At 42.2% G+C, this 71590-nt stretch overlaps 5 protein-coding genes across 14 annotated transcripts in view; 2 read left to right on the top strand and 3 right to left on the bottom strand.

Moving 5' to 3' along the window:
• LOC129852928 (anoctamin-5-like) overlaps positions 1-6752 on the bottom strand; it is a 23395-nt gene extending 16643 nt beyond the window's left edge. Inside the window, exon 1 of the mRNA XM_055918527.1 lies at positions 6433-6752. Coding sequence (XP_055774502.1) covers positions 6433-6508 — 76 coding nt within the window. The 5' untranslated portion in view covers positions 6509-6752. The remainder of the gene's footprint in view (positions 1-6432) is intronic.
• Positions 6753-11518: 4766 nt separating this feature from the next.
• On the top strand, positions 11519-14926 carry LOC129854365 (protein TSSC4-like). Of its 8 annotated transcripts, none has more exons than XM_055921327.1 (4): positions 11519-11626; positions 12883-13007; positions 13358-13431; positions 13586-14926. In XM_055921327.1, the coding sequence occupies exon 4, from the start codon at positions 13605-13607 to the stop codon at positions 14541-14543; it is 939 nt and encodes a 312-aa protein (XP_055777302.1). In that variant the 5' UTR covers positions 11519-11626; positions 12883-13007; positions 13358-13431; positions 13586-13604; the 3' UTR covers positions 14544-14926. The 8 variants fall into 8 exon arrangements, with proteins under 8 accessions (XP_055777302.1, XP_055777298.1, XP_055777301.1 ...); XM_055921323.1 differs by having other exon boundaries at positions 13536-14926; XM_055921326.1 differs by having other exon boundaries at positions 12883-13024.
• Positions 14927-15026: 100 nt separating this feature from the next.
• On the top strand, positions 15027-27682 carry LOC129854363 (anoctamin-9-like). 3 transcript variants are annotated; one of them, XM_055921319.1, is made up of 24 exons: positions 15027-15546; positions 18251-18322; positions 18456-18578; positions 18775-18917; positions 19012-19061; positions 19163-19221; positions 19401-19480; positions 20599-20733; positions 20883-20976; positions 21070-21130; positions 21234-21316; positions 21552-21656; positions 21775-21939; positions 22017-22053; positions 22203-22314; positions 22818-22875; positions 22993-23090; positions 23353-23549; positions 23761-23913; positions 24005-24149; positions 25236-25358; positions 25622-25715; positions 26085-26197; positions 26375-27682. In XM_055921319.1, the coding sequence occupies exons 1-24, from the start codon at positions 15523-15525 to the stop codon at positions 26391-26393; spliced, it is 2343 nt and encodes a 780-aa protein (XP_055777294.1). In that variant the 5' UTR covers positions 15027-15522; the 3' UTR covers positions 26394-27682. The 3 variants fall into 3 exon arrangements, with proteins under 3 accessions (XP_055777294.1, XP_055777293.1, XP_055777292.1); XM_055921318.1 differs by having other exon boundaries at positions 26370-27682; XM_055921317.1 differs by having other exon boundaries at positions 26339-27682.
• A 77-nt stretch (positions 27683-27759) lies between these two features.
• On the bottom strand, positions 27760-36999 carry LOC129854364 (plakophilin-3-like). Its single transcript, XM_055921320.1, is given in 10 exon segments — positions 27760-28576; positions 28693-28892; positions 29050-29203; positions 29350-29529; positions 29689-29725; positions 29727-29812; positions 30218-30335; positions 30437-30599; positions 36478-36682; positions 36840-36999. Coding segments are annotated over 10 exon segments (1314 nt in total). The 5' UTR covers positions 36936-36999; the 3' UTR covers positions 27760-28501.
• Positions 37000-49925: 12926 nt separating this feature from the next.
• On the bottom strand, positions 49926-70787 carry LOC129854367 (CD81 protein-like). Its single transcript, XM_055921329.1, has 8 exons — positions 70473-70787; positions 65073-65187; positions 53500-53597; positions 53308-53382; positions 52928-53053; positions 52674-52772; positions 52489-52572; positions 49926-52363 (listed from the first exon to the last, which is right to left on the bottom strand). Exons 1-8 carry the CDS (start codon positions 70536-70538, stop codon positions 52301-52303), a joined length of 726 nt encoding a protein of 241 aa, XP_055777304.1. The 5' UTR covers positions 70539-70787; the 3' UTR covers positions 49926-52300.
• Positions 70788-71590: the final 803 nt, after the last annotated feature.

Here is a 71590-nt window from a genome sequence, read left to right as displayed (position 1 = left end):
GCTACTTTCCTCTAATGAACCTTCTCCTCTTCTGTTTCAGCTACTGGGCTTATGTACAGGATACACATGGCATACCATGTCCAACAAAATGTTTACTTGAGGTTCCTTCTCGCCAATGCAACAACAATAAGGAAATATAAAAATATGAACATAAAGTAAATGGCTAAGTAGAATAAAATGTTTAGCATAAGTATAATACAGGAAGGCACAATTTATCAAGAGCAATTGTGATGTGTGTGTAGCATGCATTTATGTGTGTGTGTGTGTGTGTGTGTGTGTGTGTGTGTGTGTGTGTGTGTGTGTGTGTGTGTGTGTGTGTGCGTGTGCGTGTGTGCTAAGGTGAGGAGAGTCAGTGCAGGTGGTCAGTCCAGTTCAAGTGTTCAGAAGTCTGATGGCTTTTAGATAGAAACCGTCTCTGAACCTGTAGGTATCATACCTCATGGTCCAATTCTGTCTGCCTAATGGTAATGAAGTGAAGAGCTAATGGCTGGGTTGTGTTTGGTCCTTGATGATGCTGCAGGCCTTCCTCATGCACCGTTTTGAGTAGATGTCCTGGAAGGGTGACAGCACGGTTCCAGTGATGTGCTGGGCTGTCTTCACCTCCCTCTGAAGGGACTTGCGGTCTGGCCAGAGAAATTCCCGACCGTACCAGGCCGTAATGCAACCGGTCAGGACGCTCTCGATGGTGCAGCTGTAATATTTGGAGAGGACCCGGGGTGGCATGTCAAATTTCTTCAGCTGCCTTAGGAAGTAGAGACACTGTTGCGCACTCTTGACAAGAGTGGTGGTGTTGTTGGTCCATGTCAAGTACTCTATGATGTGGATGCAGAGGAACTTAAAACTAGTGACTCTCTCTACTGCAGTCCCGTTGATGTGGATCGGGGAATGTTCCCTCCCTTCCTGAAGTCAAGAATCAACTCCTTTGTTTTGCTGACGTTGACGGAGAGGTTGCTGTCCTTACACCACAATGCCAGTTCACTTACCTCGTCCCTATAGGCATACTCATCGTTGTTGGTTATCAGGCCTACAACCGTGGTGTCGTCAGCAAAATTGATGTTGGAGTTGGTGTCGTGCAAAGCCACACAGCCGTTGGTGAACAGAGAGTACAGCAGAGGGCTGAGGACACCCCTGGGGGGCCCCGTGTTAAGAGTCAGTGTGGAGGAGGTGTTGTTGCCTACCCCCACAGCCTGTGGTCTGCCCGTCAGGAAGTCCAGGATCCAGTTGCAGAGGGGGGTGTCCAGACCCAGGGCTCTGAGCATCATCATCATATCACAGTTGGCTCTACCAGAGAAAGCTTATTGATGATAGAGAAATTGTTCTCTGATGAACTACAAAAGTGTGTCAATCTCATGTCATGTTAGGCCAGGGATTCTCACAGTTTATAATAGATAAAAAGCAGTTTATAATATATAAAAAATACAGTTTATAATAGGCATTGTGATGCTGCACCGTGACGCTGTACCCTATTTAATTAGATGGATATCTAGACTAAAGGTTAAAGCATTCCAATATGTCTGTATATACTGTAGTTCAATAAGTACTAAATGGAAATGGTTGTCCCATTATGTGCCATTCATCCTCCACATAACTAGAGCTGATTAGTTTATCAGGGAAACACTGTAGGCCACAGACATTCACCACATTCTCATTCACTCATGACCAACATGGTAAGATAACCGGCCATATGTCTTGTGGCCCTACACACAGAAGATGGATCATCTAGAAGGCCAGCATGTAAGGCTTGTGCAACGTACATCCTATTGTTGAAAGATGTTAGTGGATGAGACACAATGAACCACAACAATGTCACTATGTTGCTACCATGGCCTGACGTGACCTATTATGTCTAAACTCTTATCATCCTTGTAGCTCCAGCTAGAAATAGCACCATGATATATCAGACTGGCTTCTTTTGACTGACTAAAACATACATGACTCCTGGCTCCAATAGCCTAACTATTGACATCATCCCCAAGTTCATTTTCTCTGGGGAAAGACAATACACAGGATACCTCACTGAAATTACATTGGTTTCCTTACCCTGTAGGAAGAGAGACCAATCCATGTTTTGTTTTTGTTTACCTTGCTGAAGTAACCACATGCTAACTTTAGGATTTAATTTAGGATGTAATTAGGTTGTAAATTCTGTGAAAAAAAGATTACATTCCCTTTTGTTGATTACTTTTTTCCAATCCAATCAGTTCTCCACGTTGATTCAGCGTCATCACATTACATTTTTTTGTTGAAATGACGTGGAAACAATGAGTCAACCAGTTTTTGCCCAGTTGGAAAGCTGTTTTGAATCCCTATTCTCACATCATCTGTTGATGACGTTCTGCACATGGAACAAACAAAATCTCTCTTCTTATCTCCAGGATACAACAGGCCTAGTCCCAGAAGGGAACTGTGCCTTGACAAAACCCTGAATGTTAGATCAGTAGAGTGGACCAATGCCCCGGTGCACCTCCCAGTGAGGGATCATGGGCAGAGCAGATAGCAGAATTCATACTTTATCTTCTCTAAAACAGACATGAAATGTCATCCTTCTAATAATATACTGTTTGAATGAGGCATTCTTGCATAAGGAGGAAAAGTAGAAATGTTAGAATATTACAGATTTTGTCCTTCAGAATTATTCCCCTAATTTTTTTCATCTGCAGCCTTTGGCCTTGTTGCGTACTGCATAATCGCCACTGAGGATATGGCAGAGTACATGAAAACAAACTTTTGTTCTTTGTTCTTCGTAGCTTGTTGCCTGTTCAGATGCGATGCCCAGGTTAACCCACAGATAGAACATGGAATGCTTTGGCACAGAGCTTCCTAAACCCACAAAGCAACACAATCACAAAGCCTGTGATCAAGTGCATCGACCAATGTTACTCAGATGTATATATTAATCTGCTCATGGCCATTGAAATGTAATTGTGGAAGACCAAAGAAGGGATAATAACCAATTGGAAGTGAAAGGAGAAAAGTCCAGGCGTGTAATGTTTTTATCAGAGAAGTATTTATATGAGAAGTGAGTTAACCCTCTCGCCTATATTCAGATATTCAGATACTGCCCACAGTCTGTCTAACTCAGCTATCAAAGAGAAAATATAATTACTCAGCCAGTTTCCATGGCAACACTGGGGCTCCCCCTAGCCTATGAGCCAAGATGAATTCACTGGCTTGCCCTCCCCACCAGATATAAAACACCTTAAATGGAAGCGGCGCACAACTGTCTAATACGTTTCTTATTAGATCATCAATGATTAAGGGAGAGTGCTATAATGCAAATATGATTATTTAGGCCTAGTTTTTGCCTGACTGCCCCCGATCAAGACCAATTAGGCATGCAGAATTGGTAACACGCTATGAAATGAATAGAGGTTTTACTGCGATTGTGAGAGATGTTGTTTACTTTGTAGAATAGCATGCCTAATATTTGATAATACTACAGTGCCTTATTGGAACCTTTCAACAAAACTATTTTGGAAATGCAAATGATTTAGAGCCATGAGAGCCATAACAAGGCAGCCAGTGTGAGCATGTGGGTAATATAACTATGAAAATAAATTATTCTGTAATAGAACTGTATTATATACTAGATGCCGATGAACCTGAAGTCTATTCACGTTCAGTCCCTATATAAACTGTCAACATGGTGATCCACAACACAGACGCACATATAAATAGATCTTTGTTATTGTTATTGTGCAGGAAGGTTTTCCCTGATAACAGCCAACACAAAGCCATTTGTGTGAAAGGGAAGTCTATCAACACAGAACTCCACACTATCTAGACCCAGTGTGGGTAGTCAGCCATACTGTGGATATTTACTAACAAGGAGCCTTAACACAAAAGGGAAAGTGACAGATTGTCCTTAAATTAACCTGCTCATTCAACTCACTACACATTAAGAACAGAAATACCTATTGTTCAGAGATAGTGGAACGCCATCACTTGGCCCTGTTTCTGTAATACCAAAATAAGTTAAATGGACAGCAGAGTCAACAGATTTTTCACCTAATCAACACGAGGATTCAAACCAGCAACATTTCAGTTACTGGCCCAACGCTCTTAACCACTAGGCGACATGCAGCCCTATAGGGGTGAAATGCTAAGAGGGATGTAAACAGTGTGAGAGAGGTTGGAGGGAAGCCTGACTGTTTCCATCAATCAGTGAACTTGCTCCAACTCACTTAATTTCCCAGCAGAGAGACGGATGTAACAATATCTCAAAACCATAATTACTGCGGCATTATTGAAACCACTTTACTGTCGACATTATGAATGCTCAAGTACTTTTTCTATGAAGCCATACATTGCAGCCTACAAAGTATTTTTAACAAAAGGAACATTTGTAATTGTTCAAATCTGTTTATTACCCACAGCAGCTCTACATTTTCTGAGCTATCTCTCAACCAGCAACATTTCATAGAGGGACCCTTGCTACCATGACAGCTTAACACATTATGCAGGGGATGACTGTATTTGGAGACAAAGTCGTCTCTGCGGGCAACTCTGTATAGGCACACTGCCACATTCTCACAAATTGTGACATTTTTGTTATAACAAATGTGATCTAGTAATATATTCTGCATATATTCTGATCTTTACGGCCTATTTGTCACGAAGCACAATTGGAAAAACAGTAGTACTGTTAATGTCCAACTCCTCCCTACAGATCTCTTCAGTGAGTGACTGCTCAGTAAGTCCATAGCATCATGGTCTATTCCCTGTCTAGATAGTCTCTCTACCTTGAGTGCCAATCAGCAGAAGATTGTGTTTAAGTGTTCATGCACTCAATGTTAACAACTATCTGGTCTCCAGCGTGTAATTATGTGAGTATTACCTTGGGACAGTGTGGCACCACACAAAGCAAAGGTTAAAGATATGGATTAGAGGCCTACTGACGCCCTTTGACACATCCTGAAACTAGGAAATAACTGAATAAAATCTGAATACAACAATTTGTGTTGGATTTTACAAATCAATGATTAGACAGTTCAGGACAACCACATGCGATGGACTGGACATGTCTGTGTTAGCACACCATTGCAGATGTCTACCTGTAACTTGTTTCCTTTTCGCCATGAAATTTCACAGAAAACATGAACATAGGACACAGCTTATTCACACAGGAGCACATTTAAGGGAGACGTAGGGGAGCAATACTGAAGTTATAAGGCAGTTAATGGTGTTTAAAAGGGCGGGCATGGACACAACAATGGCCAGTTTCAAGCAGCAATCCATGTGCAGTATGGAGTAACTAATAAGTTCTCAATAGAGGGATATAGATAAGCAGAGTGCCGCTTGCATCAGCTTTACTAGGCCTATACATTAGCACAACAGATCAACCTTGCATTGAATAAGACATCCATCTGCAATAATTATTTTATCCCAAACCTGCTTGGAAATTATTATAATTACATCATTATGAATAATATTTAACTTATATGGACTCAATACTAAATCACTTTGAATGCTGATGTGTAAATCAACAAAGAAATTGCCAAATACATGCCATTTTACAGGCTTCTTTCTGGAATGAGCTTCAAGTACCTGTCCAGTAAGAATCTCTTTCAAAAGATAATATTCTGATAACTCATACCCAAATAATGTTGCTGACTCATGCGGCCAAAGCATAAATTGGAGAGAAAACACTTTAAAAAACCCGCCTCAAACTTGTATCTCAAACAGATGTTTTAAAAAAATGCTTGCTATTTCCTTATAGAAGATGATGTCATCCTCTAGATGGCCAATCAGCAGTCTATTAGCGTAAATATTTTTTGGGACCATATATGCCCAACACCATTCCAACGCAGAAAACATAACATACTTAATTGCAATTTTTTGGAAGGAGAACGATTTCACTCATATTGTAATTAATTATTGGTCCTATTTCATATAAATCTGGAAACACTGGACAGTTACTTTAATTTGTCAGTTTCTCAAACTTCACGTTTGTCCTTCTCTCTCCCAGTAGACCTGTCAGCATGTGAATGGCGTCATCGCATGTATTTTCAGTCATTTCAGAACTATTTTTCAAACCTTTTCCATTTAGTGGTACAACTGTGAAACACATGAGACTGTTTCCGAAACATAATCTGTTATAAATAACATGTAAATTCCATAACAATTTTCGAATCTTCAGGCAAAACATTGTATGTGCCTGTCATCCAGGTAGCCCACTAACGTAAGTGACATATGGCACAGACAGAAGTAATAGCCATTAGCCAAACATTATTCCGAACCCAAATGATAGACAGTGGAATTTCTAGTCACAAAACTGATAGAAGTAGCTTTTGGTTGGACGCGTTTCCTTGAGCATTTTCTGAAAGCGCTATAGTAAACTTCTTAATAGCCAATGAAAACAAAGATTATGGTATAGCCTACGTTTACCGTGTATATTATCAAAGTAGGCTAATCTCCGAATGTGCTTTTTACCTCCAATCTGGGAGTCCATTGCGCTCTTCATTTCGATCAAAATTTCATCCCTTGCCTTTCCCGTTATTCTTCTCATCTCCACCGACTATAAGAAAGGAGTTGCTTTTTCAGGAAAGTGAGGACGGAGAGAGAGGATGCCACCCCACGACTCGATCCTCGATCCACTGTATTTGAGTTTGAGGCTTGGGTTTCACACCAAAATCAACGATTCTGGCATTCATTGGCTGAAAGAATAGCCCAAAATTGTCTTGACATATCCTATCATATTATGATTGCACTCATACTGCTTCTCTATCCACGATACATATTAAAGGGGAGTGGCAAAATTACGCACATTCTGTCGGCAAATCATTGTGCTTGGGAATTAGTGCATCATACATTTTACCATGTGAATGGCCTCAAACTTGATGTTTGGTAATTTTGTACGGTTTTGAAAACCCTTCAATTTTCACCAAATTAATAAATATTTTGTACAGCCTAACCATATGAGCCTAACTGACTATCCTACTAAATTAATTTCAATTTGGGCTATGTGAAGAAACACAGTCCACCAAGCAAACTGCATACATATCTATATCTATATATATATATATATATATCTATATATTTACTTTCTCTTAGAATTAGGCATAAATTATATATAATATATTTCAAATGTATTCAAGAGATGTTCTCTCTGACAGAGTACAGTACTAATTGAAGATGGGTGATGGTTCTTAAAATGTAACCTACTTTCTAGTTTTTTTTTTTTTTGTAGAGAAAAAAAAACTATTGGGTATTAGTAGGGGGAAACACTGAAAGTTTTGGTGGAAAAGGTTGTGTGTGTCAACTGTGGGGTGCCCATGTTTGCTAGGGATCGAAAGAGTCTGTGCAAGAGTGGCAGGTTGAGTTGGCCAGAGTCAGAGTAAGTAGTACAGAAGGTGTCTTATGCTGAGGCAGTGGGGGATCTTGAGAGAATCCCTGTGAGTAGGCCTAGTAGATCTGTGACAGCACAGAGGGATAGGTCAATGAGTGATGTATGCTTCAGAGAGGTTGGTTCAGCGTTCATAACGATAGTTAAATTTTTTCCATTTTGTGGATCAAAGTATAATGAATTCAAATCAAATCAATTGTATTAGTCACATGCGCCGAATACAACAGGTATTATATATACACTGCTCAAAAAAATAAAGGGAACACTTAAATAACACAATGTAACTCCAAGTCAATCAACTTCTGTGAAATCAAACTGTCCACTTAGGAAGCAACACTGATTGACAATACATTTCACATGCTGTTGTGCAAATGGAATAGACAAAAGGTGGAAATTATAGGCAATTAGCAAGACACCCCCCCAAAACAGGAGTGATTCTGCAGGTGGTGACCACAGACCACTTCTCAGTTCCTATGCTTCCTGGCTGATGTTTTGGTCACTTTTGAATGCTGGCGGTGCTCTCACTCTAGTGGTAGCATGAGACGGAGTCTACAACCCACACAAGTGGCTCAGGTAGTGCAGTTCATCCAGGATGGCACATCAATGCGAGCTGTGGCAAAAAGGTTTGCTGTGTCTGTCAGCGTAGTGTCCAGAGCATGGAGGCGCTACCAGGAGACAGGCCAGTACATCAGGAGACGTGGAGGAGGCCGTAGGAGGGCAACAACCCAGCAGCAGGACTGCTACCTCCGCCTTTGTGCAAGGAGGAGCACTGCCAGAGCCCTGCAAAATGACCTCCAGCAGGCCACAAATGTGCATGTGTCAGCATATGGTCTCACAAGTGCTCTGAGGATCTCATCTCGGTACCTAATGGCAGTCAGGCTACCTCTGGCGAGCACATGGAGGGCTGTGCGGCCCCACAAAGAAATGCCACCACACACCATGACTGACCCACCGCCAAACCGGTCATGCTGGAGGATGTTGCAGGCAGCAGAACGTTCTCCACGCCGTCTCCAGACTCTGTCACGTCTATCACATGTGCTCATGTGCTCAGTGTGAACCTGCTTTCATCTGTGAAGAGCACAGGGTGCCAGTGGCGAATTTGCCAATCTTGGTGTTCTCTGGCAAATGCCAAACGTCCTGCACGGTGTTGGGCTGTAAGCACAACCCCCAACTGTGGACGTCGGGCCCTCATACCACCCTCATGGAGTCTGTTTCTGACGGTTTGAGCAGACACATGCACATTTGTGGCCTGCTGAAGGTCATTTTGCAGGGCTCTGGCAGTGCACCTCCTTGCACAAAGGCGGAGGTAGCGGTCCTGCTGCTGGGTTGTTGCCCTCCTACGGCCTCCTCCACGTCTCCTGATGTACTGGCCTGTCTCCTGGTAGCGCCTGCATGCTCTGGACACTACGCTGACAGACACAGCAAACCTTTTTGCCACAGTTCGCATTGATGTGCCATCCTGGATGAACTGCACTACCTGAGCCACTTGTGTGGGTTGTAGACTCCGTCTCATGCTACCACTAGAGTGAGAGCACCGCCAGCATTCAAAAGTGACCAAAACATCAGCCAGGAAGCATAGGAACTGAGAAGTGGTCTGTGGTCACCACCTGCAGAATCACTCCTGTTATGGGGGTTGTCTTGCTAATTGCCTATAATTTCCACCTTTTGTCTATTCCATTTGCACAACAGCATGTGAAATGTATTGTCAATCAGTGTTGCTTCCTAAGTGGACAGTTTGATTTCACAGAAGTGTGATTGACTTGGAGTTACATTGTGTTGTTTAAGTGTTCCCTTTATTTTTTTGAGCAGTGTATATATATATATATATATATATATATATATATATATATACACATCTTAATAATGCTTACTTAACCAACAATGCAGTTAAAAAAAATATGAATAAGAATAAGAAATAAAAGTAACAAGTAAGTAAAGAGCAGCAGTAGAATAACAATAGCGAGACTATATACAGGGGGGTACCGGTACAAAGTCAATGTGCGGGGGCACTGGTTAGTTGAGGTAATTTGTACATGTAGGTAGAGTTATTAAAGTGACTATGCGTAGATGATAACAACAATGCAAATAGTCTGGGTGGCCATTTGATTAGACGTTCAGGAGTCTTATGGCTTGGGGGTAGAAGCTGTTTAGAAGCCTCTTGGACCTAGACTTGGCGTTCTGTTACTGCTTGCCGTGCGGTAGCAAAGAGAACAGTCTATGACTAGGGTGGCTGGAGTCTTTGACACTTTTTAGGGTCTTCCTCTGACATTGCCTGGTATAGAGGTCCTGGATGGCAGGAAGCTTGGCCCCAGTGATGTACTGGGCCGTACACACTATCCTCTGTAGTGCCTTGCGGTCGGAGGCCGAGCAGTTGCCATACCAGGCAGTGATGCAACCAGTCAGGATGTTCTCAATGGTGCAGCTGTAGAACCTTTTGAGGATCTGAGGACCCATGCCAAATCTTTTCAGTCTCCTTGCCGTGCCCTCTTCACGACTGTCTTGGTGTGCTTGGACCATGTTAATTTGTTGGTGATTTGGACACCAAGGAAATTGAAGCTCACAACCTGCTCCACTACAGCCCTGTCGATGAGAATGGGGGCGTGCTCTGTCCTCTTTTTCGTGTAGTCCATAATCATCTCCTTTGTCTTGATCACGTTGAGGGAGAGGTTGTTGTGCTGCTACTACACGGCCAAGACTCTGACCTCCTCCCTATAGGCTGTCTCGTCGTTGTCAGTGATCAGGCCTACCACTGTTGTGTCATCGGCAAACTTAATGATGGTGTTGGAGTCGTGCCTGGCCGTGCAGTCATGAGTGAACAGGGAGTACAGGAGGGGACTGAGCACGCACCCCTGAGGGGCCCCTGTGTTGAAGATCAGCGTTGCGGATGTATTGTTACCTACCCTTACCACCTGGGGGCGGCCCATCAGGAAGTCCAGGATCCAGTTGCAGAGGGAGGTGTTCAGACCCAGGGTCCTTAGCTTATTGATGAGCTTTGAGGGCAGTATGGTGTTGAACGCTGAGCTGTAGTCAATGAATAGCATTCTCACATAGGTGTTCCTTTTTTCCAGGTGGGAAAGGGCAGTGTGGAGTGCAATAGAGATTGCATCATCTGTGGATCTGTTAGGGCGGTATGCAAATTGGAGTGGGTCTAGAGTTTCTGGGATAATGGTGTTGATGTGAGCCATGACCAGCCTTTCAAAGCACTTCATGGCTACAGACGTGAGTGCTACGGGTCGGTAATCATTTAGGCAGGTTACCTTAGTGTTCTTGGGCACAGGGACTATGGTGGTGTGCTTAAAACATGTTGGTATTACAGACACGGACAGGGAGAGATTGAAAATGTCAGTGAAGACACTTGCCAGTTGGTCAGCACATGCTCGCAGTACACGTCCTGGTAATTTGTCTGGCCCTGCGTGCTTGTGAATGTTGACCTGTTTAAAAGTCTTACTCACATCGGCTGCAGAGAGCGTGATCACACAGTCTTCCAGAACAGCTGGTGCTCTTGTAACGGATGTGAAATGGCTAGCTACTTAGCGGGTACGCGCTAATAGCGTTTCAATCAGTTACGTCACTTGCTCTGGAACCTAGAAGTAGTGGTTCCCCTTGCTCTGCAAGGGCAGCGGCTTTTGTGGAGCGATGGGTAACGATGCTTCGTGGGTGACTGTTGTTGATGTGTGCAGAGGGTCCCTGGTTCGCGCCCTGGTCGAGGGGACGGATGTAAAGTTACACTCTCATGCATGTTTCAATGTTATTTGCATAGAAGTAGTTTAGCTCCTCTGGTAGGCTCATGTCACTGGGCAGTTCTCGGCTGTGATTCCCTTTGTTGTCTGTAATGGTTTGCAAGCCTTACCACATCTGACGAGTGTCAGAGACGATGTAGTAAGATTCGATCTTAGTCCTGTATTGACGCTTTGCCTGTTTGATGGTTCTTCGGAGGGCATAGCGGGATTTCTTATACGCTTTCGGGTTAGAGTCCCGCTCCTTGAAAACGGCAGCTCTAGCCTTTAGCTCAGTAAGAATTTATACCCCAGTATTGGTGGCGGTAATTCAACAGAAATTGGATGCCAACCACCGTTAAACCTCAGCGAATAAGATGTATGTTTAGAAGCTCTGATTTAGGCCTACACTTGCATTACATTTACAATCCATTAGACTACGGTAGGTGGCGGTAAGGGTGACGATTGGGTTATTTTGCCCACTAAAGGCAGGATCGGGGAAAACTACCCTACCCAGCATACATTACAGCATGCAAACCGAAGTTGCAGCGCCAGCGTGAAGAAGGTAAAGCGGTAGATGCAGCTAGCTAGCAACACAAAACAGCTTTGAACGCTTTATGTAGTAGCTAGATAGTTTACTGAACACATTCCAGCGTATCAATTAAGTATTGTAAGATATAGAATGCTTGTGTGTGGTTGTGGTATGTTCCACCCTCCCTTTATTCAAAGTCAGCTACAGCTAACGTTAGCTAGCCAACGAGGCTACTAGTTGACATTAGCTAGATATCCAACGTCGATTTCCATAACTGGTTTACTCCTTGGTGAATTACTCAACCCTGCATGTTGTTATGATGTCTTCCCGTCAAATACCATGACAAACAAAAGCTAGCTAGGAGACCTGAGATACGCACGAACTAGCTACTAATGTTAGGGGGCGTAGTCGCTGTGTTAGCTCTTGTCCATCGCACGACGAAGAGATGCCCCTGCTTTGTCGTTTTCCATATCCTTTCATCGTAACTCATCAAAATAAACAGGTTTGTAGTTTGCGGGATTACTTTTCACTGTATGTGCAGGGTGTACGTTCTCCCAATAGACGGTTTAGGAGTACTTTCTCCCAAAAGATGGCTTAGGAGTACTTTCATTATCGTCAAAAGACCCTGATCCACGCTTATGCGTGGGATCTGCACTACGAGCTGCTTGCACAAGCGTGGACCAGAGCTTCTCTTGCAGTATCATTGAGCTAGATGTAGGACTCAGGCCCGTTTTAGGATGGGCAGCGCCATTGAGGACTTTAAACATGTTTAAGTAGTCAACAGGGTGGGACATCCTATAGGTTAAGGAAGGATCAAATAATTCCATCCAGGTGGATGGAGGGATCAGCCAATGAATTATACTCATGAGCAAACATCCCATAACTGCAGTTGACAATAAATCGCCAACCTTTATACCTGTTCAAACAACACTTCAGGTGGCAGTATGCCTCTTTTCAGTTTGTTTACAAACTCTATAGAAGTAGTAGAAGGAGAAAATTGACTACTTCAAAATGGAGATGGCCTCAGTTGCTTTGCCCATGCTCTAGCAGATGTCATAATGGGACAGATACAATGTTGCGTCCTCTAACTACAATATCTCTATGGGTGGTATACAAGGCAACTCATTGTCATTGCGTGATGGACCAGAGCTACTGTGTTGTGTGCAGATCAATCTAAGTATATGAGTCTAGTTGTATGTATGCAATGTAATCACAATTTACATATATGCAGTGAGTGGGTAACAGACTGTGATCTGTGTGTATTTTTATTTTTTTATTTTTTTATACAGATTGTCGCTACACCATTTTAGTCTGGTATTGGTCACACCATGGCAAAAGTTGAAGCTGTCATCAATCCCCACACATTTGTTGAGTTATCTGAGCTGAGCAGTATCCCAACCAGCTCCCGCAACCTGTGAGTCTGCAACTCCAGTAAGATATGTTCTCACACTAACACAAACGGTAACATTACGTAGGATGTCAAACATTAAATTATCTGAAGGCCCTCGGTACAGATGCACCCACTTACAGTACTCAATGTACACACTACGCTGCAGAGGACTTATAGGCCTACTCATCTGCAGTTGACTCACCACACCTGATGTCACACTTGACATCTTGTGTTGATGTTGTGCAATTGCTCTGAAATGTTAGTTTAATTGTTTTTACCTGTCAATGTACTTATTATTTACAGTATAGGCCTAAGCTTTAAATGGCTAGATCCGTGTTGCTGTTTTTAATGTATATCTTTCTGTGTGTCTTAAGGGTGGAAGGACTGCCATCACCCTTGAACCTCACTGATACGGAAAGTGGTGGTGTTGCAGCTCTACCAGGCTAAGGTCAGTCATTTCTTGACAGTGAAAATATTATAATGCATGCTATATTACCATACATATTATATGTTTCAATTACCACTCAGAACAACCCTCTCATACTCTTCCAGGCTCTTGGCTCCTTGACTGTGTGAAAGTTGTTTTTTTCATGTGGTATCAGACCCAGGCCCTTGAGAGCAATGTGTGAGCAAGAGGACCACAGAGACGGTGGCCGTAACAAGCTGTCCAACAGTGACGCCATCAAGCTGACAGATGACCTCTCTCTGAGTGACTCTGACCCTGAAGAGCGTAATGAGTCCATAGACCCAAAGGTGGAAGACTTGTCCTCATCTGATGATGAAGAGCACCAGAACTCTTGCCCTGGTCCCGGTCCCAAGAAACCTGCATTCAGTCTGACAGGTGGCAGCTCAAGCTTCTCCAACCGCAGCCGAAGCATCTTTGATTGCCTGGAGAGTGCCGCTAAGCTGTCCTCGTCCCATCTGGGCCAGGACAATGTCATTGACGGGGTCTTTGCACGTCCCCCTCCACCCCCACTGCTGCCGAGTGGAAAGAAGTTTGGGGAGAAGGTGGGGGAATTGGTCAGCAAGCCTCCTCAGAAGAGAGGCGTGCCAGATTACCTGGTGAATCCTGAGCGCTGGACGCGTTATGACCTGGAGGATGTGCCAGAGACCAGTGACAGCAAGAAAAGCATGGAGGCTCAGCAGTACATACAAAGCCTGCAGCAGAAGGAGAAGGAGAACACGATGGAAGATGATCCTGAAGAGCCTTTTACACCTACTTTCAACCAGGGCCAGAGCAATAGCTCAGAGCATAAGATCGTGTTCTCCAGGCCTAGCCGGCCACAGAAAGATGAATCTGCAGAAGTTAACAAGCCTGATCGAACTAAGAAGGCAGGGATGGGTCTCTGTCACTTAGATGATGAAGAAGAGGAGGGTATAGGCCTAGCAATCGCCCCCCAACGCCCAAAGGATAGTGAGCGGAAGAGGAAGTGGACCCCGGTGGGTGACGCAGAGGGTGTGCTGAATGATCGGAAGGATCAGCCGCCTATTGGCTTCGTCATTAGTAGGAACGTCAAAAGGAAGAACTTTCGGAAGACTTCAGAGAAGGAGGAGGACTGAGAGTACACATGCATGACCTCAATCAATTGAAATAATTGAGGACCCTAAATATGAACAGTATTTTAGTGCTTCCCTGTAGAACCTCAACCAGTGGAGTTTTTTTCCTAATCAAGGGAATGGTTTCATCTTCTTGACTTTATCAGAATCAATGTAAAATGTGTATTTTGAACATTAACTTCAGACAATGAAAGCACTTGTCAGTAATGCTAATGTATATGGCTGTTTTGAAGTCCAAAGAATATTGAATTCAGCTGTCAAGTATACTGGTGGAAGTGTAATGTAAACAATTGTATTTGTAGTAGATCCTTGTAAGTGCCATTATTTTTCCTATTGCTATAACTATTATTGATTTATTGGCGCAGTAAAGTCTTCCCACAACTAAATCGTTTCTTTGTTACTTATGAATATGTGTTCCTGTATTTTCCATGGCTGATGTGAAGCCAATAGTGTTTAATTTGTGATTCATCTAGAAGTTATCTGACGTGTATTTGAAGAGAGTGCTTATGAGTTTTAATATACATTGCTACATTCATATCAACGTCAAATAATTAAATTATTTCGTTGGTTTCACAGATAAGCAAAGCACAATCATTTGCATGCACTTTCAAAGGTAGAGAGATGCAAAGAGACTCAGTTTTGGTCACTAACTGTAAACATTTTAAACGACTGCGACTGTCCTATTATGACCAGATGGCCGCATTGCTATTCCACGGGAAGCGCTCAATATCAGCGCCTCACCTTTTGAGAAGCAGTGACGCTACCTACCTGAAAGCAATTGACTCAGAAACGCGGAAGTGAAGTCAACTTATCTTTAGCTCAGTACAGTAGTTTTTTATATTTTACTTTTAGTATAATTAAAGCTCCATGTCTGAAGTAAGGGTAAACGTTTCGTGAGTAATGAAGAAAACGGCGCTCCGACGACAGAAGATGTGAATGGTGATCAATATTCGCTCAATTTGGATTACGAGCGTATTGCAACATGTACTTCAAGAATCCAGAGCAGGTGAGGAAAATTATTTATAAACAACTCGCCTGCAAACCATTTAGGAAACATGTTTTCATGTAGCCTACAATATTTTGAATGATTATAAAATCAGTTGGACGGAATGATGTATTTTTAAAATGTTATACTCACTCATGGATTATGGCAATGAAACTGCTTTTTAGAGTTTACGGTCATAGCAGGTTAAAATGTATTGCAGTCTTGCTATAGCCTGTGCAGAAATCAATACGTTTGTGTGTGAGTATACTGAGTTGTGTTATGTTACTGTAACAAAAGTGGTCTACAGTGCCTTATCTATGGACTAGATGAGGGTCAAACGTCACACACACCCTCATTTTACAGGTGTTTTATTTGGACTGAGAACACATTGACTGTGGCTCATTGTAGCTGAGGTTCCCTGAAACTATTTTCTGCCTCATAGTATGACCATGTACAGTGCCTTCAGAAAGTATTCAGACCCCTTGACTTTTTCCCACATTATGTTACGGCATCGAGTCTTTTGTGTATGACTCTACAAGCTTGGCACACCTGTATTTGGGGAGTTTCTCCCATTCTTCTCTGTAGATCCTCTCAAACTCCTACAGGTTAGATGGGGTGCGTTGCTGCACAGCTATTTTCAGGTCTCTCCAGAGATGTTAGATCGGGTTCAAGTCCTGGCTCTGGCAGGGCCACTTAAGGACACAGAGACTTGTCCCGAAACCACTCCTGTGTTGTCTTGGCTGTGTGCATAGGGTCGTTGTCCTGTTGGAAGATGAACCTTCTCCCCAGTCTGAGGTCCTGAGCACTCTGGAGACGGTTTTCATCAAGGATCTCGCAGTACTTTGCTCCGTTCATCTTTGCCTCAATCCTGACTAGTCTCCCAGTCCCTGCCGCTGAAAAACATCCCCACAGCATGATGCTGCCACCACCATGCTTCACCGTAGAGATGGTGCCTGATTTCCTCCAAATGTGACGCTTGGCATTCAGGCCAAAGAGACCAGAGAAACTGGTTTCTCATGGTGTGAGAGCCTTTAGGTGCCTTTTGGCAAATGGGCTGTAGTGCCTGTTACTGAGGAATGGTTTCCGTCTGGACACTCTACCATAAAGGCCTGATTGGTGGAGTGCTGCAGAGATGGTTGTCCTTCTGGAAGGTTCTCCCATCTCCACAGATGAACTCTAGAGCTCTGTCAGTGGGACCATCGGGTTCTTAGTCACCTCCCTGACCAAGGCTCTTCTCCCCCCGAGTCTTGGTGGTTCCAAACTTCTTGCATTTAAGAATGATGGAGGCTACTGTGTGCTTGGGAACATTCAATGCTGCAGAATTGTTTTGGTACGCTTCCCCAGATCTGTGCCTCGACATAATCCTGTCTTGGAGCTCTACGTACAATTCCTTTGACCTCATGGCTTGGTTTTTGCTCTGACATGCGCTGTCAACTGTGGGACGTTATAGATAAGTGTGTACCTTTCCAAATCATGTCCAATCAATTGAGGTGGACTATCAATGGAAACAGGATGTACCTGAGCTCAATTTTGAGTCTAATAGCAAATGGTCTGAATACTTATGTAAATAAAGTATTTCTGTTTTAATTTTTAATAAATTAGCAAAAAATTCTAAATCCCTGTTTTTGCTTTGTCATTATGTGTGGGTATTGTGTGTCGATTGCTGAATAATTGTTTTTATTTAATCCATTTTAGAATAAGGCTGTAACGTAACATGGAAAAAGTCAAGTGGTCTGAATACTTTCCGAAGGCACTGTATAGGCTGGAATCATTGCAGCAGCTAAAATAAATTAACAAAAATCCCAGACCAACTTCAAATATTTCAGATTTAAAGGTCACTTATCTGGCCTTTGGTTTTCAAGCATAACCTCACTCAAAGTCGGCTGAACAGTCTCCCACCATGATCCTCATCTAAAGCATGCAGATCTTTGAGAAATTGTCACGTCTCAGCTTTTTACCATGGACCATGTTTCTCTGAAGAGTGTCTATGATTTATGTGATGCTGAGGCCTGATGTATGACACCTCTCCTCTGGCAATCCATGCCATGTCCACTACACAGTACCCTACATCAGAGCCAGCCTCCTTTCAACGTTTGCCTGGTCTTGGCTGCGCTCCTGGTGAAACAGGCTATTTCATTAAAGTTTATGCAACTGCATTAAAGTGGGTAATAGTGGCACACCTCCAAAATATGATCAGTCAAGATTGGATCATGTCTCTCGAGACATAGCAGAGCATAGAACTCAGTGTGGCCTTTGAACAAAATATAAATGTTATATTCTGAGGTTTAAATAATCCCATCGTTTTGTACAGCAAAAGCCTACAAGCCCTCCCAGCCAATCAGTGTGAGGAGGAGTCTATGGAACATTTTCACTGATGGGCGTGTTGGGGCCTGTAATCTGGAAAATCCTGTGGGAGTCTGGAAGAATGAAAGTGAAAGACTGACAGGCTTTAGAGAGAAACCTGCATAACAACAGAGATGGCAAGAGGGATGGCCCAGTTGCCTTTATTTGTTTTATCCCACTGCTTAGAGATGTGTGTTATTAACGATTTGGCTGTAGTGAATGAAGGCACATCATTGACCATTATGTTAGCTGAGAGGTTCCTTGTGGTCCATGCTGACTGGCACATGCCTGGCAGACCACTGCAGTGAGGTGGGGAGGTGGGCCAGCCCTTGTATCACAAGAGAGATGTCACATTGTTCCTCTATGTTACCCTGTGTTTTAGGATGGTATTGAGCTGCAGGAGCGAAACACGGATGGCTTTGACAATACCATGGAGGCATTACTCCCAATTCTGGTAAGCGACAACGCAACACACACCATCTATTAATTTCACCGCATTCATAACTTAGAGCCATATATAGTCATACAGGTGATAATTATTCACACAGTGCCTAGAATACAGAAAAGCTTGTGTGTGTTTCCCACAGCACCAGCAGAGGACATATGATTATGTTCTAGTTGCTGACAAAGTTGAGGACCAAGAACACCCAAAGTTTCTGAAGCAGATAGCTTTTATTGACCACCTGAGGAAGAAAAACATGAAAGTGACAGTGAGTTTGTTACTTGATTGAATAAACGTTTAAATTCTATATGGAGCGTTGTTGAAGCAATGTTCCTTTATTGGGATGTGTACAACTGTAGAGAATGTGTGAAAGCTATACTGTAACATCATGGCCAAACCTCCCAAACTGATCCATTTTCACCTCGTTCAATGCTCATCATGTACTTTGCCTGTTTTTGTGTCAGAAAATCGTTCATGATGACAAGGTGTTTTATGGTGTCCGGGCCCCGAAGGAGATCTTTGACAAGTACAGGTACCTACTAAAGGTGTCTGATGCTTGCAACTGGGGCGGCGACCGGAAATGTGTCATCATCCCTCACTCAACCAGGTGAGATGCATTGAACTCTCACTCTTGCCATTCCATATGCAAAACACATTAAATTCCAACATGTTCTCTTACCTTTTCCTGTTTTTTTTTTCAGGATCAGAGTAGTGCATTACATCCTACACCACACCCATATCAACACAGGAGGTATGTGAAGTGCTCCCTCCATTGATCTCTTTAGCAACATATTTGTCCCTGACTTCAATTGTTCGTCACTCCTAACCCTCTTTTTCCTTTCAACACAACAGAGAACCTCAGAGAGCTCCAGAAGAAGGGTGTCTTTGAGGCCACATTCTGCCTGCATGAGGTTAAAAAAACATCTCCTTAATAATAATTAATATATCTGTATACCTGATTTGTATACCTGATTACTTGTTTAATCAGGGGCATTGTAGCTGTTTATGCCTTGTATGATCGTAAGTAGCCCATATGGAATTCATTGATGTGAAATACATCTACAGTATGAGCCTCTTTCTGTTTTTATAGAGGAACAAGCAAAAGGTGTTGAAAGAAAAGTGGGCACGATGGTCTGCTCTCTGTACCACCCAGCCTGTTGATGATGTCAGGTAAGACCTTCTATATATCCTGCTGTGTTTCTGTGTCTTTTGGTTTCACAGTGGCTTTTCCTCAATTGGATTTGCTCAACTCCTGCATCCTCTCACCTCCGTCCTCTCTGGCCTCCTTTTGAAAAAGGTCATAGGTAATCGAGGAGAGGCGTTGAGAAGGGGGAAAGTGGACAAAATTGTGCTTGTATGAAATAAGACTCCTTGTGCAATAGCACATGGACGTAAATTACGTTTACAGGGTGGAATCCCCAAGTAAATGTATACAGTGATTAAAACAAATGTAGCTAGCTAGTTGTGCAAGACACGTTGGAGATGAAATGATCAATAGAATATTGTTTTTAAATGTTTGCATGCTTTTCTCCTTCAAGAAAACAATAGCTGATTTCAAAGTGGGTGTGGAAGATTAAAACTCTTCCGCGAAGGAATCATGTAGGATTCACTTGTGCTTCCATGCCAAAAGGAGGCAATCAAGGAAGGGAGGACCATCTTCCGTTTCCTACAAAACATTGTCACTCTCCTTGACCCCTTATCGGTTTCAGGTTCAACGAGGAGAAGGGACTGGGGAAAGAGGGTGGAGAACAGACTTTTGCCCAAATAAGAAAAGGTCTATCTCACTTTCAAAGCAATTAACTCTGTTTCCAGGAAGTATGTCAGCTAGTGGTTATATCCACACAGAACTTTGGGTTTGCCGATGCAGCTAAATGTGATGTGCTTACCTTAAGCAGGATTTCCCAAACTCGGTCCTGGGGCCGCCCCTGGGTGCATGTTTTTGTTCTAGCACCACACAGCTGATTCAAATAACCAACTCATCATCAAGCTTAGTTTGAACCAGCTAAGAACAGCCTTTAGCTATGGTATATTGGCCATATACCACACCCCCTCGTGCCTTATTGCTTAAATATATGGGCATGCAAATAGCAATACAACATGTCATTTACCTCAGTGGTGTGAAAGGGAAATTATCAAAATTAAACTAAACTGTGAAACTGAACTACATGTTAATTAAAAATATTTTTTAATCCCCCTGGAAACCTAGTAAGGGGTGTTAACTGAATAGGAATGTCCGTTTCCTGGTTTGAATTTGAACATGCAAACTGAAATGTATCTTTATCTGTCAGGAGTTACTTTGGAGAGAAGGTGGCTCTGTATTACCTTTGGTTGGGCTTGTACACCATCCTGCTGGTCCCTGCAGCCATTCTGGGTGTGATTGTGTTCCTGTATGCACTGGCTTTCTTTAACACCAGCCCCCTCATGTGAGTTGACATACCCACTGAGCCAAACTCTTTATTAAGCTGATTGGTGCTGACATTTTAGTAGGAAGAAGAAATAGGTTACATGGAGTTGCTCCTCTTTAAAACTCTCATGTGTTTCTGAAGGTGCATTGTGTGTCTTCATATTACAGAAAGGAGGTCTGTGAGTCTGACACCGTAATGTGCCCGAGGTGTGACAAATGGTGTCAAGTATGGCAGCTACGTGACACCTGTACCTATGCCAAGGTAACTCATGTCATTCTACCATACTGCATTGGAAACTTTACTATTTAAAAAAATAGTTAAAGTTTGTATGTTCAAAATGTGTCTTGTGTGCAGGTGAGTCATCTGTTTGACAATGAGGGAACGGTGTTCTTTGCTATGTTCATGGCAGTCTGGGGTAAGTCTCTCACACAGGATAAACTGATTATTTCCATCCAATACATTTTTAATTCAGATAAATCTTGACATTGTCATGACTCATGTCCTTTTTATTTTTCCAGCTACCATTTTTCTGGAGCTGTGGAAGAGACACAAAGCAACGTTTGTGTCTAAATGGAAAGTCTTTGACTGGTGTGAGGAAGAGGTACGGCTTCACTTAGGCTTAAGAAACCATTATATGTCTGGATATACTGTATACTATAGCATGGTTTAGGTTGTCTGTTACTCATTGATATTACCCAATCATATACTCTTTCAAATAACTAAAATAATGTCCCGTTGATTACTGTCATCTTATGGTAGGGACCTATTGTGTGATTGATGTGACCTCAGACTCATGCTGTGGTATAATCCTGAATATTGTTCCATCTGGCCTGCAGGAGGAGCTCATCCTGGAAGTAGTCAATGATCCAGACTGCCATCCCAAAGAGTTTCGCCATTCTTATCTGCGCAGCACTCTAGTTCTGGTGCTGGTCACTCTCATGGTCAGTCACTCAGTGCCATATTGCATCACAGACATAGCAGTTTTCATCCTGGGCCATACCAGTGTTTAGCTCCGGTTCAGTCAATATTGTCCTCTCACTGTGTGTGTTCTTTTACCAGTTGGTTCTGATCATCGGGCTAACCCAGGCTTTGGTGGTGTTCCGTGTGGTTGCTGCTGTGCAGCTGTCAGAGGGAACATGGGTGTTTGTAAGGGACAATGCCAACACTGTAGCAGTAATGCTAGGTGCTGTACTACACTACTTTACCATGCAAGTTATGACCAGAGTAAGTTTAACCAGCAACCCCTCTAAGTCATGTAGACATGCACAGTCCCTAACTCCTCTCCTCTCTTACCCGGATAGGTCAACAAGGTGGTGGCCTTCAAGCTGTGTGAGATAGGTGAGTCTGAAGAGGCACATATGTTTGCATTGAACATTTTCATTTACAATCAAACATGTACATGTTCATCTCTGTAATTCCATCAGATGGAATTGTACTTGGCTAAGTGAGTCAGTGAATGAAGTTAATGTTGCTGCTCTTGCCTGCAGAGAAGACACAGTCATTTGCGGCCACCGAGAGGAGCTTCACTGTTAAGATGTTTACCTTCCAGTTCTTCACCCTCTTCTCCTCACTCATATATGTGGCATTTTTCCTGGGCAGGTACTGAGTGTAAAGTGTGTGTGTGTGGTGTTAATATTTGATCGGGCTGACAGTACATGGGGCTCCCGAGTGGTGCAGCGGTCTAAGGCACTGCATTTCAGTGCTAGAGGCGCCACTACAGAACCTGGTTCGATTCCAGGCTGTATCACAACTGTTCGTGATTGGGAGTCCCATAGGGTGGCGCCCAGCATCGTTAGGGTTTGGCCGGGGTAGGCCGTCATTGTAAATAAGAATTTGTTCTTAACTGACTTGCCTAGTTAAATAAAGGTTAAATAAAAATAAAAGATTGCAGACTAGCCTAAAACCAAGGGAAAAACTGTTGGTAAGGTACTGCTCTGTGTCAGCTGTCATGGGCAGCCTAGCTGTATGGAGAAGGTGCTTTCTGTATCCACAAGTGTCCATGTATCTGTGATCCTTGAAATGTTTGAATCCTGAACCATAAAGGTGTAAGAATTTGAAATGTTTACATTTAATGAATCGTAACACACTGTTCTTGTGCATAGGATAAATGGTCGCCCAGGCAGCTATGTTCGTATTTCTGGTAAATGGAGATTGGAGGAGGTGGGTAGCTCATCACCATTTAAAAAAAGTATTACTTAACATGGGATTATGACATGGTTGAACGGTTTGGATTGGCTTTATACTGTTACCATATCTGCCTTTTCCTGTCCTTGCCAGTGTCATCCCAGTGGCTGCCTCACTGACCTCTTCATTCAAATGGCCGTCATCATGTTGCTCAAACAGACACTGAATAACATCTTTGAGTTTACTGTGCCGTAAGTACAGTATATAGCTATGATTATCTACCTGTTTAACATAGATACATTCTGAGGAAATGAATAGGTTGAATAAGCCCTTTGATGTGTTGAATAAGCTTTTGGTAATGCAAATAAACGTTTGACTGTCAGTCAGACGATAAAACCCCATGTAAAAATGAATTCTAGTTAATGAATTGAATGAATTCTAATGAACCGAATTAGACATCCAAAGTGGAGCATCATACTTTCTCACTTTAGGTTGTCCTATGTTGTTGTGCAGCTGGTTCAAGAGTTACATCAGAAGGACTACAACTAAGAAGCTGGAGAGAAAGTGTGGCCACTGCTACAAAAATGCATGTCACGAAGAGGAGATGGGCCATGATCCATGTGATATCTGCAAGCTGCGTGATTGGCTGCGCAACTACGATCTGAATGACGTCGACTCTTTCAGTCTCTTCAATGAGTTTCTGGAAATGGGTACGTCGCTACCTTCCATGGATGTCTCATTGTCTCTCTAAGTCCAATGTCTTTATTTATTTCACCAAAATGATTCTCTATCTCTCTCTTACACTGTGATTCATGGTCTCTTTTATGTTCAATGATTCTGCCCAGTTGTTTTTATTGACTTCCCAATCCCGTCTTGAATGTTAAATCTCTGTTGTGTTATTACACTCTTCTCCTCATGCAGTTGTTCAGTTCAGTTTCACCACCATCTTTGTGGCGGCCTTCCCTCTGGCTCCTCTACTGTCCCTCATCAACAATATCTTTGAGATCCGTCTGGATGCCATCAAGATGGTCAGCTTGGAACGTAGATTAGTCTCCAAGAAAACCAATGATATTGGTGAGTTAAAACAGTATATGTAAAATCTGGTAAACTCCTTACCATGTTTTTGTTGGGGCTTGTATGCTCATCCCTTAATATGATTCCTCAGGTATATGGACCAAAGTTCTGGAAGCTATTGGTGTTCTGGCTGTCATTGCCAATGGGCTAGTCATTGGGGTGTCCTCAGACTTCATCCCTCGGCTGGTCTATCGCTACCACTACGGACCCTGTGCCAACGGAGAAGCTGATGTACAGTAAGTTCTACTGTAGCACCTTGTGCAGTGACTGGTGCATGGGTTGCACCTACAGTAGTGTAGACCTTTCACAGAGCATTGTCTGGACTCTTAAAGCAATGAATGCCATAGTAATAATGTAGATAATGTCATCTGATAGACTACATTCGAGCCTCCCGAGTGGCACAGCGGTCTAAGGCACTGCATTGCAGTGATTGAGGGGCCGCTACAGAACCTGGTTCAATCCTGGGCTGTGTTGCAGCCAGCCGCGACCGGGAGACCCATTATTCGGCTCACAATGGGACCAGCGTCATCCGGGTTAGGGAAGGGTTTGGCCGGCCAGGATGTCCTTGTCCCATTGTGCTTTAGCGACTCCTGTGGCGGGTCAGGCGCATGGACGATGACACGGTTGCCAGTTGTACGGCGTTTCCTCCGACACATTTGTGCGGCTGGCTTCCGGGTTACACGAGCAGTGTGTCATGAAGCAGAGCGGCTTGGCAGGGTCGTGTTTCAGAGGATGCATGGCTCTCGACCTTCGCCTCTCCCGAGTCCATACGAGAGTTGCAGGGATGGGACAAGACTGTAACTACCAATTTGGCTATCACGAAAATTGGGGAGATAAATAAAATAATACATTCTTTATTAAAACTGTTCCAAAGGCTTTGTAAGGCAGAGTTCAACAGTTCCCTAGTTTAGTCTTTATTGGCGTAAGTAATGGGTCTGCCATGCTGTGGACAAATGGGTATATTTGCATATGAAACAAAGCACTGTGGGTAAACACTGGTGGCAGATGTCAAGGACATCCTAAAGTTGTAATAATACTGACTCGTCATGTTACCATGTGACTATTTGTTTGCCCTTCAAGCTGGTTGTGAAAAAGGCTCGCAATTTAGTTCTGTTTCCAAATTCCCAGACAATTGGATATGGAATTATGATTTTGTATAAGCAAACTAAGTTGTATGCTTTTAAATGTATGTTTTTTGCTGATTCGTGGGGCATTATATTTGGGGTTCTCTTAACGGTTATCTGCATAAAACCTTGTGAGTTGGAGAATGGTACTGCAGGTTTGTTTTTATATGACCATAATCCCTTTTTCCCCCCTTATAGCTGTATGAAGGGCTATATCAACGACACCCTATCCACTGCTCATATAACAGACCTGAGCGTGCGGAATGACTTTTTCCCCAGTCAACTGATCACACAGAGCGGCTTCAATGTTACACAATGCAGGTGGGCATCTGTGAGGCACAACTAGGTCACTACGGAAGCTACTATTTACCGAAGCCTGGCTCAACCCTACTGCCCATCTCTTAATTTCACTGTTTATATTAACGAAGTGTTTGAATAATCAGAAACCAAAGCAACCAATTCTCCTCAGGCATGCATACATGTAGCTAGAGTCAATGCAGTCACAAACAGAAAGAAACCCAGTCCAGTGATACCAGTAGTTGTTGAGAGAGATTGTTGATGGTGAAACTGGTGTGTTTTCCCAGCTATAAAGACTACAGAAATGATGTTGACTACAGCCTCACCTCCCAGTACTGGCTCATCATGGCTGTACGCTTTGCCTTCGTTGTCCTATTTGAGGTATGTCTTTCTTTGCATCTGTGAATATGTGTATTTACATCAAACTACTTTGATTATTTTCAGTATAGTTTTGGCACATCAGGAATTACTGAATTCGATCTTATTGATTTTAATTAAGCTCTGCACCCATGATCAAATCTTCAAGTCAAACGGTATTTAAAATTGTGACACACTTTACAATAAAACTAAAGATGTAAAAGCAAACACAAAAGATGTCTAAAACATAAAATCTCTTGTTAAAGGCCAAGCTAAAAAGATGAGTTTAGGGTTTTGTCAAAACCTTATCCTTGCTCCAAATGGCCATTGAGCAATGCCAAATATCATGGATATGATTGAGCAAGACTGTCTGTCTTTCACCTCTATCTGTAGCATGTAGTGGTCATCTTTAAATTCATTGCTGCCTGGTTTGTGCCTGACTCCCCCATGTTGGTGAAGAACGACAGACTGAAGGATAAACTCAGTAGACTCAAAGAGGAACTGCGGTGAGTTAAAACATATGGTTATAGACTACCACAATATTCCTTGTATGAACATGTATTATAAAGTGTTACCATTAGTGTTGCCGTACTTCATCTGCATGGAACTTATTATCCCCATAGTGATTTCCATGATATGATTAAAAGGAATGTTGTCTGTGTTGACGGGGATATGAAGTACAGCCAGTCCACAGATGTGTGATGACCGCAACGGAGGGACATCCTGAGACATGACCAGCATGACACATGACTTTGAAGATTTGAAAAAAGACACATTAAAAATGATGCTCTCTGCACTGTCCTGAGATCAGCATCTTACAGCATAGTTAGCGCCTGGTCGTTATGAGAGGTAGGACAGCCTCATCTCCCAAACCTCTGAGTTTTCCCCCACATGGTCAACACACTGTTTATACCGGTGTGATTAATGGCCACCCGTGGCGCATGCGAGCGTATCTTGATAGCCTATCGGGGCGACAAGTTTCTACGAGGATTAGACGGCGCCAAACTCTATTTCACATATAAGCAAGGGTACCCCAATATAAATGAACCAATAGACTGACAGACTAACCCTAGATACCAGACGCTAAACCACAACTGGGGTTCATAAGAAGAGGTCCATATAACATTGTATTTTCTTGAATGACTGATGACCCAGCAGTAGCCTCAGCCGAATCCCCAACAACCAGATGTTCCGGTTTTCAGGGGATATGGAAAGAGAGCCTGTGACGCAACTTCCACTTTTGGACGTTAACAAGGCGACACTCCATCTTAACTCCTCCTCCACATTTACCGGATTGGTTGAACAGTGCAGAAGATAACGTTTTTTTCTTCTCGTCAAGACCAGTATGTAGGGGATCTAGTTTCAGGAATGTATTTTTCCTAATCAAAAGGGGACCATCGCAGTCTTTCAGAAGTTTGGTTGGTGTGTAAAACGTGTAAAATCAGATAACTTAAAAGGTGTGATGGGTCCGTACACAAAAATATGTTGCATAAAGATGACTTAATTTTTTTTTTTAAATGTATTTTCACTGCATCAGGGATAGCGTACAGACTTTTCAACCTTCTTCAGTGTGTAGATTTATTTTATGCCTGCTACATTAGGTTAACCCAGCAGGGATACCTATACAGTAACAGAGTTGTGGTTAATTTTGTTTCACAAACTGTACATGACATACAAATGGAAAATCTGAGTTGAAATGTATTGACTCCCTTACTCTGGCCAATATTCATGTTTTACAAAGAACTGCGGTAGTTTAATTTTGGGTAAGGGTGTGACATCCTGTTTTGCAAATACTGTACTGATGTTTACTGTTTACATGCTTTTAGTAACCTATGTTCTCTCAACATATAGAATCACAAAGTGTGAATAATGTAATTTCTTTGTGAAAGATTTATATCTTTGTTATATAATTATGCATCTCTTGACTTTCCTTTTAATCCACTGCATTATTTCTTTATTTGAAATAAAAAATATATATTTTTAAATTCAAACATAGCGTTGCTTTATGTTGTGTATGAGCAAGAGTTTTTGCAAAGTATAATTCAGAAATGATATGAGCCAATACCTGGATGGATATTGTACTGTTGTTGGAATGGCAATTTTTCACAATTCTGGTATCGTCCAAAACAGTGTTTACAAGTGTCAACTGAAGATTGTTTTTTCTCTGTACAAAATATCAGACAGCCATTATCTTGCAAGAGACAATCAATGACTGCTCCCAGCATTCCACTGTCAGATTCCAAACATACCATTTAACTGACCATCCAAGGAAACAAGGGACAAGACACTGCACTACAAACTCAAGTAGCACTATAGCACAAAGGAGAGGACTGTCCAGTTGCCAACCACCAAACCAAGGTGTTTTACCGGTCCTGTTCAATAAACCCCAAAACAACTCAAGCAAAGAAAACCATGATATAAAAGCTAGTCTAAATATATAACCGATAACAGATAACTAGATTGTATAAACTTGAACTGATAACTGTAGTACCTGCACAGAATGAGGATTCCTAAGGGCCACAAGAAAAATACACTTCCATGAAAATGTAATAATTAACAGCTTTAGTGAAAATATTTATATTTGCTGTGCCAAAGAACTATGGGGGATATCAGTGGATCCAGGGGAGGGGGAGGGGAGAATGCTGAGTAAAAAAAAAAGAGTTAGACTAACCATTAGAGGCCATAAAGAAAATAAAGAACCAGAGGGCCATGCACAATGGAAGAGGCCAAATGACCCCGTTTCCTGCTCTCCAATCCCATCTATCACAATGTCTATGTTAAATGGTGTTAGCCTCACCTGTTTATAATCTTTATGCAGCTTGTTTTACTTGAACATGTTGAAGAGTACTGTGGAAGCAGCCTTGGCAGCCTTCAGCATCCCTGAGCTATAGTAGGTGAAAAACACAGTCAAACACAACAGGAGCCAGACAGGAAATTGGAAATAAAAAGCAGACAAAATGAATAACAAACCAAGAACACTGAGAGACAAGATTCACTAAACTGTTGTTGTGGGAAGACTTGATTGCAACAAGGGGAATTTGGGGAATCCATCAAAGAAGGTGATGTCTCTCGCTGCTAGTGAACTGCCTGAAACCAGGTTGTTGAGGGTTGCACATATGTTGACCACCACTTCACCGGAGGGTTCCTTCTGGTGGCCATCACTGGGGAGCTTGGTTACCAGAACGTTCACTACCTTCGTAGCTGGAGGTCAGAAGGGTGAGATGTAGCCATTCTTTAAAGTCTCCTTATGAGGGGAATTACTGTGGTTAATATGAATGGAATGGATGGATACAAGGTTGTGGGCAGGAGATCCAGAGGTAGAAATGAACAGTGTGGGGTACTGGGGGTTGAGTCTCACCCATGTCGTCCTTGTTTCTGCTGTGTCGGGACAGGTTCCTCAGGAGGCCAGTGAGGGAACGCATCTCCTGGTCGCTTTGTGTCTGCAGGAGGTCCAGCACCACAGGCAGTATCCGCTCCTGCTCTAAAGCCACCCAACTCAGCACTGACACCCACTGATACACAAGGAGGAAGGGGAATTCAACACTAGTGTTGAGTACATTTTCAGTTGAACTGTAAATCTGAATGAAGCATAAGTAGCCTGTCATGGTGAAAGTCATAGCTAGGTCAGCCTGTGGGGGAGAGGAGGGGTGGGACCTACCCTGGTCTCTCCGGCTGTGATGTTCTGCAGGGCCCGTGCTGCAGCCTCTCGTGTTGCCGTGTTGGTCTCATAGTGCTGCAGCACGCGGTTATACAGCCCCACCACCTGGGGGTGCCACAGCCACTCCGCCCCCTTCGGCTGCTTAGCCACCTCTGAGGTGGACAGTTCCTGGTTCCGTCGCTATAGAGATCAGGGGGAGAGATTCATTACAGAAAAAACATATCATGGTCCCATATCCATCAGGATTGCATGACGATATACTGTACATGTTTCAGTGTCTTGATGTTTAGCCGTAATTTCATATTTCTTTTGGGTTTGCCTTGTGTAAATGACACCTACCTCTTTTGCCTTCTTGCTCTGTGGGGTGAAACAGCCCCTCCAGTTGCAGTAGGGTTGAGGGAGGGATCTCACTGTACAGCTGATAAGACAGGTTCCTCAGGACACACACTGCATTCTCTACACCCTGCAGGCACATACAAAGATGGAGGGAGGGGGGGAAGAGAGAGAAGGAGAGAGCAAGAGAGAGAGAGGGTGAGGGTGAGATGGAAACACTGGTGGCCATTGTGTCTCTCAGAGCAGCCTGCGTTACATAAGGCACAGCAGATAGGCCACAGCATGACCAGTCTGGCTGTCTGGTAGATAATACAAACAGTACCACTAATGATGAACTGTACAGATACTTTGATTGGCTCTCACTCTACCCCAGCTGAACCAATGAGTTGCTGAAGCCTATAGTATTTAAGATCAAATCAAATGAGATATTAAATCAGGGAAAAGGGTTTGACCTGAAAGAACATGCCCAGAAAAAGAATCAAGTTGTGAAAGAAACACACAATAGTGTGACATAGATAGAACAGTTGAGGTGTACTTTGTCCTCTGATTTCTCATCCTGAAGGGAGTTCTGGATGTAGGCCACCAGAGAGTCCACCAGCCCTCGCATGTCTCTCATCTGCTGCCTCGTCCTCTCATTCACTGAGCTCAGGTTCCTGAACAGAGGAAGAGAGTACAGAGAAGTTGTATACAGTACATGTATCAGTCCGTGTACAGTGTGTATGTATACAACATGTAGGCAGATAGGTATAGCTACCTCAGGCAGCCTGTGGTGTTGTAGAAGATGTCTGCCTCAGATGGACTCTGACGGATCAGCTCTGAATCTCCACCACTGCACAGGGGCACCAGCACCATCTCTGTGAGCTCACTCAATGTCTCTCTGGCCAACCTCTCCTTAGAGGACATGTTCCACAGAATACCTGCAGGACAGACAGAGGAGAGGTCTATTGAACCACTCCGTCGGATACACAAAAATGGCCTCTATGACCAGGATAGAGTGTGTGCTGATAGCCTGACATCCAAATTATTTAACTTCAATAGGTCTAAATAATCACTATTATCACAGTGGGATTCATGTCATATGATGCCAAAGTAAACCCTTGGGAGCCTATTTTCTATGTGGCCAATAAATAATATCAGATGTATTAATATCAAATCAAATGTTATTTTGTCACATGCGCCAAATACAACATGCTTACTTAGAAGCTCTTAACCAACAATGCAGTTTTAAGAAAATATTGGACAGTGTTAGGACAGTATTTTCTAAAATAAACGTTTTTTATTTTTATAATTTAAATAAAAAATAAGACAAATTGAAAAAATGACAAATAATTAAGGAGTAACAAAAAAGTAACAGTAGCAAGGCTATATACATGGGGTACCGGTCCAGAGTCAATCTGCGGGGGCACCGGTTAGTGGAGGTAATTGAGGTAATATGTACATGTAGGTAGAGGTAAAGTGACTATGCATAGATAATAAACAGAAAGTAGCAGCAGCGTAAAAATTAGGGTGGGGGGGGGGGATGCTAATATCCGGGTAGCCATTTGATTAGCTGTTCGGGAGTCTTATAGCTTGGGGGCAGAAGCTGTTAGAAGCCTTTTGGACCTTCTACGGATCTGTAATGGGAAATATTATTTCTAAACTCAGCAAAAAAAAGCCTGCGGCTATGGAACCCTGACCTGTTCACCGGACGTGCTACCTGTCCCAGACCTGCTGTTTTCAACTCTCTAGAGACCGCAGGAGCGGTAGAGATACTTTTAATGATCGGCTATGAAAAGCCAACTGACATTTACTCCTGAGGTGCTGCAACCTCGACAACTACTGTGATTATTATTATTTGACCATGCTGGTCATTTATGAACATTTGAACATCTTGGCCAAGTTCTGTTATAATCTCCACCCGGCACAGCCAGAAGAGGACTGGCCACCCCTCATAGCCTGGTTCCTCTCTAGGTTTCTTCCTAGGTTTTGGCCTTTCTTGGGAGTTTTTCCTAGCCATCGTGCTTCTACACCTGCATTGCTTGCTGTTTGGGGTTTTAGGCTGGGTTTCTGTACAGCACTTTGAGATATCAGCTGATGTACGAAGGGCTATATAAATAAATTTGATTTATTACATAGTTACTACCAGTCCACATGCTCAACCTGTGTATAGACAGATTCTCTCTCTGCAGACAAGAATTATGCGCCGTTATACTTGATAGGATCTTCAGCACCTGAGTGATACAAATATATAGCCTAAAAATGTGTGTTGGGCAACAATATTGATAATTAAATTTGATATCAATATCTGTTTTTGCTTGCTGTTACCTTACACAATTATGTAAAAACAAACATACATTACTATTTGTGCAAGCATAAAACTCTCTCAACTTAACCTCCTGCTGATGGGGCATCACCTGGCTTTTCATTGTATCAAAAGTGGTTAGGTAGGTTAAACCCGTAGAATATTCACACAGCAAGCAGTTTGTATTTGTATTTATTATGGATGCCCATTAATTGCTGCCAAAGCAGCAGCTACTCTTCCTGATGTCGAGCAAAATTAAGGCAGTTTATACAATTTTAAAGACATTACAATACATTCACAGATTTCACAACACACTGTGTGCCCTCAGGCCCCTACTCCACCACTACCACATATCTACAGTGCTAAATCCATGTGTATGTATCGTGTGTGTGTGTGTGTGTGTGTGTGTGTGTGTGTGTGTGTGTGTGTGTGTGTGTGTGTGTGTGTGTGTGTGTGTGTGTGTGTGTCAATATTTGTGTTGCTTCACAGTCCCCGCTGTTCCATAAGGTGTTTTTGATCTGTTTTTTAAATCTAATTTTACTGCTTGCGTCAGGTACTTGATGTGGAATAGAGTTCCATGTAGTCATGGCTCTATGTAGTACTGTGTGCCTCCCATAGTCTGTTCTGGACTTGGAGACTGTGAAGAGACCTCTTGTGGCATGTCTTGTGGGGTATGCATGGGTGTCCGAGCTGTGTGCCAGTAGTTTAGGCAGACAGCTCGGGTAAATAAAAGTAGTGATGAAGTCAATCTCTCCTTCACTTTCAGCCAGGAGAAATTGACATGCATATTATTAATATTAGCTCTCTGTGTACATCCAAGGCCCAGCCGTGCTGCCCTTTACTGAGCCAATTGCAATTTTCCTAAGTCCTTTTTTGTGGCACCTACCATACGACTGAACAGAGGTCAAGATGCGACAAAACTTGGGCCTGTAGGACCTGCCTTGTTAATAGTGTTGTTACTTCAAGCAGTTTTAGTCATCTCAACTTGCTCAATTTCCACAAGATTTGGTTGAGGTTTAGGGTTTAGTGAGTGTTTTGTTCCAAATACATTGCTTTTAGTTTTAGAAATATTTTGGGCTAACTTATTCCTTACCACCCACTCTGAAACTAACTGCAGCTCTTTGTTGAGTATTTCAGTCGCTGTCATAGCTAACGTGTATAATGTTGAGTCATCAGCATACGTAGACACTCTGGCTTTACTCAAAGTCAGTGGCATGTCGTTAGTAAAAATTGAAAAAAGCAAGGGGCCTAAACAGCTACCTTGGGTTGCTTTGGGTAAACAGCTATTTTTGATTCTAACTGTATTATATTTGAGTGGCTTCCATTAAAGAACACCCTCTGCATTCTGTTAGACAAGTAACTCTTTATCCACATTATAGCAGGGGGTGTAAAGCCATAACACATACGTTTTTCCAGCAGCAGACTATGATCAATAATGTAGAAAGTTGCACTGAAGTCTAACAAGACAGCCCACACAATAATTTGATCATCAATTTCTCTCAGCCAATCATCAGTCATTTGTGTAAGTGCCATGCTTGTGTCCTTCCCTATAAGCATGCTGAAATTCTGTTGTCAATTTATTTACTGTGAAATTGCATTGTATCTGGTCCAAAAATTTAGAAGTTTACTAAGGGTTGGTAATAGAGATCGACCGATTATGATTTTTCAAAGCCGATACCGATTATTGGAGGATCAAAAAAAGCCGATATCGATTAATCGGACGATTTATTATTATTATTTTTTCTAATAATGACAATTACAACAATACTGAATGAACACTTATTTTAACTTAATATAATACATCAATAAAATCTATTTAGCCTCAAATAAAATTAAACATGTTCAATTTGGTTTAAATAATGCAAAAACAAAGTGTTGGAGAAGAAAATAAAAGTGCAATATATGCCATGTAAAAAAGCTAACGTTTAAGTTCCTTGCTCAGAACATGAGAACATATGAAAGCTGGTGGTTCCTTTTAACAGGAGTCTTCAATATTCCCAGGTAAGAAGTTTTAGGTTGTAGTTATTATAGGAATTATAGGTCAATTTCTCTCTATACGATTTGTATTTCATATACCTTTGACAATTGGATGTTCTTATAGGCACTTTAGTATTGCCAGTGTAACAGTATAGCTTCCGTCCCTCTCCTCGCCTGTACCTGGGCTCGAACCAGGAACACATCGACAACAGCCACCCTCGAAGCAGCGTTACCCATCGCTCCACGAAAGCCGCGGCCCTTGCAGAGCAAGGGGAACAAGCACTCCAAGTCTCAGAGCGAGTGACGTTTGAAACGCTATTAGCGCACACCCCGCTAACTAGCTAGCCATTTCACATCGGTTACACCAGCCTAATCTCGGGAGTTGATAGGCTTGAAGTCATAAACAGCTCAATGCTTGAAGCACAGCGACGAGCTGCTAGCAAAACGCACGAAAGTGCTGTTTGAATGAAAGCTTACGAGCCTGCTGGTGCCTACCATTGCGCAGTCAGACTGCTCTATCAAATCATAGACTTAGTTATAACATAATAACACACAGAAATATGAGCCTTAGGTCATTAATATGGTCAAATCCGGAAACTATCATTTCGAAAACAAGACGTTTATTCTTTCAGTGAAATACGTAACCGTTCCGTATTTTATCTAACCGGTGGCATCCATAAGTCTAAATATTCCTGTTACATTGCACAACCTTCAATGTTATTTCATAATTACGTAAAATTATGGCAAATTAGGCGGCCCAAACTGTTGCATATACCCTGACATTGCGTGCAATGAACGCAAGAGAAGTGACACAATTTCACCTGGAAATTATTATAATATTATATTATTGCCTGCTAACCTGGATTTCTTTTAGCAAAATATGCAGGTCTAAAAATATATACTTATGTGTATTGATTTTAAGAAAGGCATTGATGTCTATGGTTAGCAACAGTCGTGCAACGATTGTGCTTTTTTCGCAAATGCGCTTTTGTTAAATCATCCCCCGTTTGGCGAAGTTGGCTGTCTTTGTTAGGAAGAAATCGTCTTCACAGAGTTCGCAACGAGCCAGGTTAGCAGACAATATTAACTAAATATGCAGGTTTAAAAATATATACTTGTGTATTGATTTTAAGAAAAGCCATTGATATTTATGTTTAGGTACACATTGGAGCAACACAGTCCTTTTTCGCGAATACGCACCGCATCGATTATATGCAACGCAGGACACGCTAGATAAACTAGTAATATCATCAACCATGTGTAGTTAGCTAGTGATTATGATTGATTGATTGTTTTTTATAAGATAAGTTTAATGCTAGCTAGCAACTTATCTTCGCTTCTTACTGCATTCGCGTAACAGGCAGGCTCCTCGTGGAGTGCAATGTAAAGCAGGTGGTTAGAGCGTTGGACTAGTTAACTGTAAGGTTGCAAGATTGAATCCCCGAGCTGACAAGGTAAAAATCTATGGTTTTGCCCCTGAACAAGCTAGTTAACCCACCGTTCCTAGGCCGTCATTGAAAATAAGAATGTGTTCTTAACTGACTTGCCTAGTTAAATAAAGGTGTAAAAAAAATATTTATATATATTTTTTTAATTGGCCAAATCGGTGTCCAAAAATACCGATTTCCGATTGTTATGAAAACTTGAAATCGGCCCTAATTAATCGGCCATTCCGATTAATCGGTCAACCTCTAGTTGGTAACAGGCTGGTAGGCTATTTGAGCCAGTAAAGGGGGCTTTACTATTCTTGGGTAGTGGAATGACTTTAGCTTCCCTCCAGGCCTGAGGGCACATGCTCTCTAGTAGGCTTAAATTGAAGATGTGGCAAATAGGAGTGGCAATATCGTCTGCTATTATCCTCAGTAATTTTCCATCTAGATTGTCAGACCGCAGTGGCTTGTCATTGTTGATAGACAACAACCATTTTTTCACCTCTTCCACACTGACTTAATGGAATGCAAAAGTACAATTCTTGTCTTTCATAATTTGGTCCGATATACTTGGATATATAGTGTCAGCATTTGTTGCTGGCATGTCATCCCTAAGTTTGCTATCTTGCCAATGAAAAAGTAATTAAAGTAGTTTGCAATATCAGTGGGCTATGTGATGAATGATCCATCTGATTCAATAAATGAAGGAGCTGGGTTGGCCCCCCCCCCCAAAAATGTCATTTGTCTGGACTTCTCAAAGCCGTAGAAGTAAACAGAAAATAAAACATTCACACAGTAGCAATTTTATTCATAAAACTGATAGGATATTGATATTGGTTAGAAAAAAAGCAAATGGCATTGAAATAGATTTTCCATATCGGTATCCATCACTACTAAAAATATATTCTATTTGGGGTTTAAACTTTAGTAACTTTATGTTGGACTCTAATTGAAAGAAAGTGTTTATTTGAATCTCTGATTGGGGACATGTCACTTTGACTGTTTTGCTTTTGTTGCTCTCATACTGACACAGTATTTCCTTGAACTTTAAAATTGTAACTTAGTTTGAGATCCAAGCTGATTGTTAAAGTATATAGACTATCTTACCAGTGATGTTCTTGTGAAGCTCCTCATCTGGTTCGTTCAGGACACTGATGAGCTTGGCTACTCCCCCAGCCTCAATGAGGGCCGCCTTGTTGTCCATGTTCTCATAGATGAGGTTGCATGTAGCACCTGTAGCATAGCGCTGGACCTCCTGGCTGTCACTGCTGAAGAGCTGCACCAGGGCTGGGACACCCTTCAGCAGACGCACCTGTCGACAGAGTGGGCCAGTCTATATGACTATCAGGCTGACTTACTAAGCCATAACAAGACAACAAATTCTATATTACAATGGATTTTTGATAAGAGCATGGAGAACTCAGTTTAGTTTAAACAGTAAATTCCATTTTGGGCAATGAAGTACACACCCTGGAGCACTGCCTCTTGGTCAGCCTGACAAACTGATCTGGACCTGGTGGTCCTCGTCCGGCTGGTCTGGTAGCCACCCAGCTGGATGTCGTCATGGTGGAGGTAGCCAGTGTTGACTGGAGGCTGGCTGATTCTGTATCTGTACCCACCTCCCAAGTACTGCTGGGATACTGTGGGCATCTAGAGGACATACAGAGAGGACACTGTTACACTTAACTATCTACACTATAATAATCCCCAAAAAGCAAACATTGGCCAAACTGTCTAGTCTAAAAATTAGGTAATGGGTAAGATGTTTTTAGACTCTTTGGGGAGTAGAATCCTGTCCAGAGATTTTTGTTCCTGTGTCTCATCTAAACATAGTTATGGTAGGACCCTGTGAAATACTGCATGTATGTGCTGTGAGGGTGCAGCTGTGAAGTGTGTCACTGTGGTAGGACTGTGGAGCTTCTTTTTTTAACGCATTTCACCCCTGGTTTAGATAAGGGACAAATGTGGCATGGCAATCAGCTAGAAAAGCAGGACTTTGGGGCTGTTAGATTAGGGTTTATCATGAAGGCAAAAATAAACACAACTAAACATTAGAAAATATGAAGTCCTACCGTACTCACCTTCATGGTCCTGCTCCCTGTGTTATACACCAATGACTTAGAGCTGAATCCGGGGTTGTACGTGTTAAATCCCATTGTGCCACAATGGTCTACATGTGGATAGAGAAATACTTTTTCTTAGACAGAATGCAACCACAACTTTCTCCTGAGATTACAACTTCGTAATTAGTCTAATTACATATTAATGAAGCTATAACCTGTCTTGCAAAGCACCTGTTCTTGTTACCAAAAGGTGTGACAAATGATGACTCTGATTAGCTTCTTGCCACTTTCTTTGCTATTTGGACTCATGGTTACTATGTTTGTGCATGAAAAACAACAACAATATCAGCCTCAGCTGTACACCAAGACAAGCAGCAAACATGTAGAAATGTAAACACACACCCAGGGGATTAGCCTAACACTGGAGTTGCACTGTACTGAGATATAGAAACATTGAGGGAAGAAACAAGATAATGATGGACTAAGCAAGCAGGGTAGTATACCTTTGGGAGACTCTTTGTTTTGTGAGAGAGTGCATAACAGGACATAAAAATCAAATTTTCTTACTGTGTATACAAGCACTGTATGTTTTGACTGTATCACCATGGCAACAGTGTGATAATATGATGTTGTTTGTCATTTGAGACAGTATTATCGCCCCCTGTTGAGTTTGAATAGTAGTTTCCATAACATAAGCTTTTGTCAAATAAACTATGGATTATATTCCCAATATCCCCTCCATTATGAGTTTTACTTACACACGAATATGATCAATTGTTGGGCATGTACTTCACTGCTGAGTGAAATAGGCCTAGTATCACTGTATGTTTTCAATCAAAAAAACATTCTTAATTAGTTTATAACAGCACTATAATTAACAGTATAGTTTTCCCAACCAAAGTTGTTTGCGTTCTCATTGCAAAACACAGGCAGCTGACTGATTTATGTGTTGGTTTCACATAGTTCTTTCTGAGACGCCATCTGACCACAATATCCAACCCAACCCAACCAACGCTGTCCAAAATAGAACATGAGCTGAGCAGTTTGGTGCTACTGATAACCCATTCCGAAGAGCTGAATGTATGGAACATTTGTGTCCAACCATCGGAGGGTCCCACTTTTTTTAATCAGAGCTTTATGTTATCAATATCCACCATGACTAGCAGTTCAAAACTACCATTATACTTTATCATATTATACTATATTGTGCATCATTTCCCTCCCTAATCCTGTAAAAAAAATAATGTCATAAAGTGTCAACTAACCGAAGACATGCTCAAAACATTGCCCACTAAACTAGCTACCTGAGGATATCATTCTAGTGTTAAAAAAATAAACATTCTCAAACTGTGTAACCATTTTGAGGAATCCAGCTAAATATTCCATCTAATAGTATTGGGCATGAAATAATCTTTAAAAGTGTTAAATCAGTCAGCACAAGGATCAAAAGCTCAGAGACTAATTACTACCCCTTTCTTCAATAATTAGCTGAGTTTATCTTCTGTCACTTATGAGTGTAACGGCTTTCATAATCTTCCTTCTCCTCGGTCGAGGAGAAGGTGTAGGGATCAGACCAAAATGCAGCGTGTTGTGAAGACATGATGAATATTTATTAAAGCAAAGACGAATACGAAAAACACTTGGAAAATTACAAAACAACAAAACGACGTAGACAGACCTGAACATGTGAACTTACATAAACACGAAGAACGTACGAACAGGAACAGACTAACCAAACGAACGAAAACGAAACAGTCCCGTGTGGTGCGACAGACACTGGAACAAACACCCACAAAACACACGTGAAACCCCGGCTGCCTTAGTATGATTCTCAATCAGGGACAACGATTGACAGCTGCCTCTGATTGAGAATCATACCAGGCCGAACACAAAATCCCAACATAGAAAATCATACATAGACAAACCCACCCAACTCACGCCCTGACCAACTAAATAAATACAAGACAAAGGAAAACAGGTCAGGAACGTGACAATGAGCCATGTGACTGTTACTTGTTCATAGTGTATAGGCATCAAACTTTTGCTAAAATCTAAAGCCTCGGGTGCCATAACCTTGTAAGATGTGAATGACAAACCCATGAAAAGGAATGTGTCACTCACATAAGATGGTTCCTTGCCACATGCAGTGATATTTCCTAGCTGTGACTAAATGTTATGCTTTTTCAGAATATCACATCTTCTGTGTAAAAGCATCTGTGTTTAAATAACTTTTTATATACAGAATTACTGTTTGGCATCTGGCAAGACAGATTGAATGCTTTACTGGTTTGGCATAGCATCTGTTGACACCATGACTGCAGAGCGTGAGGACCATTGGTCAGATCACTCAGATGTGTTACCTTGCCCCTGCATGTTATGAAATACCCACAGGGCCGCATTTTATGGCATGTAGGAGAGAGTAATGGATGGTCGTGGTCTTACGGGAAACGCTGTACCTTAATATGACTACTCACACCACACTATAAGCCCCTAACTCCATCCATCTGGTACCAGCAAGACCAGTCTGCCAAGACAAGGACTAGTTTCACTGATTCGAATACAATAATAATCAATCAATATTGACAAGTCTTTAGGCTACCAATGATAAAATGACCCTTTACATGTTTTGTACGTCAAAGGAAAACAGATCATAGTATATTTGGACTGGACTTGTGTTGAAAGAGTAGGGTTGAGCCATCTTCCATAAGGGTGTAATTTAAAGAATGAGTATTTGGTCTGGTCTACACACAGCTGGTAATTCGTGTGTGCTTTTAAATTGAAAAACAAATGCCTCACATTTCTAAAATGGGACACAAGCTAAAACGTAAAATAAGTTGCCCACCTGGGGAAATGCTGTTCAAGCCGTTCAGCTGTGTGAGGGTAGAATACCTCTTTTCGGCGAGGCGCAAATAGACTTGTTAATTGAACCCTCTTAGCCCTTTCCACCTCGTCCATTATGGAACCCCTCGGTCCCAACTGCACATCGGACGGGACTGCATAAGTAGTGACCGCGGTGTTGCGCTGTAGGGCGGACAGTAAGCAGCTCTCTGAAGCAACAGTCGCACTCATTGCGATAACCACAAATTGAAACAATCCTTTAAAATGGACAGAGGACAATCAAACAGAGTCCCTAGTTCGTTATTATGTGTAAATGACGCCCAGCTCCTATGTATAAAGTGGCAGACTCATGCACTCAATAATTCCCAAAGGCACGCAGATCACCCTGCTACACCTTTCTTCTATCCTCGTATATACTCGTATTTGTGGCCAAAGCATAAAACACTTCAAAAACCCCACCTCAAACTTGTAGGCTATCTCAATGCTTGCCAATCAGCGGTCTACTGGCATGATTCTTTTTGATGACCGGTATTTGCCCACAATATTCTGTTGTTGGGGTACGCTCTCACGATTTCAACACAGAAAATCTGCTTTTTGACTAACTAAACTATTTCAGTCATATTGTAATTGATTATAGGTAATATGCAAAATAAATCTGGAAACAAACACTGTATAGACTCAAAACGTGTTTAATAAAACTATACTTTTGAGGTCGTGTATGGTCAGTCGTTGAATCCATAGCTCTGTCTATGAATTTGAAAGTGGTTATATTTCTCCAAGCCCATCCCTCGACTTTCTACCACAACACAAGCCTGGTGACCGGTTTGTTATTGTTTCAATGAAGGATTCTAGCTTTAGGCCAAGGCAGGCAGCATACTGTATTATCTTGTTTTTCCCTCACTACTGAATTGATGTGAATTGAAGTTATTAATTAGCCTATTAATTAGCTATGAAAAGACAGGACATCATTTGAGACCATGTCATCTCCTTCTGAACCAACATTGCATACCCTACCATCTTTGACCCATGCCCAATTGTAGGTACCTAATGTGTACAGCGTGGTGCAAGATACAATAAGATGCTCACAAGGCTTACATGTATCATTATCCCATCAGATAATCCAAACACCCCAGCATAGTCAGATTAAGGGACTCACCATCATAATAGGTTTAATTATCCTTTGCCAGAGTGTTTAAAATATTTTCTGTCTTCTTTCAGTATTCCTTCTACCTTCAGTTAGATCTAGTTGGTCTGTTTTCTTTTCCTGAAATCTCAGGTCTTTTAGGGAGGTGGTGGTTTTAGACTAAGAAGTGCTGAGCTCTGAGGGCTCACCCCTGATTTAACCCTTCCCTAATACTCCACGCCCTGGCCCGACTTAGATGGAAGTATGGGATAGTGATGAAGACGGAGAGAAAGATGTGTCAAAGAGGAGAGGCTAGGTTAGAAGTGAAGATGTGAGAACATTTTTAAACCAAATGTGTCTAAATGAATCACAAACTGTCAGGGCCCAAAATTGTTATAGTGATATCAATGGGTTTGATGTCAGTGTACTGTTTTTGTTTGGTGAAGATTTTGTATGAGTGTGTGGTTGGACCAGAGGGTTAAAAGTGTTGACCTTAGCATAGCCTGCACTGTATGTTATTAACTTTCTCTCATGAACAGGCTGCTGTCATTGATTATGTAGTCAATCAATCAAATGTATTTATAAAGCCCTTCTTACATCAGCTGATGTCACAAAGTGGTGTACAGAAACCCAGCCTAAAACCCCAAACAGCAAGCAATGCAGGTGTAGAAGCACAGTGGCTAGGAAAAACTCCCTAGAAAGGCCGGAACCTAGGAAGAAACCTAGAGAGGAACCAGGCTATGAGGGGTGGCCAGTCCTGTTCTGGCTGTGTCGGGTCGAGATTATATCAGAACATGGCCAAGATGTTCAAATGTTCATAGATAACCAGCAGTGTCAAATAATAATAATCACAGTGGTTGTAGAGAGTGCAACAGCTCAGCACCTCAGGAGTAAATGTCAGTTGGCTTTTCATAGACGATCATTAAGAGTATCTCTACCGCTCCTGCTGTCTCTAGAGAGTTGAAAACAGCAGGTCTGGGACAGGTAGCACGTCCGGTGAACACATCAGGGTTCCATAGCCGCAGGCAGAACAGTTGAAATTGGAGCAGCAGAACGATCAGGCGGACTGGGGACAGCAAGGAGTCATCATGCCAGATAGTCCTGAGGCATGGTCCTAGGGCTCAGGTCCTCCGAGATAGAGAAATAAATAAATAAAGGAGAAAGAAAGAAAAAGAGAGAAAGAGAAAAAGAGAGAGAGAATTAGAGGGAGCATACTTAAATTCACACAGGACACCGGGTAAGACATGAGAAATACTCCAGATATAACAGACTGACCTTAGCCCCCCAACACATAAACCTTCACAGCATAAATACTGGAGGCTAAGACAGGAGGGGTCGGGAGACACTGTGGCCCTGTCCGACGATACCCCCGGACAGGGCCAAGCATGCAGGATATAACTCCACCCACTTTGCCAAAGCACAGCCCCCACACCACTAAATGGATATATCTTCAACCACCAACTTACCATCCTGAGACAAGGCAGAGTATAGCCCTCGAAGATCTCCGCCACGCCACAAACCCAAGGACAGGAAGATCACGTCAGTGACTCAATCCACTCAAGTGACGCACCCCTCCTAGGGACGGCATGGAAGAGCACCAGTAAACCCCTGTAATAGGGTTTGAGGCAGAGAATCCCAGTGGAGAGAGGGCAACCGGCCAGGCAGAGACAGTAAGGGCGGTTCGTTGCTCCAGTGCCTTTCCGTTCACCTTCACACTTCTGGGCCAGACTACACTCAATCATAGGACCTACTGAAGAGATGAGTCTTCAATAAAGACTTATAGGTCGAGACCGAGTCTGCGTCTCTCACGTGGATAGGCTCTGTTGGAGAAAGCCCAGCCTCCAGCCGTTTGCTTAGAAATTCTAGGAACAGTAAGGAGGCCTGCGTCTTGTGACCGTAGCGTACGTGTAGGTATGTACGGCAGGACCAAATTGGAAAGATACATGGGCTTGCTCCTACCTAATGCTTTGTAGGTTAGCAGTAACACCCCTTGCCTTAACAGGACACCAGTGTAGAGAGGCTAGCACTGGAGTAATATGATCACATTTTTGGGTTCTATTCAAGATTCTAGCAGTCGTGTTTAGCACTAACTGAAGTTTATTTAGTGCTTTATCCGGGTAGCTGGAAAGTAGTGTAGGGACCATGCCAAGGCCTGTCAAAGTGATGGAGGAAGGTGGCACCATAGAGATCCCATAATTCATCATGTGATTCTATGGGTGGCACTGTGTGTCATGAAGTCTTTCTCAGGAACAGATTGCTGTCAATGATTCCCATTGGACGACCGAACCTGTCAAGACCTGTCATGATCATTGGCAGCTAGCTGACTCAGGTTGGGTGGGACACAAGCTAAACTGATTTCAGTCGCTTATTGCCTAGTTTTGAGTGAGAACAAAAACAAGTATTAGTAAGGTCATCAGATGTGCCTTTCCTTCCTCTGAAACAGTGACATCACTTTGCGAGTCTGTTCAGAATCCATGGCTACTCATTACAGGCTGTGGTAACACTTTATTTGGATAGTCCATCTGTAGATGCTCTACAGACTATCAGTAACATTTTCAACTAACTAACTACTAACCCTAACCTTAACTCTTACCCTTATACTAAACCCTGACCGTAACCTTAGCAAGCAGTTGCTTATCAATAGATCATTTGTTGATAGTATGAATCCGAACTATCCCCAAAAAAGTGTGACCCAGTGTAACGTGTACGCTAGGATATATTAATGTATATATATATATATATATATATAAATAAATAAACGAAGATGGAACAATACAAGAAACACGAGTAGCGTACAGACATGAAACACAAACAGTCAATAACGCCTAGGGAAAGAACCAAAGGGAGTGACAGTTATAAGGAAGGTAATCAGGAAGGTGATGGAGTCCAGGTGAGTCTGATGAGGCGCTGTTGCGCGTAACAATGGTGACAGGTGTGCGTAATAATAGACTGGTGACCTCGTGCACCGGAGAGGGAGTATACGTGACAGTAACCCCACCCTGACATGCGACTCCAGCCGCAGGACGCCGACCAGAGGGACGGTCCTGGGGACCAAAAGCGGGCCGATCGCTTCTGCTGAGGCGCGGAACCTGTCGAAGCCAGCTGAGGCATGGGAGCCTGACGAGCCGGCTGAGGCATGGGAGCCTGACGAGCCGGCTGAGGAATGGGAGCCTGACGAGCCGGCAGAGGCATGGGAGCCTGATGAGCCGGCTGAGGTATGGGAGCCTGCCGATCCAACCGAGTCTTGTGAACCTGTCGAGCTAGCCGAGGCATCCTCGGTATGGGAAAACCAAGAATTGAGAACCTGTTGAGGCAGCTGAGGCATGGAAGCCTGACGAGCATGCTGCGGTATCCCCCGTTGCTTCAGCAGAGGCCCTTGGACCCGACGTCACCAGTAAAAAAGGAATACAAAAATGTAAAATCGTTGTTGCTTCCCTTTGGTGAGGCGTTATTCTGTAAGGTGTACGCTAGGAGTTGGGAAGCAAGTACAGGAAGTGAATATTTAATGAATAAACGAACATGGAACATTACAAGAAACACGAGTACCGTACATACATGAAACACAAACAGTCAATAACACATAGGGAAAGAACCAATGTGAGTGACAGTTATAGGGAAGGTAATCAGGAAGGTGATGGAGTCCAGGTGAGTCTGATGAGACGCTGGTGCGCGTAACAATGGTGACAGGTGTGAGTAATAATAAGCCGACTGGCGACCTCAAGCGCCGGAGAGGGAGTATACGTGACATCCAGGCTGTTGAGGAATGTCTACAGTGCCCTCAGAAAGTATTCACACACCTTGACTTTTTCCAGTTTGTTGTGTTACAAATGTTTTACATTTATATTTTGTGTCACTGGCCTACACACAATACCCCATAATGTGAAATTGGAATTATGTTTTTAGAGATTTTTACAAATTAATACAAAATTAAAAGCTGAAATGCCTTGAGTCAATAAGTATTCAACCACTTTGTTATGGCAAGCCTAAATAAGTTCAGTAGTAAAAAAGTGCGTAACAAGTCACAAAATAAGTTCCATGGTCTCACTCTGTGTGCAATATTAGTGTATTAACATAATTTTTTAATGACTACCTCATCTCTGTACCCCACACATACAATTATCTGTAAGGTCCCTCAGCCGAGCATTGACGGGATGACTCGTCAGGAGATGGGAGAATACTGACGAGTCAGATACAGTCTCCAGCTGCCGACATGGTACACACCTTGCTTCCGGCCAACCTGTGGTGGGACAATGGTCAGTTGGACATTCCTGCTTTCATAGACTCTTTGGCTACCGGCTGTTTTCTAGATCGCACATTAGCTCACCAACAGGGGCTGCCTCTCATTGAGCTGGACATTCCATTGTCGGTCATTGTGCTGGATGGTCAACCCCTAGGGTCTGGGAAAGTGAAGCAACTCACCATGCAAAATACCGCCCCCTATCCCAAAGAAGTTTTAAACTGTTCTGGTATGTGAAGAATCATCCTCTTCATCCTTACAGCGAGGCCTTAAATCCTGGCTGAGGACGGCCAAAGTGCCTCTCCCCCAAGAGGGTGAGTTGAGGTGTCCTAATGACACAGGTGTAAAGTAACTAATTAACTACTCTTGTTATTGTAATTGAGTAGTTTTTCTAAGTACTTGTACTTTTTTCAGGATTTTTTCAAATCAGTACTCTTTTCACCCCTGGTGAGTAAGTGAAATAGTTTTTTTTTAAGTCAGTGAGTGAGTTCGTGAAGAAAGAGGGACTGAGTGAGTGAGGGTGAATGGGTGAGTGAGTGAATGTCAGCTGGTCACATGGACAAGTAACAAACAAGTAACAGAGGGGTGAATGAGGAATTGAATGGGTGAAAGAATTAGAAACGTTTATTTCTGGAGTCTGAAATATATTGAAGACTGGCAACATTATTGTTTATTCACTGATTTTTTTGTAGATTTTTATTTATCAATACATTTGATGTTTAATTTATTTTAAAATGTTATAAGTATATTTTTAACAAATCCTTATTTTTTTTTACATACATATGTGCCTTGTTGCAACTCATAAAATAAATGAACGTAGTTCCTACTATAGAATAATTTCCTCTCTTCCTTTTAAAAATGTTACGCATGGAAAAGATCATGTGTTACAACATTCAGGTAACATTAGCGAAATTAGCTAATTATGAAGGTCAATATTTTAATTTTAAAATTAACTCAATTACTTGTACACTGAGTACTTTTTACTTTTACTTTTTTTACACCAGTAATTTTACTTCTACTTGAGTAAAATTTCATAAAAATAACAATACTTCTACTTGAGTAGACTATTTCAGTACTCTCTCTATGCCTGCCTAATGAGCAGATCTTTATTGGCTGAGCGTTTGCGTTATCCTGCTCTAGCCAATAGGATTGCTAGTTGGTCCTCGGTAAAGGTCTGCTTATCTTTACACTCAGGACTGTACATGTTAGTGTGGACATCTAGACTTACTCAACCCTGGTCCCAGCCCCACCGAGGCTACATCAGATCTTCCCAAGACTTTAGGATCTGAGGTCATAGTTCACATCAACACAGAAGCCTGTCCTAACTAATAGATCTAAGTATTGTAATTTACAAACACATTGAGTTTAATTGATGGATCTTGAGTGACTTGAATAAAAAAGTGGAAAACAAATCAAGGATAATAATTGTGTTGGAGAGTGCTATGCATTCGTTTATATAGATTCCTAGAAAGTAATCCATAGTGGCAGATTCCTTGCTAGCATGCTCTAAAAAGCCTCATTCATGTTTTGTAGCAATTTAATACCATCACAAGATACTGTATACAATGACTATACAAAACATTAGGAACACCTGCTCTTTCCATGACAGACTGACCAGGTGAATCCAGATGAAAGCAATGATCCCTTATTGATGTCACTTGTTAAATCCACTTCAATCAGTGTAGATGAAGGGGAGGAGACAGGTTAAAGAAGCATTTTTAAGCCTTGAGACAATTGTGACATGGATCGTCTCAAATAAAATAAAATGTTATTGGTCACATACACATATTTAGCAGATGTTATTGCGGGCGTAGCGAAATGCTTGTGTTCTTAGCTCCGACAGTGCAGTAGTATCTAACAATTCACAATAATACACACAAATCTAAAAGTAAAAGAATGGAATTAAGAAATATATAAATATTAGGACGAGCAATATCAGAGTGGCTTTGACTAAAATACAGTAGAATACAGTACATACATATGAAATGAGTAAACCAGCATGTAAACATCACTAAAGTGACTAGTGTTCCATTTAAAGTGGGCAGTGATTCCATGTCTATGTATATAGGGCAGCAGCCTCTAAGGTGTAGGTTTGAGTAACCGGGTGGTAGCCGGCAAGTGATGACTATTTAACAGTCTGATGGCCTTGAGTTAGAAGCTATTTTTCAGTCTCTCTGCCCCAGCTTTGATGCACCTGTACTGACCTCGCCTTCTGGATGACAGGGGGATGAACAGGCTGTGTTTCCGGTGGTTGATGTCCTTGATTATCTTTTTGCCCTTCCTGTGACATCGGGTGCTGTAGGTGTCCTGGGGGGCAGGCAGTGTGTGCCTCCGGTGATGCATTGGGCAGACCACACCACACTTTAGAGAGCCCTAGGGTTGCGGGCGGTGCAGTTTCCGTACCAGGTGGTGATACAGTCTGACAGGATGCTCTCAATTGTACATCTGTAAAAGTTTGTTTGGGTCTTAGGGGCCAAGCCAAAAATGTTCAGCCTCTTGAGGTTGAATAGGCGCTGTTACGCCTTCTTCACCATACTGTCTGTGTGGGTGGACCATTTCAGATTGTCAGTGATGTGTATGCAGAGGAACTTTAAGCTTTTCACCTTCTCAACTGCGGTCCCGTTGATGTGAATAAAGGCGTGCTCTCTCTGTTGATTCCTGAAGTCCCCGATCAGCTCCACTTTGTTGACGTTGAAGGAGATGTTATTTTCCTGGAACCACTTTGCCAGGGCCCTCACCTCCTCCCTGTAGGCTGTCTCGCCATTGTTGGTAATTAGGCCTACGACTGTTGTGTCATCTGCAAACTTGATTGAGTAGAGGTGAACAGTCATGGGTGAACAAGGAGTACAGGAGAGGGCTGAGCACGCACCCTTGTGGGGCCCCTGTGTTGAGGATCAGCGTAGTGGAGTTGTTTCCTACCTTTCCCACCTGGGGGTGGCCCATCAGGAAGTCCAGGATCCAGTTGCACAGGGCGGGGTTCAGACCCAGGGCCATGTGTGTGCCATTCAGAGGGTGATTGGGCAAGACAAAATATTTAAGTGCCTTTGAACGGGGTATGGTAGTAGGTGCCAGTCACACCGGTTTGTGTCAAGAACTGCAATGCTGCTGGGTTCAACAGTTTCCCGTGTGTATCAAGAATGGTCCACCACCCAAAGGACATCCAGTCAACTTGACACAACTGTGGGTAGCATTAGAGTCAGCATTGGCCAGCATCCGCTTTCGACACCTTGTGGAGTTCATGCCCCAACGAATATTAGGAAGGTGTTCCTAATGCTTGGTATACTAAGTGTACATGTAACTATTGATAATATATACTGAACAAAAATATAAACGCAACATGCAACAATTTCAACTATTTTACTGAGTTACAGTTCATATAAGGAAATCAATCAATTTAAATAAATCATTAGGCCCTGGTCTATGGATTTTACATGGGCAGGGGCGCAGCCATGGGTACCCCACAAAATGGCTTTATTACAGACAAAAACACTCCCCAGTTTCATCAGCTGTACTGGTCGCTGGTTTCAGACGATCCCGCAGGTGAAGAAGCCAGATGTGGAGATCCTGGGCTGGAGTGGTTACACGTGGTCTCTGGTCGTGAGGTCGGTTGGACGCACTGCCAAATTCTCTAAAACGACGTTGGAGGCAGCTTATGTTAGAGAAATGAACATTCAATTCTCTGGCAACAGCTCTGGTGGACATTGCTGCAGTCAGCATGTTGGCATTGTGTTGTGTGACAAAATTACCCATTTTAGAGTGGCCTTTATTGTCCCCAGCACAAGGTGCACCTGTGTAATGATCATGCTGTTCAATCAGCTTCTTGATATGCCACACCTGACAGGTGGATGTATTATCTTGGCAAAGGAGAAATGCTCACTGACAGGGATATAAACACATTTGTGAAAAAAATGAGAGAAAAGCTTTCTGTTTATGCTCAGTATATAATTATTTTCTCCTCAGTGTTTGATCATATCTTGATTTCCTGTCTTAACCCACAGACCAAATACAAATTATGACCAATCGTGGTGACTTTTTGAATCCATAGATGTTTCTCTCTATATAACTGGGTAAACAGGAAATCTATTTTTATGGAATTAGGGTGAAGAAATACAACTCTGGTTTAACACTTAGACATTTCCTCTCTAGCCTATAATAGAGAATACTGTCACATAGGGCCTACCTGTCAAGGATATGTTAAGGATTTTAACAACTCATGTACTGTATAAGATGTGAAAAAGGCAGGTTGTTCCTTATACTAACAATGAATAAAAAATAAAGTCATGGACATCATGCATTATTTGTAAAATACATTTAATCCCTTAATACTTGGGCAACATAACCAAATTAAAATCTAAAACAGGAGAGAAAGGGCACAGATTTGAGCAGCAGTGGGCTATTGAGTCTCAGTCACTACATTGTGTATAGTGTTTTTACAGTAGGGCAGTGACATAGATACTAAAGAGAGACACTCTTTTGCTGGCATTGTTCTTTCACCTTTGTGTTGTACAGCATATACAGCCATGTTGCTAATCTTCCCAACCTTTAGTAACTCAACTGATTTCTCAGTCCTGCACACTGCCACTGAAGCCGACACCCATTTTTCTTTTGACAACGTACCAGACAAAATATCACAATGAAAGGCATAGCTACATTGTCTTTACATGGTCATTAGTACAATAATATATAGCTGTACATGATACAAGACACTTAACCATATATCAGCATAGGCATTATGTGTTAACAAGACTAGGTTTTGGTTGGCTTAGAAAGCCATACAGTCTATTATGTAGGACTACACAAATGATGGAGTGAGTATGTGTGAGTGTTTAAGTGCTTATGTGTGTATATAGGTGAATGTTAAGGGCCTGGTTCCTTTTCAGTCCCTAGCCCCTACCCCTTCAGTGTTAACAGATCTGAAAGGACTGGAAGGGTGTAGATAATAGGATGATAGCTCCACCTAGCCATCTAATGGATCAGATTCAAATCTGTGAACTCTGAAGGGAAGCTGAAGATCGAAATGGAACCGGTAAGAAGTGCTTTGCAGTTGAGCAGGCAACCAAAGTCACAGTGGAGCAAGAATGTATGACAAGAGCTCCCCTGGATTTGGAACCATAGCAATGGAATACCATGAAGCATCACAACAGGTCTGCCCCCTAGTGGTGGGTTGGTCGTGGACTTGACTTGTTAACATGGCCAGTATTTGACTTCCTGACACAAACACAACCTCTCACAACTGCATGGTCAGTGGTATTATACAGTATCATCATACAGCACAGATACAACATTGTCCGGCAAGTCCCAGCATAATAAGATGTTTGACTGTTAGAGTATAACAAGCAGGCATAAAAAGGATTCTTCGAAAATAAACTAGATTTGTTTGAACGGCTGAAGGTGACAATTTTTTTTTCTTTAATTTTTTTTTTTGCGTTTATGGCAGCTGGTATTCCCATGCGGTCTCCCGACCAAGTACTAACCAGGCCCAGCGTATTTCTTACCCCGTATTAGGTCCCTTGGCTCATCTCTGCAACGGGCTCGCTCAGGAGAGGTGAAGGTTGAGTCATGCGTCCTCCGAAACATGACCAGCCTGGCTGCCTACTTCTTATTACACTGCTCTCTTAACCCAGATGTCAGCTGCACCAATGTGTCAGAGGAAATACTGTTCAACTGATGATTGGAGTCAGCTTGCAGGCATCCAGACCTGTCACAAGGAGTCGCTATAGCAAGATGAGCCAAGGAAAGCCCCACCAGCCAAACCTTCCCCTACCCCAGACGGCACTGGGCCAATTGTGCGCCATCCTATGGGGCTCCCGGTCACGGCCGGTTGTGTCTGGGTTCGAACCCCATGCTGTAGTGTCGCCTCAGCACTGCAGTGCGTTTGTCCGCTGCGCCAGCCTAGGAAGTGAAGCTTCTGTAGATATGCATAGTACACAGCAATAGGTTAAGGACAGGACATTCAATGTAGTTTTACAAGAACAAGGTGTTGTTGGGGAGGATGGGACATTCCACTCATAAGGCTTGGAGGCATGGGCTCTCTTTATGGCTTAGATTGGTAGGTGTTATAAAAGCACAGGGGAAACTATCACCTCTATTATCTTGGTTTTAGATGGGACAGACAAATCAATAGTATCCATTCACTGTTTCTTAGTGGTTGTTGTCTATGGAGAAAAGTCAGGCAGACAAGCAGTGAGTGCAGAAAAATGTGGGGAGAAGGGATTCAATACAATATCCATGCTTGCCAGTCATAAAGCACTGCAAATATATACAGTTTATACATATACAGTTGAAAAAAGATTGATAAACCAACAGAATACAATGTTTTGGACTCCAGCAAAGTAGCAATACTTTACAATTAAAACAAGATAATTCCAGGATCTGTATTCATGTGTGTGTGTGTTTAAATGCCATGCCAATGTAAACCTCAACATTTTGTACAGACTAACATTAGTCAAAATATTGAACAGCTATCTGTGACTGACAAGAATAGTTGGTACCGCATTATCAAAAACTGTGTGAGAAGATGCATTTTTGATCTTGTACAACTGACAAACTTGGCAAGCAACTATTTGAGGAAGTGACAGGCTATAAAAAAAAAAGGAAGATAAATATTTTCCTTCAGTCATTGGCTAGTATCTCCAGAGGTCACTAGCCCTTGCTTCTTCCCCCTGGACTTTAGTACACCGGGCTGTTGCGGATCCCACAGCACAGGACCATACTAAAGGTCATCTCAAAGATCTGACAGGAGAGAACAAAGAAATGAGAGGGGCATTATGGGTCTCTTCATAGAGATGCCAAGGATCCCTTATCTTGTATGAGCTACACTTCCACACAAGCTACATACTCTCTTTCATGATACTCACCATAATAATAGCAACTATCAGGGCAGCGATGCCAATCAGGTAAACCTTCTCGTTAAAGAGCTCCCTGATTTTTACATGGCAGTCCTGTCAAACAAAATAACACGAGTCAACATTGTATTTTGTGGCTTATGCACTATATAACCAACATTCTGTATTGTCCTCATAGTTGGCCCTAGAGTACTTACTGTAGTGGTAGCGGAGACTGACTTGGGGCACATGTCTGTAAAACCTTGGGCGAATAACGTAGTGAACGCGTTGCTGATGCCCCTACCACAGCATTCCAACTAAAAGAAAAAGGCACGTGTTAGTGGAGCTTTATTAGTGAGATGTGTGTCTGTTTGGATGTTGATATGAGATTCACTTTACCGTGTGTTTAAAATCAGCTTACATGTGAGTTTTGGACAGTTATGATTTTAGTTTAAGTATGAGCTTGACTTACCGTCTCATGGAAGACCTTCAGCACAGCAGCGGCAGCCTGTTTCTTGTCCTTGTCCTGGTCTGTTATAGTGTTTACTACAGAGTTCTCATAAACATTGTCATAGAAGGTAATCAGCTCTTTGGAAATCTACAACCAAAAGGACAGGATGTGTCTGGTCAGGTTATGACAGATATGGAACTCTGAAGGAATAACTGAATGTAGTTATTCCACCCTCAGTTACTTTGTCATGATCACATTAGAGCCACACTGACATTATCAATGGCTTTTAACTCGATCATGTAGTACTGTATGCTACGCTGTGTTTCAATATACATTTTGTTTGTGTGTGTGTGTGTATGTGTGTGTGTGTGTGTAAGATCAGAATTTGTATGTGTCCTCACCGAATCTTTGTGCATGAATCCAAAGATTCCAGCTGCCACCTCACAAGCGAACAGGATCACCAAGCAGGCAAAGAACTGGAGGAAAACAAAGCCATTCATTCAGTGGACAATTTAGGGGATAGCTGGGAATGGGCTGGCTAGACCACATACAAGTGACTCTTTGCTGCATGGTGTTCTGTCTGTATGACTCACTGTTCCAAGAAGACACTGAGACTCCTGAATGGCACCATAGCAGCCGAGGAACCCGACAACCATCATCACTGCGCCAACAGCGATCAGGATGTGAACACCTAAAATAGAAATGGAGAGAGAATAAACAAAAACAATTTTGTCATTAGTAATATTCTACAGAACATTGCTAGTGTGTTTACTCCTTTATGATAAGTGCAGTCATCTTAACTATCACCAGGTGGCATGAGTTGGTGTTATTTATTTGGTTTAGCATGTTTTAATTCTGCCTAAATATGGAAACTTTGCAGTTATTTACACAAGGTGCTTGGCTCTCAATCCAATGCAATAAGCATTCATGTCTCGTGTCAAGACACATCCAAACATTGTAGATAAATGTTTTTCTTATGAAGAACATATGGCATAAGAATTGAAGAGAATGCAGGAGTGGGGAAGGATATTTTGTTTTCAGTTGAAAGGTTTATAATATATCAAACTCGTCTCTCGCCAAGCTGAGCATGTTTTGTTTTTACAGCTCCTTGGTGTGGTCAGATTTCATTAGCCCCTTCCATCATGCCTTGTGTTCATCCATCAGATGCTCAGACAGGGCTAGCATGGTAAGCATGGAAACCCAGGGTAGCTCTACTGACCTTGGTGTGCTGGACTGATTTTACCCATAAATTCAATCATAAAACCTGCGCTTAGAAATAGTCCCACTATGCATTTAATGCCTAAGGCCTCACACTGAATGTCAATCGGGGGGTTTCGGTGATAATATACACTTCCTGTGACCTCATCATTAAACTTTAGCATGTGGTCCAACAGTTGCCTGAGCCACCGCTTCCCAAGGCACGTAACATTATTGTTCAGTTTTGTTTCAATGACGACAGCCCTGACGTTTTGCGGGGATAGTAGTTCCGAGAAGATAGGGCTGGTGTGAGGTGAGCTGTGTGGCACCAATTTATCAGCTGAACAGTGAATGCAGACCGGGGTAGAAATGACTGACTAACCACAGACAATATGTTCATTTTTAGCTCAAGAAAGTCATTTTGTTATGCTTTAGTTTACAAGCCTCTTCTCTTTCTTGTCCCCTTTCTCTCTCAGATAAATTCAGTTCATGGGGGCTTTATGCAAAGTATTACGGTACCAATTTTGATAAACCAACTTGGGGGAAAACACATCCTTGCTTGAGACCCTATACTGGGCTTTTAATAGGGGTACTGTATGCCACTGTCTCCTATGATCTCTCCCTCTCCCCATCCATCATCCTTAAGACCTCCACCCACACCCCACAGACTACACTGCCATTCCATCCCTTTACTCTGTCCTTGATAGATACAGGGAGAGGCCTGGTCACGATTTGGGTTCATGTTTTTTTAGGTCCTGTGTAATGTAATCGCAAAGCTTATTGGATTCTCGTCCTCTCCCATCCCCTCATATTCCAGTGAAGGGACACAGACAGCCAGAACAGTGCCTCTCTCCTGCCTGCTCGCCTGGCTCATTTAAAAATCGATGGCTTGGAGGCTGACCAAGTGCTCCTTCAATTTCCTTGATTGTGGCTGTGCGGCGGGGGAATTGAATCACGGATGGGGAGCTTTTTACGAGCGCTGCTCAGCCATCCCTTACCATGACATCATCAGAACAAAACAGGGGCGTGACCGGCATGTTTAGCAGTGGGTCGATGCAGTATCACACCCTTCTCTCTCTTTCCCTTTTCTTTACCACTTGTTTGAGATATATCCATCCGTTCATGCATTTGACCAATCTATGCATTATCAACAATGTATTTCCTTTCATCTTAGTTTTCATCTATATACAAGTTCTAAAAATGTTGCTCTGAGAGTCAACTGGTTGGCTAAAACCGCAGACTAGTCTGGAGGCCTCAGTTGGATAATCCAAACAGCCTCAGAGAAAACTCAACATTTTTGTATTTGTGACCTGTGGTGAGCAGCAAAAACATGTTTTTTTGCTTGTGGGAAGCGGTGCACTGATGACACATGGTAGCTCTCTAGATTTCATATGACCAACGTTTGAATCATCCTTCCTACCCACTTGTGTACTAGTGAGAACATGGTTGCTACCATAAGACATATTTGGATACCACTAAATTAGAGGGAAGAGTGAACAGAGCCTACACAGTCTTTCCATTGGGAAGAAAAGGGCATTTCCACCAAACTGGATCTTTTTATTATTACCAAAAATTGTAAATGTTAAAACACAAATAATGTGTGTAATTACAAATATGGTGAAATAGTGTAGGCTTTGGTCTGAGGTAAATAGTATTTCTTCTGGTTGATTAATCAAGAGGTTCCAAACATCAGAGCCCCTGATTACATTACATTTACATTTAAGTCATTTAGCAGACGCTCTTATCCAGAGCGACCTACAAATTGGATAGCATTGAGATTTTCACAGCTTTTCACTTTCTTACATATTTCAGTGTAGTTACATCATATTTCAATACTAGTTACATACAGTATATATATATTTTTATACCTTTATTTAACTAGGCAAGTCAGTTAAGAACAAATTCTTATTTTCAATGACAGCCTAGGAACAGTGGGTTAACTGCCTTGTTCAGGGGCAGAACGACAGATTAGTACCTTGTCAGCTCGGGGATTTGAACTTGCAACCTTCCGGTTACAAGTCCAACACTCTAACCACTAGGCTACCCTGCCGCCCCGGCGCCCCTGATGTGACCTACTCTGACCTCACTCATAGTGGATGAATGGTGACCTACACTCTTAGACAAAAAGGTGCTATCTAGAACCTAAAAGGGTTCTTCGGCTGACTCCATAGTGGAACCCTTTGAAGAACCCTATTTGATTCCATGTAGAACCCTCTTCCACAGAGGGTTCTACATGGAACTAGAGGTCGACCGATTAAGATTTTTCAACGCCGATACCGATTATTGGTGGACCAAAAAGTCCGATACCAATTAAAATCGGCCGATTTATATATATTTTTGTAATAATGACAATTACAACAATACTGAATGAACACTTATTTTAACTTAATAAAACCAATTTAGCCTCAAATAAATAATGAAACATGTTCAATTTGGTTTAAATAATGCAAAAACAAAGTGTTGGGGAAGAAAGTAAAAGTGCAATATGCGCCATGTAAGAAAGCTAACGTTTAAGTTCCTTGCTCAGAACATGGGAACATATGAAAGCTGGTGGTTCCTTTTAACATGGGTCTTCAATATTCTCAGGTAAGAAGTTTTAGGTTGTAGTTATTATAGGACTATTTCTCTCTCTATACGATTTGTATTTCATATACCTTTGACTATTGGATGTTCTAATAGGTACTTTAGTATTGCCAGTGTAACAGTATAGCTTCCGTCCCTCTCCTCGCTCCTACCTGGGCTCGAACCAGGAACACATCGAAAACAGCCACCCTCGAAGCAGCATTACCCATGCAGAGCAAGGGGAACAACTACTCCAAGTCTCAGAGCAAGTGACATTTGAAACGCTATTAGCGCGCACCCCGCTAACTAGCTAGCCATTTCACATCGGTTACACCAGCCTAATCTCGGGAGTTGATAGGCTTGAAGTCATAAACAGTGTAATGCTTGAAGCATTGCAAAGAGCTGCTGGCAAAACGCACGAAAGTGCTGTTTGAATGAATGCTTACGAGCCTGCTGGTGCCTACCATCGCTCAGTCAGACTGCTCTATCAAATCATAGACTTAATTATAGCATAATAACACAGAAATCCGAGCCTTAGGTCATTAATATGGTAGAATCCGGAAACTATCATCTCGAAAACAAAACGTTTATTCTTTCAGTGAAATACGGAACCGTTACGTATTTTATCTAACGGGTTGCATCCATAAGTCTAAATATTCCTGTTACATTGTAGAACCTTCAATGTTATGTCATAATTACGTAAAATTCTGGCAAATTAGTTCGCAACGAGCCAGGCGGCCCAAACTTTTGCATATACTCTGCGTGCAATGAACGCAAGAGAAGTGACACAATTTCACCTGGTTAATATTGCCTGCTATCCTGGATTTCTTTTAGCAAAATATGCAGGTTTAAAAATATATACTTCTGTGTATTGATTTTAAGAAAGGCATTGATGTTTCTGGTTAGGTACAGTCGTGCAACGATTGTGCTTTTTCACAAATGCGCTTTTGTTAAATCATCCCCCGTTTGGCGAAGTTGGCTGTCTTTGTTAGGAAGAAATAGTATTCACAGAGTTCGCAACGAGCCAGGTTAGCAGGCAATAGTAACTAAATATGCAGGCTTAAAAATATACTCTGTGTATTGATTTTAAGAAAGGCATTGATGTTTATGGTTAGGTATATGTTGGAGCAACGACAGTCCTGTTTCGCAAATGCGCACCGCATCAATTATATGCAACGCAGGACACGCTAGATAAACTAGTAATATCATCAACCATGTGTAGTTAACTAGTGATTATGATTGACTGATTGTGTTTTATAAGATAAGTTTAATGCTAGCTAGCAACTTACCTTAGCTTCTTACTGCATTCGCGTAACAGGCAGGCTCCTCGTGGAGTGCAATGTAAAGCAGGTGGTTAGAGCGTTGGACTAGTTAACTGTAAGGTTGCAAGATTGAATCCCCGAGCTGACAAGGTAAAAATCTGTTGTTTTGCCCCTGAACAAGCTAGTTAACCCACCGTTCCTAGGCCGTCATTGAAAATAAGAATGTGTTCTTAACTGACTTGCCTAGTTAAATAAAGGTGTAAAAAAAAAAAAAAAACTCTACCTCTACATGGAACCCAAAAGGGTTCTACCTGAAGCCAAAACAGGTTCTCCTGTAGGGATGGTCGAAGAAACCTTTTTTCTAAGAGTGTAGTGCCCCGAAGAGACCCGGGGCCCATTCTAAGGATACTATTCACTCTTTGCCTTTTGTACATATCATTTGACTAGTTCGATTATTATAGGCACGGAATAATATTCTGAAAACTGCACTTTGTCAAGTACTGTATGTGTTAAATCCTTCAGGTAAAGATAAATAATACAAGATTTGAAACACATTGTTCTTGGGTGCATGACCAAGGATATACAGTACAATGGATTTCCACTGAGTTATCACTGGTCATTGCTTGTATGGAAATTATATGAGAAACAGGGAGAAGTGCTGACCACCCCCAGGTCATCTAGAAAAAGTTTGACTCCTGACCTCATTGTGTTTCAGTTTTTGTTTTATTCAAACTATTATCGGTCTCTCTTGAGGATACACTTTCTTTGTGTGTAATAAACACTAAACTTGAAGTTAGATTCCAATGTACACCATATAGGCCAGTTACTGATAATTGTGTTAAGTTTAAATTCAATATGCCACAGACTTAATTCTAAACTTATACGGTATGGTTGTGACGTGAGCTCCGCTACCTCGTACAAACTGAAAAGCCACTGCTTATGTCACTATCTGAATGTGTCTTTGGCTGCGGAAAAACATGTCGAGGCTGTACCAGCCTGTGCACATGAAAACTGATACAGCACCGTGGTACTTGATAGTACAGTACTTTCCAGAAAAGTTGTGTGTGTGCTTGTGTGTCCATGTGCATGCATGTGTGCATGCCTGTGAAAGCTAACGCATCTGTTAATCTCATTAAATCTCTGGGCAAGCAGCTCGCTCAGAGGGGAAAGACCCTTGAGTGAGAGGAAACATGAGGTCCAACACCAGCTCTGGAACCAGTGCACTCTATGACATCAGGCTCTCCACACCAGTGCTAGAGTGCCCAGATGTGCTGCGTGGGGCCTATCACAGGAGGAGAAGGTATAGGCATGAGCGAAAAGAGAAAGAGAGAGATGGACAGAGCAAGATAAAAACAAGAGGATTGAGATGATAGAGAGAGTGGTAGGGAGGTGGAGAGAGGAGTGACAAAACAAAGGAAGGAGGAAGAGAAAAGGAGGACAGAGGGAGGTAGACAGAGCTGAAGAGGAGGAGAAAGGATGACCGAGGTAGACAGAGCTGAAGAGGAGGAAGGAGAGAGTGCAACACAGATGTTAAACACAAACAGATGGGGACAAAGCTGAACTTCAGTGGAAAGTAACAGGCTAGAGGGGAAACTTTCTCAAGAAGAGGGTGGGGGAGTATGAGGGAGGAGACTGGTGAGGAATTTTTTCATTTCATAAAAAAAAAAAAAAAAAAAAAAGCAGCAAGGACCATGCTCTGAAGAGAAAAATACTTTATGTAAATGGACAGGCTGTGATTTGTACTCTTTTTTTGTGCTGTGTACATTAATGTCCCTCTCCTGTTCCATTTGTTTTTGCATGTTTCAAACAAGCAAGTAAATTGTTGAAGGACATACAAACCCAGTTGCTGAAAAACAACCACAGTCTCTTGGTTTCTCTTAATCATCTCTGAAGTGGCTGGAGAGAATGTTAAAAATAATGCCCTGAAAACATCCACAACATCATTGGAAATCCTGAGGATGGATTGTGCTCAAGTTGGCTACTGTTTATTAAATCTGCATGGACATTGTGCATCTTCATCCGAATCAAGGCTAAATGGCTGTAGTTTCTTCTATTGCAAGTTCACTTCCCCCTCCATTTTACCTCCTTTATTGTGATATGTTTACCCTTTTGACATGAATTTACAAATGAAAGACCTAACATGGAAGATGATTCATGAAGCCAACTCTGAAGGCAGATTTTGAACTTTGCAGCTAGTGAAAATTGAGGTCAGAGAGAGGACGTTTATGAAGGAAGTTCACCTCACAAGGAAGGAATTTCATGTGGAGTATACAAAAGGGCGGACAAGTTTGACCCCCTGAGAAGCAGGACAAATCCCTTGCTGATGTTACTAACCTCAACGTAGTCATACAACCACAGCCAACTAACTACACAGTATCTGACAGTGAAGTGTGAGTGATGCCACACTAGAGCTGAACATGACAGAGTGCATCTGGGGGTCATATAGTGGAACACCAGCTTTTTAAGACATGCAGAGTCCAGACTCTGGAAGCAGTTCAGTGTTACATAAACCATACAGGCTCCATTACTGTTATATAATATCTCTACTTAAAGGACATTATCTAGAGGAAGTGGTAGCGAGAGGTATGAGCGGGAGTGCAAATTTAGACTCCTGGGGCAGGGGTGGCGCTAATAAGCATCTTCTGGCATCTTCTCCCCTCATGGATGGGCCTTTACTGGAATCTATCAACAGAAAAGTGGACATAGTACCGTGTGTTTACTCCCACTGAGTGTTTAATGGGCCTGTAGAATTACCCTCTTACCTCTCTCCAACCTCACAATGCTTGAGAGGAACCTGAGTACCACACAAGTCCTGACAAAATTACATTACATTTAACTGTGGTTTTATTGGTTGTAGTTAATGTAACATTTAAATCACACTTATTTTAATTTGAGATCCACTCTCGTTCTGTTTCTCAATATGGGTTGATTGCGTAATGTAAGGTAATGTGGGTTATGTAATGTGGGTTAAATGTGGTTATAGGTCTAAGGCAAATGTCTATGTTTGTCTTTTCCTGTGAGGCTGGGTGTGTAACTTCCTGTGCACGCCACAAAGGTTTTTGCTCTCTGCAATACAGTACTGTGTTGTGGTGAGGCGCCCAGTTCCATCTGAACATAACCAGACTTTGTCTCATAAAACATTTACACTTTGGACCAGAATTGTTCAAACTAGCAAACATCATACACTGGATCTGTTCTCACTGACAGACCACTGGAGCAATATGCAAGTACAAATCCCTTAACTTTCACAATCACCAGCTGGGAAAGTTGCTTTTAGAACACAGAGCTACTATTTCAAAAGTTCCAATGAACCAACATCGATAAAATATCACCAATTATCAAGCATGATGAATTTGAGTCCTTACTTGCTTATTTTCCAAAGTATAACATTTCTACAATATACGTCCAGTATCAAGATTTTATTTATTTAACCAGGTAGGCTAGTTGAGAACAAGTTCTCATTTGCAACTGCGACCTGGGCAAGATAAAGCAAAGCAAAGCAGTTCGACACATACAGAGTTACACATGGAATAAACAAACATACAATCAATAATACAGTAGAAAAATCTATATACAGCATGTTCAAATGAGGTAGGATAAGAGAGGTGAGGCAATAAATAGGCCATGGTGGCGAAGTAATTAGAATATAGCAATTAAACACTGGATTGGTAGAATGTGCAGAAGATGAATGTGCAAGTAGAGATACTGGGGTGCATAGGAGCAAGATAAATAAATACAGTATGGGGATGAGGTAGATTGGATGGGCTATTTACAGATGAGCTATGTACAGGTGCAGTGATGTGAGCTGCTCTGATAGCTGGTGCTTAAAGCTAGTGAGGGAGATATGAGTCTCCAGCTTCAGTGATTTTTGCAGTTCGTTCCAGTCATTGGCAGCAGAGAACTGGAAGGAGAGGCGGTCAAAGGAAGAATTGGCTTTGGGGGTGATGAGTGAGAGATACCTGCTGGAGCGCGTGCTACAGGTGGGTGCTGCTATGGTGACTAGTGAGCTGAGATGCAGTTGTACAGTAGCAAGGCTGCAGTACTTCCTACTGCTACTCTCACAAAGCAGATCAATAGCCTTATGATATCCCCTTGCACAAAGGTGGGCAAACTATAGCCCATTCAAATCAGGCCACTGTTGGATGTCTAAAACTAGATAGAAAGTATGTGTAGAAATTACAATGTGTAGAAATTATATATTTTAAAATAACTGTCGGCTTTCTGGCCCCCAAATTAATTTTGACAAACAACTAAGGAAAAAAAAAAAAATATATATATTTTTTTAAATTCTATTGAATTTCAAAGTCCCGATGTGGCCCTCGAGACTAAAAGTTTGCCCACCCTTTCCATAGCAGGTATTGCTATCCTGGCTGTGCAGCCCCTTCAGCTGTCCCCAGCCATCGATGGCAACCCACTGGGCTGGGACAAAGGGAGCTGTGTCCATGGAGCCTCATGAGGTCAAGGCCTGCCCAGGCCATTACAGTGGAACTTCCCATCACCATCCCTTCTATTCCAACTTCACAGTCTATGTCCCAAATGGCATCCTATTCCTTTCATATTGCATTACTTATGGGCCCTGACCAAAAGTAGTGCACTATGTAGGGAGTATGGTGCCATTTGGGACACATCCAGTCTGACGCAACGAAACACACAAAATGGAAGCTGATAATACATATGAGCGACCTACTAGTGTCACTTCCACTACCAATTGTGTACTACAAGAAGAACACCATAAACACTTTCAAATTCATGCACAAAGTGAGTGGGGTAATGCCTTCCTCTAATAGACTATTTCAGGATATTTTAATGAGTCTTCACTTTGCCGGAATCGCTTAATTGTTGAGACAGTTGCATTCAAAGATTTGAGTTGGTCTTACATTTGAAGCTATGCCTTGTAATGACTGGGAATTTACAATCTTGTAGATGATTATAATGTCATGCATTATGCAGTTAGATATCACTTGGGTAAGATGGATGTTAGTCGGCTAATATCTATGTTAATAACGTCTGGTTAATCATGACAGGCGAATGACCACAGTGATGAAATGAGAGCTTTTGTCTCTTATAAAACAACAATTAACCTAGTGTAAGAATGCACAAACTCTACACAAGGCTGTGTTTATCATTGTCTTACTCACAAAAATGACTTAGAAAAGCGTTTTGACTGATTTTAATGTCGTAACCTTAAGAAAGAGAGGATGTGACGACAACAATCAATTACTCCCTTTCCTGTTGCTATTTAACAAATGCCTCTTACAGAACTTGGTTTCTAAGAGCCACGGGATTTCCATTAGGTCAGAAATATAATCATGGTCAGCATTATGCCAAGATTCCTTTTAAGAACAGGGAGGGAATAGGACCCAGAGAGAGAGAGAGAGACAGAGAGAGAGAGAGACAGAGACAGAGAGAGACAGAGAGAGCGAGAGACAGAGAGAGACAGAGAGAGCGAGAGAGAGAGACAGAGAGAGCGAGAGACAGAGAGAGAGACAGAGAGAGAGACAGAGAGAGAGACAGAGAGAGAGACAGAGAGAGAGACAGAGAGAGAGACAGAGAGAGAGACAGAGAGAGAGACAGAGAGAGAGACAGAGAGAGAGACAGAGAGAGAGACAGAGAGAGAGACAGAGAGAGAGCGAGGCCTAGTGAGAGACAAGGAGTAGTGGGGGGTGAGACAGGAGAATATCAAAGTTGACATAATAGTGAAACTGAAAACCTGATCCACTTGGTGTGTGGAATCATTGTCATGGTCAGAAAAACAGACAGTTGATCCTCTCTGGAGAATTGTCCAAGCCTCCAAAACATGTCAAGGCCTTAATGTAGGCTAGGAAAATGACAACATAAAAATGATGTTTACAGTTTTCAGAATAAGAAATGTGTGTGTGCGCTCAGCAACAGTTTCTCAGAGATAGGGCGTTAACACCGCTATGGCTTCTTCTATTTGAATTCCACCCATACTGTTACATGGGTACGACTTAATGCAGGATGTGGTGGTGTTGGTCTGTTGTGACACTTTCGCAACACATTTGGGGTTAGAGTGCTGCGACCCTTGCTTAGGGTGCTTTTGGTCTTCTTTCAGACAGAAATAAAGACCTCAGCTATAGAACAATTAGTCATAGCCCAAAACACCCAGCTGCTAACTAAGAATAATACGATTACCAGACGGGATCTCCCTTTTTAGTGCAATGGGAAAATCCCTGGCAACCTCAGTCCAGAATACATACATAGTGGACTGCCACAAGAACGATATTATTCAGTGAATTGTGAGGTATAAACCCAATACTACTGTCGCAGTACTTGTACTAAACCAAAATACCTGTAAATGTTTGGTAGATACACAAGTCTTATTCTGAAACTGGAAGTATGTGTGGGTAGTAGTTGTCTAAACAAAGATATTGGATAAACATGTTTCTTGCTCAACATGTGAGTGTAACCGATGTGAAATGGCTAGCTAGTTGGCGGTGGTGAGCGCTAATAGCGTTTCAATCGGTGACGTCACTTGCTCTGAGACCTTGAAGTAGTGGTTCCCCTTGCTCTGCAAGGGGAACCACCAACCGCTCTGTGGAGCGATGGGTAACGATGTTGGGTGACTGTTGTTGATGTGTGCAGAGGGTCCCTGGTTCGCGCCCGGGTATGGGCGAGGGAACGGACTAAAGTTAATACTGTTACATGAGCAACATAGGCTACATTCTTCCTGATAACACAGGGGACTTTTCATTCCGTAAACCCCTTCATAAAAAGGTTAACTGAGGGAATTTACAATTCCTCACTGATGGCATTCATTTTTCCAAATGAACCCACACCCCTGATTGACAGAAATCAAATGAACCCCTATTTTGAATCATTTAATTAAACTACTTCAGTAACCCTAAAGGAACTCCCATTACGTTTGATCACTTTGGCCATAATAGTAGAAAAGTGGAATCTGCCATTTTAGAAAACACTGAGGGATCAGTGGAGCATGGGGATACTGTTTGTTCTGCTTGACCTTGTCCCTGAGCACTCCAGGGGAGTTCAACGACACAATGGACCAGGTGTCAAATAAGAGAGAACCCAGCTCACAACACCATGTTTATAACACACATATTCACCATGTTAAATGCATGGTACAGTATAGTCTGACGACACGGAGGGAGAGTTAAAGTACTTACTGTTTAAGAAGGTGGTTGGTGCTTGATGGCCGTCAAACTTCAACTCTAGCAGGCTGCTGGTGTGACCATCATGTCGAAGCCATAGAGCCACGCCCAGGACCACACCTCCTGTGAGCTGGACAGAAGAGAGGGAATAAGAAAATTGGAATAGACACATGCACTCACATAGAAGAACCAACATTAATTGACCTTGTATAATTCACTTTGAAGCCTTATTTTGTTAGGTGTAGCAAATAGAACTTCAGTGTTGTTCATGTTCTTAGCAGACTGAACATTGTCACTTCCACCACCCTCTTCTCTAAAGCAACAGTGTCTCTGCCTCATCTCCCTGCCAATGTAGGAGTCAATGGTGGAATCCCTGTGACTCCATGCTTTACCTAAACTGACTGAACTTTTATACAGCCCAGGTTTCTATTTCAGCAGTGTCTGGTTTCTCCCTAAATTTGGATGAACAGTATTTTCTACCATAGTCTCCATTTTGGCTCTGAGAATGGGGGACTTCTTGGCCCCCTGTCTAGTGCCTCTCCAGAAACTGCACAGAGCTGAACATAGGAGGACAGAAGAAGTGGGGAAAGTGAGGTGTTATTCAAAGATTCATTTCTAAATAAATGTTTTATTCTATTCAGCAGTATAGCAGCTGGGGACGCCAAGAGTGGATTGGTGTTGATAGATCTTTACGGTTGCTATTAGGATGGGGAGTGTTGGTGCTTAGGTAATTAATCTACACAGCACCGCTTCTGCTGCAGTCCCAACAAACACAGGCAGCACAACTCTGACTAAGGAATGTCCAGACAAGTGGAGGACAAAGGAGGCCCTGCTCACCCACCCACTCCCCCAGAGTCCTGTTAGCCCCCTGCCCTACCTTATGATATGAAAGCACAGCCACATCTGTTAATAGCTGCATAACAACACAGAACACTGGAAGAGACCACCACCCCACGCTCTCTGACAGTGGAGTGGTGGCTGTAATGCTTCAGATGAAGAGAGCTTTCACTAAGGCTTCCTGTACCTGGAGTCAGTGTCTCTACAAACTACTACTGTACCTCTGCCCTGCAGTTGGTAAAATCCATCTCACTGGACTTAACTCCAAAAGGTTTATTAGGTTAGTGAAATGTAATATATCTAACCCATATTTTCCCAGCAGGAATATGTTAAGACTTAACCTAAGTTAGCTGTATATTAATCATGGTCCCTCTGGTTGAGTTCATTCCTGAAAATAGCCTTCCCTACCCAGCCTCTCTGCTCTTCTCTCCTCCACATCTCCCTCAGAAAGCTTCATTCCACTGCTGAGGCTCGCTGCTGCCTGGCAACCAGATCAACACTGCAGCCAGCCAAAGGGTGAGGCCCCTGAACGGTTGCATTCTGGAGCAGCCAAGAGAGACGTCTGCACAGTCGTTTCTTTTGGGATTTTTGTAATTTGGACATGAATATACTGTATCTAGTACTTGAGACAGACACAGACCCCGAGACACAGTATAGTGTACATAAATATGATACTGTATCATACAATGTTTAATATAAACTTGTTATTAACTTTGTTTTCTCACAAATGGAAAGAGTCCATACTTGTTTCCAAATTCTATATTGAGGCCTAATGGTCCCATAGTATATAAAGTTAAAAACAAATTCCTTAGGTGTTGCTAGGGAAAAACTATGAATAAGAGCAGTGGATGAAGTCCAGTGTCTGGAAAGGTATGCCAGTTCTCTGCAGCTCTATTGTCACCTTCCTCTTTTGGGAGTCTTCCCTCACCCCTGTCAGCTGTTGCTGTTCCCAGTATGGGCAAAGGGCTGCTCCGATATCTACTGTAGACACACTACGAGCCCCCCGCAATAAGTCAGGTCTAATCTCTTTCGCCTTTCCAACAGACTGGCCTGCGAGCAACCTGCAGAGACAGGTGGCTGCATGGGGAAAATAACAGAGGTAGCATGTCAGTGCACAGTCAGTTTGCTTCCACGCCAGGGGGTCCCAATGAAGAAGGGAACTTTGGACTCCTTTTCCTATCAGGACACCAAAGCCTTATGAGGGCAACAGAGATATTCCACTGTGTTTGATTATCTGTGTGGTTTCTGCGGCAAGATTCCACTGTAGGATGTTAAACAGTTTGGAAAGTATTTCAAGGTTCTATCCCAAGTACAGTGCTTCTTTCCATTGCCTCCTCCCATCCATGTAGTGATCAAGCACCAATCTACTTAGAGTTGGTTTTATAGGCCACAAAAAATATGTCACCACAGACAACAGTCACTATTCCACTAACATAATTATTAGCTAACAAAATGTTTATACAATATTGTTACTTTAGAAATTACAATGATACGACACAGATGTGAGCATTCAAATCCAATCCATTATTATTATTATTATCATCATCAAAGTGGTACGAGGCTAACCAAGTGACTTGCAAGAGAGTCCACCCATATCATTATATTAACCCTATCAGATGAACTTAATCATGTCATTTCCATGTTAGCTAAAAAGTTAAATTCACAGAACCCAAAACAGCTACTATCTTCAAGTACACAGCATGAACTGCTTATCTGACTTCCCTCAACTCTTGCCCGAGAAAGAGCATTTTCAGCATGTTCAGAGTTCGAGAGATAAATGTGTCACTTATCTGTGCGAGGAAGTACAGTACATGTTCTTCCTGTACTATGACTGGCAAACACAACATAGTATACCTCAGTGCCAGTACCCCACTGTGTTTCCCCTTTGCTGTATTATAACTGTATCCTGATACTACAGAACTACATGCCTTGCTGAGGCTATCTGTCTGTCTGGGACCAGATAACATACCACCTTACTGCCCTAGCACCTCAGCTCTTTTTACTGCAGTCTAGTGAGAGGGCTATTTCTGCCACATGCCTTGTGTGCAGGGGGTTGTAAAATGCTTGGCATGCTGCTGCTGGTGGTGGGAATGGCTCAAATGCAGATCCTGTAAACCACGGGTCAGCCACCAGCCCCTTTCAACTCTACTCGGATTTATATTCTGAGAGACCCATCAGTCTTGTCCTTGGAACGCGGGTACAAGAGGACATCCCCTGGCATTGTTTAAATCAGAATTGTATTTTATATATCTCAATGACTTGTTGTCCCGGCTCAAAAGGCAATCCACAGGAATGAACAAAGGTTTTCATGTGAAAGGATGTGTTCAAACTAAAGGTAATTAGATTAAATAGAGATTTATTTTTTGCCAGCTTGTTCTTGAAGCCACCTGTTCAACATATGCAAAATGGCAAGGGTAGCAACCCCTAAACAATTATTGGGGGAAATCCCTTACATTTAATTTACAATGACAGCCTTTGGATGAATTACCCTTGAGAGAAAAGAGAATGGATGATATACATGTCCAGTCTAATGGATATGGTCATTGAGCAAGCAAAAGACCTGACATAAATCCATGCAACCACTTAAGCAATCATGAATCTTAAAATGAGTATCTCTTAGTCTCCACTGATGACTGCTATGCCACACCCCAGCTCCTACTATAATTCATCCTTTCCAACCTTCTTCATGACTGAGCCAAGACTCACAATGAATTTCACTCCCACATGCACAAGTGCGTGTCTTGGCACAGTCAATGATTTTTCACATGCAGGGCCCTCACCTAATCTGGGGTCACCCAAAGTAGCGTTAGGGATATGTTTACAACAATAGTCCGGAGGTCTACCAATACTTGTCCTTCTGATTGTTGTGGTTCTATACACGCTCTTAAGAATACTTCTGCCTAATCATCAATCAATGACATATCCCTATAATAAAAATATACACCTCAAGACAAAAGAATATGTAACGAGCTGCAACAAACACTCATTCTGGACAGTTTTAACTGTATCGCAAAGACTCAATCATGGACACTCTTACTGACACTTGTGGCTGCTTTGCATGTTGTATTGTTGTCTCTACCTTCTTGCCCTTTGTGCTGTTGTCTGTGCCCAATAATGTTTGAACCCTGTTTTGTGCTGCTGCCATGTTGTGTTGCTACCATGTTGCCATGTTGTGTTGCTACCATGCTGTGTTGTCATGTGTTGCTGCTATGCTGTGTTTTTGTCTTAGGTCTCTATTTATATCCTGTGTTTAATTGCTATATTGTAATTACTTCACCACCATGGCCTATTTATTGCCTTAACTCCCTTATCTTACCTCATTTGCACTCATTGTATATAGACTTTTTGTTTTCTTTGTTCTACTGTGTTATTGACTGTATGTTTTGTTTATTCTATGTGTAACTCTGTGTTGTTGTATGTGTCGAATTGCTATGCTTTATCTTGGCCAGGTCGCAATTGCAAATGAGAACGTGTTCTCAACTAGCTTACCTGGTTAAATAAAGGTGAAATAAATAATATAGTGTTGTCTCTCTTGTTGTGATGTGCGTTTTGTCATATAATTTTTATTTCATGTATTTTTAATCCCAGCCCCATCCCCGCAGGAGGCCTTTTTCCAGGCCGTCATTGTATCCGGCTTGCCTAGTTAAATAAAAAAGATATGTCTTCTGACTAAATGTTATACCAGACCAATTTACACAAGTGATTGGTTCACACAGCGACATAAAAGACTAAGGAACATTTCACTTCCACTAATGAAAGGATGGAGTGAAAATTTGTTGGGTTTTGAAAAATTTGCATAAACGTTTGTGTTTTTTTGGTCAAAGTTTCCCTCCATCCAAATGAGTCATCCACAATTAAAGTTCCCCAATGAATCACAGATAGAAAGGCTTTTCGGGAGATTTACACAATGATTAACGGGCCTCTTTTAGTAAAATAAAAAATGGCAGAATTTAATGAAGTTCTTTGTAGGCAAATACACTACTGAAAATTAGGGGTGTAAGTATGAGATTACGGAGAGACAACATCGAGGTATTCCAATCTAAACAACGCCTGAAATGTGATCTGTAGCCGAAAACGGACCACAACCTATGTTCTTAGTTCCCGCACAGTCATATTCCGGGCAATCATATCCTGCACTCGGTTATTATTTCTATCATTATTTTAGTTAGCAACATAATTTCGAATCTTCACATATCGTGACGGTCTGTTCCTGTTGCGGTTCCTAAAATATGGCTGCTCTTCTATCCATATTCGCGATAAATAAGAACGCACCTCATATCGCCATATGGCAGCATAGGCTACGAGTCTAGGTCTATTCAAAAACAAAACCGCTATTTTTATTTTATTTGAATAAAAATATAAAAATAAAACAAATAAGACTACTACATCGGCATCTGCAGGCCTATTTGAATGAGGTTTTCTCCAGATCGTATACCTATTTGGCAACAACATCAACAAAAAATAAAAAATAAATCACGAACTATTTTTAGCAGGAAGAGGGGGAGGTTACTGCCCCTATAGACAAACAACCAAATGCTTGGCCAGTTAAAAGTCTATATAACAAGAAAAAAGTCTCACCCAGAAGATGAAGTTGAAGAAGAAAAGCATGTATTTGATACATTTAGTGCAGCCTTCGACTCCCATAGTTGAAGTATTCAGATCCCTTTCGGTGATGATGCGACGGGCAAGAGACACAAGGCCAGGCGGTTGTTGAATGAAAATAATCCGATTTTTTCCCCCCACTGGACTCTTTGTCGAGGTCGACGGCAACACCCAAGTACTCCCCGCCCCTTAAAAACTAGGTGGAAGAGACTCAGGCTGCTTGCCAACAAGATATGTAGGATACGCAATCCTTTCACGTGACCCGCCTCAGTTTTTTAAATTAGCCTCTCTCCTTGCACAAATCGAACAATATTGTTGTACAACGGTGCCGCCTACAGAGAAAAGGGGGCATGGCAGCCTATGTCTATTGGGCCAGTGGGTGGGTTTAGGGCCGCTATTATACAATTATTGTTAGGCCTACTACAAGACCCTGAGTGTGCATAGAGTCGATCTTTTTCTTCCATAGGTTTATCTGTGACTGGGGCTCCAGGTAGCATGGCATCAAACTGTCGGGGTCTGTGTTGTACTCAGTTTTGCATGTTAGTAGGCTAACTAGTTTAAGGTGTAGCCATTCACTTTGGCCTATAGAGGGGCTACGTACAGGCTGCTGTATCATATGGAGTGATATTGTTATTGACATCCTGACAGGACAGGTTAGCTCTGAGATGGAGGTGGAAGCTCAATTACTGAGAATTTCTAGTGCATGCATTTTTCATTCATGCATTCTAGTGCATGCATTCTTTTCAAGACCCAAATCGAGTCTTTACATTTGAAAAGCCATTTGAAGTTGGAATACTTCCAGAATATGGTAATTCATCAAGTGTGATTCTTTGGGAAGCTATACCTCAGTCACACCACATCTCTAGAAATCACCACCAAATATATATATAGGATATAGAGTGCAGATCTAGTATAGCATTATTCCAGCATACAATAGGCCTAGGCTACTTTAATATACAGTATGTTACAAAGACACAATGACAACAAAGATCATAAGTAATGTAGTAATACAAGCTTAGATTTGGGGATAGAGTAAGGCAGTCACACTAGCTCATAGTCATTTATAAATTACAATTTGGTTATAATGAAATAAC

Source organism: Salvelinus fontinalis, chromosome 4, assembly GCF_029448725.1.
Source record: "Salvelinus fontinalis isolate EN_2023a chromosome 4, ASM2944872v1, whole genome shotgun sequence".
Lineage (NCBI taxonomy): Eukaryota > Metazoa > Chordata > Actinopteri > Salmoniformes > Salmonidae > Salvelinus > Salvelinus fontinalis.
Note: the sequence above shows the minus strand (reverse complement) of the source record. Positions and strands in the feature narration are given on the sequence as shown.

Bases quoted from the DNA above. Each gene is read 5' to 3' on its own strand.
- LOC129854365 (XM_055921327.1), top strand. From the start codon at position 13,605: ATGTGTGAGCAAGAGGACCACAGAGACGGTGGCCGTAACAAGCTGTCC.
- LOC129854363 (XM_055921317.1), top strand. From the start codon at position 15,523: ATGTACTTCAAGAATCCAGAGCAG. The intron at 19,062-19,162 runs GTATGTGAAGTG...TCAACACAACAG, and splicing joins CACCCATATCAACACAGGAG to AGAACCTCAGAGAGCTCCAG. The intron at 20,977-21,069 runs GTAACTCATGTC...TCTTGTGTGCAG, and splicing joins ACACCTGTACCTATGCCAAG to GTGAGTCATCTGTTTGACAA.
- LOC129854367 (XM_055921329.1), bottom strand. From the start codon at position 70,538: ATGGGAGTCGAAGGCTGCACTAAATGTATCAAATACATGCTTTTCTTC. The intron at 52,773-52,927 runs GTAAGTCAAGCT...TTTTTCTTTTAG, and splicing joins TGAAGGTCTTCCATGAGACG to TTGGAATGCTGTGGTAGGGG. The intron at 52,364-52,488 runs GTGAGTATCATG...CTCTCCTGTCAG, and splicing joins TGATAGTTGCTATTATTATG to ATCTTTGAGATGACCTTTAG.